Source organism: Tauraco erythrolophus, chromosome 2, assembly GCF_009769465.1.
Source record: "Tauraco erythrolophus isolate bTauEry1 chromosome 2, bTauEry1.pri, whole genome shotgun sequence".
NCBI lineage: Eukaryota > Metazoa > Chordata > Aves > Musophagiformes > Musophagidae > Tauraco > Tauraco erythrolophus.
The window spans coordinates 29,978,012-30,050,100 of NC_141466.1; the positions used below are offsets into that span (position 1 = coordinate 29,978,012).

The following is a 72,089-nucleotide window of genomic DNA, read 5'->3' on the forward strand; positions in this document are numbered from 1 at the left end:
TGGGAATTTGATCTACCTGACCTCAGAAGGAAGCGATGTGAGCAGTGGTATCTCTTTGCATTTCACTGCAGACTCTTCCTAGAAGCACAAGCAGAATGGCAGCAGAGCACCATGCAGCCACAGCAGTGATGAAGGGGCTTTGCAGCTGCACCTCCACTCCTTCATCACACAACACAGGCAGTGCAAGCTTCTCAACTTGACCGATCAGCCACTGATACGAAACATTTGCACACTGTGTGATTTTCAGCTTTTTAATTGCTCATCTTTAACACTCTGGTTTAGGGCTTTTGCAAGAAAATCAAACCAAATTCAGTGCTGGACCAACCAACGGGAGATGGAAGAGAAGCAACTATCACTGTTATGAGCCCTTCTTATCTTACAGTTCAGTCACTGTGCAACAGATCACCATTCTGATCTGTTGAACAAATCGCCATTTCCCAAGCACCAGTAGAGGCTGGGTGGAGAATGGATTGAGGAAAAGGACTTGGGAGTGCCGGTGGATGAGAAGCTCAACATGAGCCGGCAATGTGCGCTGGCAGCCCAGAAAGCCAACCATATCCTGAGCTGCATCAAAAGAAGCATGGCCAGCAGGTCGAGGGAGGTGATTCTGCCCCTCTACTCAGCTCTCGTGAGACCCCACCTGAAATACTGCGTTCAGCTCTGGAGTCCCCAACACAAGAAGGACATGGAGCTACTGGAACAAGTCCCAAGGAGGGCCACGAAGATGATCCGAAGGCTGGAACACCTCTGCTATGAAGACAGGCTGAGAGAGTTGGGGTTGTTCAGCCTGGAGAAGAGAAGGCTCCGGGGTGATCTTATAGCAGCCTTCCAGTACTTAAAGGGGGCCTACAGGAAAACTGGAGAGGGACTTTTTCCAAGGGTGTGTAGTGATAGGACAAGGGGCAATGGCTTTAAACTGAAAGAGGGCAGATTTAGATTCGATATAAGGAAGATATTTTTCACTCTGAGGGTGGTGAGGTGCTGGAACAGGTTGTCCAGAGAAGTTGTAGATGCCCCATCCCTGGAAGTGTTCAAGGCCAGGTTGGATGAGGCTTTGGGCAACCTGGTGTAGTTGAGGGTTTCCCTGCCCATGGCAGGGGGTTGGAACTAGATGTTCTTGAAGTCCCTTCCAACCTTAACCATTCTATGATTCTATGATTCAAATCCTTCCTCTGCCTGAGGGGATTCAAACCTTCATCAAACATTCATCTCCCAAAGCTGTCATTAAATAGCATATTTAGGGCATTATGCTTCATCTTGTCTAGTTCCACTTTGTATAAAATACTTAAAAATCAATTGAATCGGGGGTAATAACGCATTCTTTAGTCTCCTTCCCTTACTCAAGTAAACAGTGGATCACATGCAGTAGAAGAGCACCAAGGGGAATGACTGTGAGCACCTCCCACATAAAACATTCAAGTGTCTTTGGGGCTGCATTCTCCACTAGAAGGCAGCATCTGTAGGTTAAAATTCTCTAAAATTTTAAAGAAATTGAGCCTTGTCGCGGAAAGTAAATTTATGAACTACTATGTATAAAAAAGAATGATGATTTTACATTCTTTGAGGTCCCTTCCAACCCAAACCATTCTATGATTCTATGATTCAGTAGCTTGACCTTCACTAAGAAAAAATTCTCTCAAGTGTCATTAAGATCTAACCTACTGGTCTGATACGAAGAGATAGATCTATTTGTTCCCACTGAAGAATGACATGCTTAGATACTAGAACTTGTTGAAGTGACGCCAAAAATTAGGCCTTAGCAAGTTGGTTGGCTCAGCACTTCTTTTCCATTGATCTGTCTGTTGAGTAATGGCTACAGTAATGGCCTGAAGAACCACTGTGTTTATGAAACACTCAGTTACTGACAGCGGTCAAGTGTCACCTGACTGGAGGTTTCCAGTGGGGCCAGGAAAATTCCCGGTGATTTGCCGCTTCCAGTTTTACTGTGACTTTTGCTCCTATCTGGTCTCATTTAATTGGGAGCATTAATGTGTCTTGTGCTCCCAGTAAATCAGAAGACAAAGTCTATATTTAATTACCAAACAAGTGATCCAATGATATAAACTTCCTTATTCTGTGATTGTGATCGTATTTGCTTTATTCTTCCACTGGTGAGAACACGTTGCCTTGATTACAGATGATTTTGACAGACCATTTCTTAAGATACCACTTAGAAAGATATATCATTCTAATGACACACAGCAAAGCACATTAACAAATACCTCTTTAAAAAAAGCCAGATCTTTGTGATTTTTATTGCATGTTACAAAATACTAGCTTTCAGCATATAGGTCATATAACATGTGAATCAGATATCAAGTAGACATATGACTATTTGGTGGAGTCTTTGGGTCCTCCACATGCATATACAGGCTGTTAGCCAAACACACATCCACAAGTGACCAGAAGGCAGAGCCATGCACAAGGCACTCCCGCACATGGAAACCAGGCTGGAGGTGCAGGTCTGTGTCTATCACTCATGCCGCTGGCTGTTGCAAACCACACAAGATTCAGGCTGCCTTCTGCAGAGATCTTTCTAGCCTATTTCTTGCATATTTCCTAGAAACATAGAACAGTCCAGATTCAAAGGGACTTCGAAAGATCATCTGATCCAACCTTGTGTGGAAAAGAGAGGCTAGATGAGATTATCTAGCACCCTGTCCAGTTGCATCTTAAAAACCTCCAGTGATGGGGACTCCACCACACCCCTGGTGAGGTTGTTCCAGTCAATGGTTGCTCTCATAGTTAAAAATTTCTTTCTTGTATCAAGATGGAACTTCTCCTGGTGCAACTTGTCCCTATTGCCCCTTGTCTTCTCCATGTGGCTCTTCATGAAGAGAGAGCCTCCATCCTCTTTGCAGCTGCCCTTTAAGTACTGGAATACTGTGATGAGGTCCTCTCCTGAGCCTTTTCTCCAGAGAGAAAATATCTAAATCCTTCAGACTTTCCTCATAAGAGCAGGCTCTCCATTTGACTTACAGCTCTACATATTCCTTGTTTCTGTCAGTTTGAGCTTGTACGAAACCAGAAACTAAGCCCACAGAGCATCTATTCCTGTTTCTCATTTAAATAGCAGAATAGAACTCCTAGAATGGAAGACAAGTTCCTCATCCACAGAAGCCTGAGTGTACATGCACTCAGGCTACATTAGTCTTTATCCTCATTACATGACAAAAGTCATCAACAGTCTCCTCTCCCACTTCCAGTCCACTTCCAGTGCTTTATGGTACTCCACCCACTTGTGTCTTGCATAAAACATACAAGGTTCCTCATCTCCCTTTTCTAATATTGCTTAAAAAAACATACCTGCAAGAATTCCCTCCGCTTGCTCAAATTCAAGAGTGTGGAGCTTTAAAAGGTGAAAATGGGATTGATATTCCTTCTCCAAGAAATACAAAAATAAATATCCCCCCTCTCTCCAAACTTCACCTCATACTTCAGAACAAGGCCTTACTCATGTACTTCTATCAATATAATTTTTACTTCATCTTAAGAACATAACAGTTGATTTCAATGTATACTCAGCTAAAGAAAGACCATAATAAGAATTAATTATATTATTTACACTTTTAATAACACTTGTTAGGCCAACATATGATTGGTAGAGATCTCCTTAGGCAATGAATACAGTACTCTGCTTTCACAGATAGTTATGACAAATAAATGATTTCACTGATCAAGCACCATCCAGTGAAGTGATTTTTGCCCTGATGGCAAGAACCCTTTTTCAGGTTTCCAATCTGCATGCATTAACAGGATTCTTGTGCCAAGAGAAGTTTCCTTTTTCTTGAACATCACTTTTCCTTCAGTACTGTTTACCTCCTCGGTATCTTTATCTTTCCAATCTCTTTTAAAAGAGGCAACATATATCCTCTCTGCCTTTGTTTTGCAGGATTAAACATGCCAAGTTGTTTTATTTTCCCTTCTGTGGTAAGCCCTCTCTTATCTTGACCATCTTTGTAGCTTTTCTCTGCAACTAGTTAGATCTCAATTCATTTTTCTTGGAAAGCAGATAACCAACATGGTAGAGTCTTTCAGATGAGGTCTGCATAACCTTGTATAGTTTTATTGGCTATATCGTACAGGATATATAAGCTTGCACTTTTTTCTAGGCACATTATCTACAGGAATCATAGTTCTTCTAAAACCAGTTAAAACATGCAAGTTGTTTTCTTCTTCATCTCTTCCCAATACGTCTGTTATAGGATAACAAGATGTTTTGAGTTCTCAAATTAATTCATAAACTTTCAGTCTAATACTTTAAATATTAACTACTTTATTTCTTTTGTCCTTGGAGTCATCTAATTTTTCCCATTTGCTATTCTTACCCTCCTCTCCATTAACTATGCTGTCTAAACTTGTGTCACCAGAATCACTGTCACTCTCCTAATTCTCTTATCAACATCATTAATGAAATTATTAAGATTAACAAGGTTGCTCTCAAAATTGAATCTTAAAAAAACCCCAAACCACTAGTCGTAACTTCGTTCCAGTACTTCCCTTTTGACAGTCCTCAGTGTCTTCTGACTACTCCCCTACTCTCTTTACCCACTTTCAGTTCTTTTAATGATTCTTATCATGTCCAAGTTAATTAATAATTTCCCACAAGGCAATATATCAAATACAATCAAGATAGAATAGTTCTATCTATTCCCTTTGCCTAAAAATACCACAGAATTTATCAAAAATGATCTTTTGTTAATCTGAGATAATCTACCTTTGATTAAAAAGATGAGATATTTCATTCCATTTACCTCCATGCTCTTTATTATTCTCTCCTTCACATTTTATTTTAAAGCCTACTGAGAGCAGACCAACACATACTTAAGACGCTTGGATCAGTTTTTGCACCTTTCTAAAATACCTTTGCTACTTCATAGTTACCTGGTAACGTTTCTGCCTTTCTCTAACACATCTTCTACCAGAACTTTCATGTACCATGTCTTTCAGACCTCTCAGTTGAAGATCAGCCAGTCTACTGCCATCTGTTCCTTCTTCTTCCTCTCTGTGTGCTAAATTCATAGAATCATAGAATCACAAAATCATAGAATGGTTAGGGTTGGAAGGGACCTTAAAGATCATCTAGTTCAACCCCCCTGCCATGGGCAGAGAAATCCTCCACTAAATTCTTTAGCATCTTTCTCCTGCCAGTTACTTAGTCCGTCAGCCAAACCCAGCTGCTGATAGCTGCAACAGGGGAAACACGTTAGTTTGGTTTCAGGACTGCACCTAGATCATCTCTCACCTTTACTCTGCCCTTACTGCACAGTGGCTGCAGTACACCTCTTTCCTAGCTCTCTCAGTGGTTTAGGCTGCTAGAAAACTTTGAGAGATCTAACATGCCCCAGATTTGGAAGGAAAATACGGTTCAGAAACAACTGTGACTGTTGGAGTTCCTGTAACATTCATACAGGGGAACTTCTTTTCCTGTTTACCAAAGTGAATACAGTTCCCTTCCTATAGTTGTGTTTAGTATTTAGCAAAGCAGCTCATGCATTTATCTGGCAAGGCTTTTATTATTTATTTTTTTTATTTACTTTTTTAATATATGCATTTTATTACAAATGATAAGGCATACCACCATTGAAGGAATTCTTAGCTTTTTAGAAGGCTTTACATAGTGCAGTAAAGTCTTCCCAGAAAGCAAAAGAAGCAAAAAGAAAACACAAAGCGTGTTGGGGCTCCTATCTCAGTGTTTGGCAGAAGACACCCTTGTGCTGCTTTGCAAGAGTTTGCAAACCACTCGATGATTTCACCAATTCTGTCTTGCATTAGTGGTTTGCAAACTCTTGCAAAGCAGCACAAGGGTGTTTTTAAAGAAGTTGTTGAGACCATCCAACACCTTCCACCACTGCTTTCTAGTATCATTCTTCCATTGCTTACGAGACATTTTAACCAACTGAAAAAAATTTGCATATACTGAAAATACGACACAAATTGAAATCTTTTGAAAGCAGAAACCATTTAGCTTTTTTCTAAACTAAGTTAGAAAAAAATAATGCTGGTTTCTTCTTCTTAAAAAACTCCTACAACTGTTACGTGGAGTAGCTTTAAGGGAGCTGGCCAGAGGGTAGCCAGGATAATACATCTGCACCTTTGTCTGTACTCATGAAAACGTGCCCGAATTCTAAACTGTAAGATTTTGTATATGTTGGATAAATTTTGGCTAAGATATCCAGATGTTTGGGCTAATTCTCAGGTCTGTTAAGCTGCCCATGTAGACTTACTTTATATTTTGCATAAGACCTACTGTCTGATCTTTTGAAAACATATAGCTCTTCAATCTGCTCTATGACAGGAGCTACAAACAGCTCTGCTGCAGTTACTACAAGTTTGAGCATTTGTGCACACTCTGACCATGGTACCCTGAGGCTTCCAACAATCTTTAAGTGCTCACCTTCCCGGCAGTGTAACCTCCTTCCGATGCTAGAGAAGGGCGATTAAGACCCAGAAGCTGGGCTTCCCAGGTTCTAGGTTTTTCTCCTAAACATAAGAGCTGCTTTTCTCCCAAATATACACAGCCTGTGGAGGACGCAGCTTTTCTTTTCCTTCATCCTTCAAATGTGTTTGTTAAATAAATATCTTAAATGTGCTGGTTTGGGGGTGTACAAGTTATACCCATTTCCCAACACACAGCTAATTAAGACTGTCAGTCAGAAAACAAAATGAAGTAACATCAAAATTACCACATCCTTAAAATCTTACCTGATCATCATGACAGTGACATTTTTATAATGATGATGACTCTGCCTTCACAAAGACAGAACTCGTTATTTTCCAGATACATATTCCTACATCAATTTCTGAAAGGAAATGAACCTTACAAGCAACTATAATTGGAATGCTCTCCCGTGCGCTCTTCTCATCAACAAAAAAAACCACGGGTAACCGAAAAATCCCATCACTAAAATACAAAAGACTGCAACTGTCGCTTGCCTGATATATATCCTCAAGAGAGGCCTGTAAAGCCTAAAAACTTCAAATATTCAGTTACTCTTACTAGAGATCACCAACTGCCACCTGAAGTACCACCGTCCACCTAGCCAGCTTTCCAAAAAGCACTGATGTAGTTCACTTTCCCCAATGCATAGCATATGTGTCCAAATAAAATATTTTTTAAAAAGTTTTAACTTCAGAATTCTGCCTAACATCACGCTCAAGATTGCAACTAGATATGAAGAACAGCAGTGATAGATTTTCACGCATTTCGTTTTTTCATTCACTCCTGCTCCTTGGCTTCAGTTGACTTAATGTGTTGGCTGCCTTGAAAGTGTTTTAGAGAACCGAAGGAATTCATCCAGCACTATGAATTTATCTGAGAGGAGCCTGGTTTTGATCTGATTTGCAGTTTCTCAATACCACAGAAATCCATATTCTTCATCTTCCAAAAAACAATATACTGCACACTCAGCAGTTGAGATAGTAGCAGCTGCTTATACAATAAGTGATACGCTTTCCTTAAAGAAGTCATCAGGTCCAGGTACACACGTGATTCTTTGTGACTCTGTCACGGTATGATCAAGATGTATACTAATGGTGGCTTTCACGAAGACGAAACTCAAATGCACTTCTGGGTATAGGTGGGTGCTAGATCCAAATCATCTAGAGACTACATATCTGGAGAGCACCAGGGTCAATATGAACATCCAAACCTATACACAACCTCTGAGAAACTAGGGACTCTGAATAATCCCATTGCTGGATGAAGCAGCTATTAGCCAGATTTTGTGGTACCTGGAACCTTCCCATGTCTAACAAGACTCTTCAGATCCTTCTAGACCAAATCATATCAGAATATCAAAAAGCCACCAGAACTCAATGCATGCAGGATATGAGTCTGCTCCCTGTGCACACACAGATTGCTTGCACAATGTAATCACACTGATCCAACCTGTTCTGGAGAACGGTTTCATCTTGCAGGAGACAGAGTCAGCCGGTACATGTACTATGACTGCTTGTCTGGGATTTCTAGATTGCTAGATATCTGGAAATCCTGGACAAATTACTAAAGCTGACAGAAAAAGGCAAGAGGAGAGCAAACAAACCAAAATGACAGCCTGTCACAAAGAGCAGTAGCTCTGCCAGAAGTACTTTCAATTTAGCTTTTCGAACAACAGCTGAGCCATCATGAGAGTAGGTCACTACCCATCCTGGATCTTGTATTTCCTACTTAATTTCTTAAGCAGCTTTCTCAGGCTAGCTCTGTAAACCAGCTCTATCTCCCATTTACAAGACTTCACTATGAGGTACAGCCATTCACTAGCATTTTAGCAGAGGAAGATCTAGGAAAGCTTACGAGATGTACTAAAATGACATACTATTAATAGTATTGTACAATAACATAAGTTCTTATATATAGCCCCGAGGCTAAACATATCAAACTGAAGCACAGCTGTTTCAGTGAAACACAGCAGCTATATCCACTCATCCCAGCACTGATTTCACACCATTGGTGGCCCTGAAGCCTCAGCCTGGGAGATTTAACACCAAAACACTGATGCATTGCTCCAGCCAAAAGTCAAAGCAGCGCTCGCGGTTGAAGAGTGGGCTGAGATTCCCGTTAGTGAGGGACTGGAGAGAGAGCAGTTCGGGTGTACGTTCATTCCGGAGCCGTATCCCCTTCCTGCTATGTGTTTACATCAGTCGCTTAATTACTCTCCGCTCCCCAGCTACCCTCCTACACGCACACCTGCCCCTGAGGAAGAGCCACTCGAGAGCACAGGCCACCCAACGCTGTGCTTCTGCCGGCAGGAAAAACGCGTCCCCCATATATACACCTCCTCCCACGGGAAAACATGGATCTATGTGTTAGGGAAAAGGCACATTCAGCCCTTGCGGCGCGCTGCCCCGCACTCGCACGGAGCTAACGCGCGGCGGGCGGCTGCCTCAGCCCTTCCGGAGCCCTCAGCCCCCGCCGGCCTCCTGCGGAGCCGAGGCGCCGGGCGACCGCAGGGAGCGGCGGGGCCCCGGGCCTGGCAGCGCCTGCAACCCGGGAAAGCCCTCCTGCCTCTGCCCCCCCAGCCCCGGCTGAGACCCGCCGCCCAGGCGGCGACGTCCCTCCTGGCTCGGAGAAAGCCAGCGCTGCCCGCCGCCGCGCTGCTCCAGCGACAGCCGACCCGAGCCGCCCGGCCCCAGCCGAGGCAGCAGGAAGAGGAAGCGAGGCCGGGGCCGGGGCTGCGGCGGCTCCCCCTGGCGGAGGCGGGCGGCGGGGCGGGGCGGGGCGCGGCGCGGCGGGGGCGGGGCAGCCCCGCCAGGCCGTGGCCCCACGGCGGCCGCCTGAGCAGCCGCCGCTGCCGGCGCGTTTCCCTTCCCGCCCCCTCCCCCGCCTCGGTAGCAGGAAGCGGCTCTGATGTCAGCGGCGGCAGCCGCGGTGCGGCTCTGAGCGGCTCCCCGACTCCCGCCGCGGCCCCCTCGCCCCGCTGCTGCTGCTGCTGTTGCTGCCGCCGCGGAGGCGGCCGGCTTCGGCCCCGGGGGCGCTCCCTCCTCTCCGCCGAGAACGCGCGGCCGAGGCGGCTCCGAGACCCCGCAGAGGCCGCGGCCTAGGGCAGCCGGCGCGGCGCGCCGCGGGGGTGCGGGAGGGCGCGGGATGCGGAGCGGCGGCGCCGCCGCCGCCGGCGGGGCCCCCGCCCGCCGCCACTGAGGCCCAGAGGCGCCGCGGATGCGGCCTCGCCCCGCGCGGCGGCCCAGGCGGCGCCTCGGCCAGGCCCTCCCCGACCCGCGCCCGCGCGGAGGGCAGGAGCCGCCGCCGCGCCCCGCGTAGCCCCAGCCGTGGCCCAGGCCCTCGGCTGCCCGGCGCCCAGCCCGCCGCCCCCGGCCTGCCCTGGGCTCCCCTCCCCCAGGTGAAAGAGGAGGGATGTCCGCTGCCGCCTCCGCTGAAATGATTGAAACGCCCCCGGTCCTCAACTTCGAAGAAATCGACTACAAAGAGATCGAAGTGGAAGAGGTGAGTGAGAGCCGCGCCGCCGGGCGGCCGCCCCGCACCCCAGCTGCCCGGGCGCGGCCTGCTCGCGGGCCAGAGCGGCCGCCGTGGCCCCCGCCGCGGCGTTGCCCTCCCCGGCGCCGTTCCCCACCGCTGGCGGAAGGGGCCGCGGAGGCTTCCCGGGTGCGCGGGGCTGCCGGGACCCCCCCTTCGCCAGCAGCGTACCTGCCCGGGGGTGCCCTTCTCCGCTGGATGCTGCAGCGGTTGGCACCAGAAAAACAAAGGCGGTTCGGCTGGGAGCGGAGGTGCCAGCGTACTTGCACCGCGCCTGGCACTGAGCACTGCGCTGCGGGTTTTGTTTAAGCGGGATAGGTTTATTCAGGACTTAAAGTTTCGCCGCCCGTTTTGCCAGCCACTTTAGTATGGGTGGCAAACGCAGTTGTCAAACCTTGTCACGAGAGGGAACTGTTAATTCTGATGTTTCTTTCGGATCTCTATTTCTGTATGCCCCTGCTTTCTCCTTCTGCCGCCAAGCTGAACCGTTGTATATGTAATGTAATCATCTTAGCAGTGATAATTATGTGCCAAACTCACGGTTCTGTTAGCTGTAAGGACGTGCATACCTTTTTTTTATTGTTTTTTCTTAACATAGGCTAGTGATGTTGCACTCGTGGATCCGTAACGTTTCATTTGTGACCGGTGTATGTTACCCAGGAAGTGACATTTGGTTATCGTATAACGTTGTTGGAAGCAAGTATTTCTTCTTCTGTAGAAAGTTTCATAGTAAAATTATTGCCTTAAATTCTTTGATGCTGGAACGGAATGGATAAAGTACAGAGTTTCATGTGTCCCTTTCGTCTGTCCGGTTTTCCTGTGAAAGTAGGATGGGTGTGATCTAGGATAGCTTACATGCTTTACTAAAGGGCTCAGTAGTATGTATATACCACGATGTTATTTAACCCTCAGAATCACTCAAAATATTGCTGCTGTTGGATTTCTTTTTCCTACCTCTCTTGCTAAGGTCTCTACAGGAATGAAGTTGCTTCATGCAGATCCACATGGAATTTGATGAGGCGAGCTTGTAGAGTCTGACTGCTGAAACAGTCTTTGTGCTTTTATTCATATATTAGTGTCTTTCGATAATAATTACCTTCATTTTCTTAGAAAGTGTATCTGGAAGTGCATTTAATTTTGCGTAGTGGCTTTTATAGATAAGACAACCAGCGTCTCACACTTTTAAGGTGGTTTGCTAGATACTGGTTTGCTCATAAGTACTACGCTGGGCTTGCGTGGCCTAGAAGAGTTCACAGAGCATAAAATCTGCAATGTTTCCATAGAACACCAGGGCACTTTCTGCTGTATTCAAGTAGTGTTGTAGTAACTTCAGCTTTCACCCTAGCAGACGCTGGAAATTCTCAGAAGATAGTATCTTCCAAAAGATTGTATTTTCCCCTTTCTATGAATATAGCAATCATGAGGATTTTTGATTCTGCAAGTTCAGTCATTCCTCTTCCCTTTATGTGTTTAACTGTTCTGAAGGGAGAAAATTTTCTGGTGTTTGTGAACTGAAAGTATTTTTGCACTTGATAATATGCTGATGTTTTTGCAACTCTTGCTAATGAACAGGGATCAAATCACATGCTTTGGGAGAAATGACTTTTCTCACCCAAAGAAGAAAGTAAGTTGATAGGAATTTATCCGTCATAAAAAGGTGCCCTGTGATGGCTCATAAAAGTGAGTAGAACATCTAATGTGTTACATGTAACACTTTGTATTAATAATACACTATACAAATCTTGAATCGTCACGACACCCTTGGGAAGGCTGCTAGCAAGGATTGTATTGCCCTTTTACATGTAGGAAATGTGGAGCTGCATAGTGTGTAATTGGTGTAACTAGAATTTATCATTCTAGGGTTTAGCGTTAGGAGCTTGTCTGCGTCCTAGATACCTAGCACCCGCTGAGACAGAACTATATGCACAAAAATGTCTCTAGAGACAATGCCTAAGCAGTAATTCGTGCTTTATTTAACGTGATTGTTGCGTTATCCTCAAAGTAGTATCCCTGTTGGAGATGACAAAACTCATGTGATATAAACAAGGGAGCAAGTGGTGTTTCTGTGGGAAGATCTGATGACAGCTGGTGTGTAGTATTTTGAATTATGCTCTGTGTACCTGTCCTACCACAAATTCGTATAGGCAATGGGGATACCATAGTGCTGAACATAGTCTCTAAATGTCATTGCACAGAGGAAGAAGTAAGATCTACTTTACGATAAAGTAGGTGAATTGGAAACCATAATTAGACCTTGCTTTTCTCAATTGTGGGTGTTGACCTCTTACTCGTGATGCAATTTCAGCACAAATAGTCAACTTTGCAGTCATAACAAAATATACATCCTTACTGAGGATTTTCCGTGCTCCTGTTTCAGGCTTGGGAGTTTTCAAGGATTTTTAAATGACTGTAAGGATTCAGAATGGTCAGATTTTAATATGCCTGGTTTCAAAATGGAGCGTCAACAGATCTAAACTGGAAACTCAAACGAATGCTTGTATAATCATAGCTTTGCTGTTGTATTATCAAGGCTGTCTTGTCAGCAGATAGCAGTCCCACTCTGCCACTGGTTTATTAATAGATATTGAAGTTCTGGAATACTTGCAGGCCGTGAGTCCTTGCTAATAAATGTGAGATCTATAAGTGTACTTTCGTTTAGGTTTGACTGAACTCTACTGGATAATACCAAGAATATGCCATATTTTGTTTTAGTTAGCTATCATACGCATGACTAGCTGTACTGTAGTGTTGCTTCCCACCAGTAAAACATGTCTCCAACTTCAAGCTGCCTTTTCATTATTTGAAGTCCTTAGATTGAAGTAAAATGTAGAGATAATTATTATGAATGAGTTGGAGTCAAATCAAAATTAATGTGACACAGTGGGAGCATCTTCAGAATGAGAATGGGAAAAATAGTGTAAAACTTGGGTTCAACAGAAATGTTCCCTACTTTACCACACAAATTATTGACTGTGAGAATGCCTCATCTCAAGTTTTCAGCTATTAGATAGAGAAATCATTAGAAACCGAATAAATTAAACAATAGAATTTATCTGAAAACTTAATATAACTGAAATCAGGTTAACAATAAAACACCTGATAGCCCTGTTTTAAAATCTCATGTTTAAATCTAGCCTAAATACTGCTGCCTGTTCTTCCCAGAGAAGCTTTCACATCTAAGCAATGAACAGATTTTGGTTTTGAGTTGTTTTGGCAACCTGCTCTCTGCCACTCGTTCCTGAAAATCCCACAGCCCTTGCTCCGTCATGTAACTCGATAACAGTCCCATACATGACCAAAACGCAGACCTCTTCATCACATGACGTGTGTATGCCTCAGATTGCACAGCCAAAAGATGCATGTCTGGTCATGTATGCAGCAGCCCTGCCCAGTCGCTGTCTGATGTAGCCAGGTTGAAAACCATTGCCATATTCGTGTAGTTGCAAGTTACTTTTCAACAGTCTGAAAGCATAAAGTATTTGAAAACTGTTGTTCAACACTCTGCTGATACACTGTAGTGTACACTGAAGTTTATTTTCAACAATCTATTTGGGCAACAGTGGTAAATTCTAAGGGGATTTAGAGTAATGTTTTCTTTAAGATGAACAGGTAAGCTTTCTAAATATTTATTTTAGAAAACCTATTTAAGGTGCCAGCGACTAAGGAGCTGCAATTTACGGCATGTTCACCTACCTTAGACATTTTTTCAACAGTTGAATAATTTCATTAACTGCCCGAGAAGTGTGCTGAGAACTGCATGTGTTCCCTGCAATTACAGAGCAGAGCAGTTCAGAGACAAGAGAATGAGGAATACAGTGTGACGCTGGTTTTTGCTCCCTTTTATAGTAGTTAACTTTTAAAAAGTTAGCAAGACGCAGTAACTGATTGTCCCTTACACTACAAGGTAAAGCAGATTTGTGTAAACTACTGTTGAACATGGAATTGTTACTATCTCCACGTATAAAACTTCATTGATTTCATGTCCTGGGGGATTGTGTCCAGTTGTAGAATACTCGTTCTAAAAATCTGCAAATTTGAAAGGAGTTTGGACAAGAAGCGCAACGTGTGACTTAAGATCTGAGCAGTACTCTTGGATGTCTGATGTGAGTACGAAAGTTTGGTTCTCAAGAGCCAAGGGTGGTAATTAGGAATCCAATTGAAGTCAGTCACATCTACAATTTCTCAGTCTTTTTCAGAAAGTAAGCCTTCAAAGTGCAAAGTTTGGCATCCAGAATCAAAGGCAAAAGATCAGTACATGGTGAAAAAATAAGCCAGAATTTCTGTGATTTTACTCTTAAATAGATTTCTGATTTAATTTGAATCACTATTTTAATTGTGTTTGGTTATACCGGTGGAAGATTCTCTTCATTCATCTACATAAGAAAATAGCCGAAGCGCCAGCTGGAATGTGAATTTATAGCGGAAGTTGCATAACACCAGTTTCGTGTGGATGAATTTCAGTGTGCAGTAAGTGTTAGAAAATGTCTAATAAGCTAGTTAAACTGTTAATGTAAGACTTTACACTTACTTCTACACAAGCAGATTTATTCAATGAATCAATTTGCATCCTGTAAAATAAACTTACATTTTACTCTCATAAAGAATGCATGGGAAAGAAACCTCACAGGCTCTTCTATTCCAGTGATGAAAAAAAGATGCATGTAATAATAAAGTTCCATGTCTAGTGCAGCAGCTAAAGTCACAACTGTGTGACAGTGTAACTGCTATTAGAAATTGGAGAGTGGGGGAAGGCCTTTCCCTAGGAAAAAAATTAAAACAGAGCTTCACGTGTCCCTTATTTATCCCAAACAGTGGATTCTAGCAGTACTTTACTGACTGCACAATGATTATTTGTTTTTCAAAGACCAGTAATTTTAGACTGTGCCAGACCAGCAAGCCCAACTTGTGTTGGAGTCCTTCACTTCGAGTGCCTCATTACCCAGCATTTTGTGTCTAACACCAGAATCTCCTGTCTGGGCTGCTGTAACAGAACAAATTGATTCATAGTAGAACATCAGACAAGTGTTTTGTTACTGTTTTTAAATTACTGGTAATTAAAACAAGATCAGTTCTTGAGACAGATGTGTAAGAGGCTGTCAGTATGTAAAAAGCTGGAACGAAAGTATAACCTGATAAAGCGTTATCTTTGCTTGAGATGCATGCATTTCTTAGAATGACTGAGCTATTGAAATGCAAAGAGGGTTGGTTGTGTGTTTAGAGCAAGGGAAGAATTTCTGGAAACACACATAATTTTAGGAACATATATGATGCTACTTTGATTCTCCATAACCATGTTCTGAAGAAGTTGAAAAGAGAATGCTTTCTTAGAACTAAATTCAGATAGCCGAGTCACTAATTAATAGCTGTACAGTGTTGTGCAGTGGCTCTAACAGGTGATGCTCTAAATATGGACCAACTGTATTAGTTTGTGGCAAGCCAAAGTTATGTATGTTTATTAGAATGCAAGTTGGTTTTTAATAATTGATTTTTTTCATCAAGAATTTTTTTTCTCACAGTGTTTTGCCCAACTTTATACTGAAGTTGAATCCTGGAAACTAAATCTAAACTAAATTACTTAGTTTACTTAAAATTAGTGGGATTTCTTACGGGTTGGGTTTGGGTTTTTTTTGGGGGGGAGGGGTAAGGTTTCATTTCTTTCATTGCTGTATGAATCCCAGAAAAGGAAAGCAACATTTAGATTTGGGTTGAGCACCAATACAAATAAACTTAACCACTCAAAGAATGTAGCTGTAAGAATTGGCAGATCTGAACTCCTTCCTAAAAGTGCTGCCAGTGTATTGCCCACAGTCATTTGTGGCATGGGGCCGATTTGCTTCAACCTGCTTAATAAAGCATAGCACACGCAGAGGAACCAAAACTGGAATTTGAGACTGGTTGAATGAATGATAGAAACTGTAGGCGTATATTTTTAGGGACTGTAAACTGTTGTTCATGGCTTCTTTTGGTACTTCATTTTATTTATCTATATGCTTTCCATGTGGTGTATGGGCAGATGTGTGAAAAACTGAAAATACTAGTGTGCTTTATTGGTACTGCTGGAACTCTGGTAGATAGAAAGAATAGAAGCAACTAAATTAAAAAATTTATTTCTGTTTTTACAGAACATTGTAGAACATTTTAAATTTTTTTTTAGCCCCCTCCTCTGTCTTGCGTTGTGTCTGAAGCTTGAGAGATCCAAAAGTTCCGTTTGCATAAACCTTTAATTTGCAAATATACCGGTAACCAAAAGGGACATACATATTAAAGATAATTTAGAGACTGCTATCTGTTTGGAAGTACGGGTTTTGTTGGGTTTTTTTTAACTGCTTGTCTTGCTTCCCAAAATCGTAAACAAATGTGTCATGTAGATACTGCAAATTACGATGATGGTTCTCTAAAGAATACTACATCTGCTAACCAGGGAGCTATTATGTTTTATTGCTGTCTTATATATCCAGCAAGGTTTTTTTAGAAAGAAAAGCACTAGGTATCTAGCATGCAGAGCTAACTAACATGGAAACTTCATGGATAGAGATGAAAATTTTGCGTCTTTGTATTTTTGAGTAACCAGAAAACCTGTGCAGTTAATGCAAATTTAACTGAAAATTTAAATTCTCCTGAAGTTTTGACACTTGGTAGGGGAATAGGGTACCTCTGAAGAGAGGGATGCATTTTTCTTGTTTTACTTGGAGTAGGGAAAGTTATTGGTCACATCTTAGGACAAAATATATCCTTGAGGGCTTGACATATCTGCAGTCTCTATTTCCTGCGTGATTTCTCGTCTACATACTTACCAGTCAGTATAGTCTACATACTTACAAGTCAGTATCAGGTATCTTTGTTTATGTACAGCATTTGATACTATTTGTACACAGAGGCAGAGGTAACGTTTGTTCCAGGGATCTTGTATGGTTCATATTCTTTAAATAATACTCCAAATACATTATCTGGAAAACGTGCAAACGACACTCTATTTCACCATGTCACTTTGTCACACAGTAAAACAGAATTTTTTACTGATAATGAATTGTATAGGGAGAGGAATAAATTTGTATTTACTTCTCAGTCTTTAAAGCTCTTGAAGCATTTCTGCCAGTTTAAAATGTGTCTGTGTCATGTAGTAACTGAGTAGTTCTTGACAAACTTACTCTATTCAGAGGAAAAGCAAAAGCACTGGTGTTCTATTTCTAAACATGTCATCTGCCCTGTATTTTCCTTATTTCTCCTAGAAGATATTTAGAGGGATAAAATCTTTTACCAAAAGAATGTGTTTATTTTTAGATCATTTTCCAAACACACACAGTGCTACAGATCAACTTCTGTTTATTGATTTGTTGTGTCAATAATTCCATTAACTGTGCTTCATATAATTCAGAATATGCACTACTGCCCAAACATATGGTGTGGCACCAACAGCAAGGGACAAGAAGGAATGAGCGTGAAGAAACTAAAGTTCAGGCAGCGCCTCCCTCCTGTGCTATTAGGTTACTTAGTTCCAGCATACGGTGTTGAAGGAAACTACGTAGTGTTTAAACTGTTCCAAAAAATTCTAAAACTTACTCCTTTAAAGACTAAGCTCAGTGAAGACTTAAAGGAAGAAAATGAAATGTAAGTGGAATCCACCTCAAGCTCCATTCTGTTGATTATAAAGGATGTTTTTACGATGAGTAAGATAGCTTTTCCAGATTAAGTAGGAAAGACATACTGAGCTTTCACATATGGTAAACTTCAAATTTGTATCAGATCCATCACCGCTACTGACGGTTGCTCCTTTCGTGTGCTGTCCAAAAGGCTGAGCTGCTTTAACGGAGGATTGACTCCTCTCTGTTTTCCCTGTATCCTAGGTAAATATTCAGTGCATTCGTGTCCTCTTCTCAAGTTCAACCCTCTGCCTAAGCAGGCACCAAGTCACTGATAAATTGTTATGAAACCTTGACTGCATAGTCGTTTATCAAACTCTTTTCACCAACCATAAACTTTATATATCTGGTGGTCTCTCACAGCTTTCTGTTACATAATTAAGATTTAGATTGCCTGGTAAGCTCTTCCTGTTGATGCCTGACTGATATTTTTTTCTTTTTTTTTTTTTTTTCAGTCATCAGCAGAACTTTGTAATGTGCATCTGATTCTTGGAATTTATTCCACTTTTCAACTAGAGCCCACATTGTGATATTCGTGGCACAATGTGAAACATGACATTGGGTGTTACACTTGTTTATCTTGCTTTCTTCGTTGAATAGAAATGTTACACAAAAATACAGCAAAGTTGGAAAATAATGGTTTCTCTAGTATGTAAACTGGAACTACATGTACCAATTCTTGGTGTTAAACTTGCAAATAGTCATGGATTTATCTTCAGGGGAACAGTAAGCAATTGTATTAGCTTATGGGCTGAATTTGACCATGTGGAATCAAATGCAAGAGATACAAAAAAAAAAAGAAAGCCCAAGTAAGTTATACATGTACTTTTATTTTTATATACATGTGAAAAATAAATATATTCAATGTATAAAATATATGTAATATGTTTTACATGATCATAATATTAAAATTATATCCATAACACATGTATTATATTTGTATATATGGACATATACGAGTCTTTTCAGCAAAGAAAGATATAACTAGCCAAAGAACGTAAGCCTGATCCATCACAAACTGTTGTAAATCATTCAGACTAAGTGAAAAAAAGAAAAAGAAAAATCAAATTGCTTCATTAAATTTTATCAGGTGGATCATCTGAGACCAATCTTTTAACTGATGTATCTGCACTGTTTTCAAATAGCAATTTTTTTTCTGTGTCACTGCTTTAAATGTAACAGAGCCATAGTACAAACAAGTGAAAGATTGTGAGAAAAGGTACATTGAGAAGAGGAGCCTTCTAAAAGGAGTCTCACTTAGCTTTGTGCCATAAGCTAGGAGAAATCATTATATGCACACATCCTTTTCCTTGAGTGGAGGGAAGAGTTCTTCCCAGTTACTTGACCAGTTGGGGTTCTTCCATATCGTAGGGGAGCTGCAGACTTGAATTGCTACTGCCAGTGCCATTGGTCCTGCCAGAGTTCCTCTGTGGCATCCTTTTCTCGTCAACTCTCTGTCCTTAGTACTTCTCAGGTGTGAGCAGGCTGCTGTCTGAGTTATGTGTGCTTGCACACTGATGATTTCCGTGTCCTCAGTAGATGAGCACTTCTGTGAAATGCAGGCTTATGGCACACGCACAGGCCAATGAGATTTTTCTTAAACTATAGGTCTGGTCATGCACTGTGTGAGGTGGGTAGAGAGGTCATAATGGACAACTCTCTTAAGCCAGTAGAAGGTGGGGGGGCCCTGCCAACCTCAAGAAATTGGGCAATTTTATTCAAAATGTGCTCTGAGAGAGAAGAGGAAATACCAAGGGAGACTATTTGGGGCTTCTAGGTCTTCAGGTGACTCACTGTTTCCAGTTTGTTTACATATACTGTTTTCATAGGCTGCTTGTCTATCATTCATATGGGTTGGTGTTTCCAATCTCAGTTGTGGACTGCTAGAATTATAGACAGTGTGTGTTCTATTGAGAGAAGAGTCAAAGCCTTATACTGTTGCTGGGGGAGGAGGTTACATTCAAGAAGTCTCTTTATACAAGGGACTGAATGGGGCATGTTCTGTGGATCTGCTGTTGATATCTTGTGGTAGGCTCAGTCCATGAACCACTGTTGTGGAGAGTGAGAAGCCAGGAGATCCTAGAAGGCTAAGAGAAAAATACTACTTTGTGCATATTGAGGAAACCAGAAAAGGAAAATGCCATTGATCACCATTCCTGGGCAGCTGTCTCTCATATCTATATATAACCTTACAAAAATATTGAGCATACTTCCTTTTTTCTCATCTTTCTTAATGCAAAATCTTGATTATTTTTTTAATTTATATTTTTCCCCTCTTCAGATTGGACCCTTGATTGCAGACTTTTTCATATTCAGCATGAAAGTTCAGCAGGTCTTGAGCTATGCACCTGCAGCCTTAGGTACTCCATTCTCAGGGGAAATCAGCTTCACTATTTATTTATTGGGAAAGCATGTAGCTAGAACCAAACCCAAGCATGATTTACATACCTGATAGTCAGTTTGCTTTGACATGGAGCCTTGACAAGAACAGTCTGGTACTTGTACATTCCCGGCTACTGAGTGGCCTTCTCAGGATCAGCACTCTTATTTAACATTCTGGATTATTACTATATTGGGGGACATCTCAAAAAAAAAAAAAAAAGAGGTAAAATTGTTAAATGTTATTACCTACCTCAAAGGATGAGCATTCAGGCAGTGTGCATTGTTTCAGCATTGAGAATGCGTGGTTATTCACTGATCTCCTACAAATCACACTTTTCTTTTAAGAAGCCATCCTGTTAAGGAGTGAATTCACTAGTGAACCTGTAAGAATCAGTGTACTGTTCATAACGTGGATGCAATAGTATGTTTGAACATTTTGTGGGTCCTTTATTTATGTTTCGTCTATATATTTTAATTTTGAATGTTCCTCCCCTCTCCTGAATCTTTTCTCTTTTCTATTGTTTGAAGTCATAAATGACTATGACTTTCTAGTGAAGGGCTTTGTAATTTTAGATAATGTGTTTTTCCATCCAAAATAATATTCGTGTGTGCATTACCCATTTAAGGAAGACAGTAAAATTAAATTTTGCCATAATAAACTACTATGGCAATCACATTTGTAAATGCTTCCACTTCCCTTCCTTTCCCTTCTCTTCTCATTCACCTCTCAAAAAAGTGTTTATTTCTTTACAAATGTCTGCCTTGTTCCTCAGGATATGTATGATATTAGTTGAAATCAAGGACCAGGAACACGGACACAGAACGCTGTTAAAACCAGTGGTGAAGAAAGGCTGCTAGGGCCAAATACAGAATTCAAGACCAGCCCACCTAGCCCCTTGTCCATTTCTTTCCTCCCTATCCTTCTCATCCGCCCTGCCTTGCATTTTTTGGAGTTGGAGGAACTCTTATCCTTTAGCTGCTTCTGTGCCTTTGTGTGCCTTCCATTTCCTCCTTCTCTTTGCTCCACCTTTCTTTTGGGCATATGTGTAACAATTTGCTTGTCTGTCCTGCAGCAGCTAGTGTCACTGTTTTGGTGACACTCTAGTTTCAACTTTGCATTGCATATGCTATGCACGTTTTGTTGTTGTTTCTGTATGTTGCCATTTTTCCCCTGGAGGACGCATTTAAAAGTGAAATTTGAATTTACTGTAGTTTATAACTCACCAGTAACTCAAAGTGTTCTTACAGAAAAAGGACACTTCTCTCTATCCTGCTTTCATTTTCAAGCTTGGTTTTGAAGAACTGTTCCAAATAGTGGTGGTGTTAGAGCTTCTTGACAGCAAACATTAGAGGATTCTTGAATAATACAGTATGCAGAAGCTGCTACTACTGCTTCTGTGAAGTTATGGTGAAGAGTTATGACTCTCTTCTGATTTTGTGTATTTTTAGGCAGTGTTAATTCCAAATAAACTAAAAAGCAGAAGTCAATGAAAATAGAGAAAGCATTGTTTATGCAGATACTGTGCTTATATGGAGGACTTTAAGGAGAATTTACTGTTCCTACACTGTTGAGGCATCTGTGAGAAAATGGAAGTACGTTTTTGAGCACACTGAACACCTCATCGAGGCTTCAGCAGAGTCCTGTGCAACTGTTTGCATATGCATTTAAATTTCAGAATTTTGAATTCCTATTACTATCATACATAAACAGCAGATAGGTATGATTTCACTGATCCAATCTATAAAAATAAATTTGCCATCATTCTCTTAATTTTCTTCTGAACAGATCTTGTTCGAAATAATTAAGATTCTGTTTTTCTGAAATACTGTTAGTGCCTGTTAATAATAAATGCTTTGTATGTGTGTTTTCATATTTCTTCTGTAAATGATCTCTGGAGGAAACTTAGCTAAGCTCCAGTTATGCTTTGACGGCATAATATTAAGTTGCTGCTGCAAAACACGATTTTTTGCTTTCAGTTTTCTAAGATAAATTTATTTTCCGCTTGTTAAGTCCTGCGCAGCAAATGAAACCACTTCAAGTTTTAACTCAAGTGTTTTGTGTTATCTTGTTCTAGGTTGTTGGAAGAGGAGCCTTTGGTGTGGTCTGCAAAGCAAAATGGCGAGCTAAAGATGTAGCCATTAAACAAATAGAAAGTGAATCTGAAAGAAAAGCCTTCATTGTAGAGGTACAGTAAGTTTTCTGGAAAACATGGGGTTTGGTAGAGCTTATTTTCCTAAATTCATGGATGTATTTAGTGTGCTACAAGCTATGTGTGTATTACAAGATAAATGCAGCCTGTGGTACCCAGTACAGGCCTGAACCCTGTGTCGTGCAGAGCAGGACACCTGTCAGAGCACATTGCAGCTCCTTTACTTTCTGTAAAAACTGGAAGGCAAGGAGAGAAAGGGGCAAAACACTAGTTTCTGGATTCTATCCCAGTGTGGAGTCAGGGTGCAGCTGAAATACCCATTGGAATCCTGAAGCTGATTAACACTTCTGGGGCTACAGCTTAGGTTCTTCATACAATCAGGTCTGTACTTTTTCGTTTCTTAGTTTTTTCAGCAGTTCTAATGATTTCGGGGTTTTTTTTAATACATAAGTTTATTGATACATGTAACTCATTTAAGGGCATTCACTCTTTCAATGTCTGCTTCTTCAGAAAGATCTTGAGTAGTTCAGATATACTAATAAACTTCCCAAGATACATAACATTTTCTAGAATCAAAAGTTAGCCATGTAATTTAAATTAGATATATTATGATCTGCTGCTTAGTATTTAGTCAGTTATAATCTAGGGTGTTCAAGATATACAAAATATGTTAAAAACAAATCTCGTCATTTTGGAACTAAAAATGTAACATGCTGAAGGGTTAAAGGACGCATATTTGTAATAAGCCTCTCTGTGTAAATATTTATATGTCGTTCATTACCATGGAAAGTTTTTAGTGTTATTAATCTGAGTCTAATTTAATACTGGGTAGATCTGATCAGTCTCTGAGCATTTTTGTGTTCAAAAGTAAACTGAGAAGATAAGCCCAGAAATACTTCACTAGTTACTGGGATTCAGGAAACCCTACATAGTGCAAGCATCAGTTGTGATACTCCATTCTGGTTTTTTAGAACTATTGAAGTGTACAGAAAAAAAATAGCATTAACTGCCTAGACAGTGAACAGCATAAGCTGCCCCAGAAATCTATGTAAAGTGGAGGGGGGGGGGGGGGGGGGGGGGGGGGCGCGGGGGGAGAAAGTCTTTTTAGTTCTCTTCTACTGCCTACTGGTATAGAAAAAATACAGTGCAAAATAGTCTGATAGACAACTAATACAAGCAATGGTACGTTCTTGGAACTATGTCACATTAATATTAAACTGGCTGGCTTATTTTATAGGGTTGTGGGTTTTGGGTTTTGTTTTAATAACAGGAATTTTCTATATTTTGAATAAAACCAATATGATTCAGATTGGAATCTCAATTGTCTGACTTCATAAAAAAATTGGAGGCTCCAGGAAAAGCACTGAACCTATAGAGGTCATAGTTGCACAGTGTTTACGACTTCAGTGATTTTACTACACCATGAAAAAAATAAAAAATACTTTCTTTAAATTTGATTTCTTTAAAATTGATTTTAAATGCAGTTCCAGTCAGGCACAAACCGAATTACATAAATTAAAATGCAAACAAGGATGTCAGTCTTGTAATTCCTAAAATCACTATCTAGGGTTATGCAGATATGTAAAGCTGTAGTTGCTGTTGTGATGCATGAATTATAGCACAGTGAAAATAAAGCACTAGCCCTTTTTTCCCCATTGTTTGAAATGCAATGTGATTTGTATTGCAGCTTCGACAACTGTCACGCGTAAACCATCCCAATATTGTCAAGTTATATGGAGCCTGTCTAAACCCAGTAAGTTATAGCTTTGTCAGTATGACAAAAGGTGACTAGCTTAACATGTGTAAGCACCAATGCACAAAATGTGTATTTTATGTACAAAAATGTATATTTTATGTGTATTTTGTATGGTTTAGCCATAATAAGGAAATATACAGATAGGTAGGTTGGTTCATATTTTCAGGTTTTTGTGTTTTCTTTCCCCTGCTATGAGAAATGAGTTCTTTCAAGAAAACCCCAAATGCTGTTTCTCAACACCAATTATTCTTCAGTTTGTCAGAATGGCATCTGGTGTATTACATATGTAGCGTCATTCCTATCTACAGTCCTATTAGTTGCAGATCAGCAATATGAAGAAAATACATTAGCAACACATGATTCATAACTTGTCAATCAGTTCCTATTCTCATATATGGGAATATCAGGATTTGCTTTCTTTGTGCCACAGCTGCAAACAGTCCCACAAATTCTTAAAGCAGAAAAGCACGTACAGTAACAGAAAAGATATATCCTTAGCTAATTCTAGTATGGACTATTTAATTGGTTAAAATAATGCTGCATCCCTTTTTCCTTAGTACTAGTGAAATTCTTTATTTTAAAATCTTGTGTAAGCCACTGGAAAAAAAGGAAGAAGGCAAATGACTTGCAGTTTGAAGACCGCATTTGCTTTTCAAGACTGTGGGGGTCATTCTCTTCTTTCCCAACTTACAGTGGGAACTAAATATAAAACTGATTTCTGTTTCTTATACATAAAGACTTTGCAGTTCCTCTCAAAGAACTTTCTTTTCAATTTACAAAAGCTGCTTTCCACCCTACGTTTAAAACATCCCTATTTTTTGTCCCCTCCTCCCCTCAAAGGTGTGTCTTGTTATGGAGTATGCTGAAGGAGGTTCTCTGTACAATGGTGAGTATCATTTCAACATAGTGTCTTTCTGCAGCTGAAGTGCTAGTGTTAGGACAAACATGATCTAAAGTACAAAGTTTTTTCCTACATATGTCTCCATCCTTCGAGATGCTCAGAAGCCACCTGGATGCAGTCCTGGGCAGCTGGTTCTAGGTGGGCTACTTGACCCTGCTTGAGGGACCTCCAGAGGTCCCTTCCAACCCCAACCATTCTGTGTTTTTTTGAAATTCTTAAAATAATTTTAAGGAGAAAAGAGTGTGCTTTTAAAAACTGCTTTTCGGTCCACTGGTTTGTTTCTTAATATCAGTGTGTTATATTTTATACCGGTCACGTAAGGTTTTCCAGTGGAACATCTTAAAAGATTCTTCTCTAACTTGTAAATTCTCTGAGCATTTGTTTAACACAGACTTTACCAGGGATAGCTGAGAACAAGCAACACCTTTCATATTGAATTTTAACATAAAAATTATGAAAAACATACTAAAAATTGGAAAATATTTTGGCATTTCCATTATTTTAACAGTCTGCAGAAGGCTATTTTCAGTTATAGCGATGAGACATTAGTAATTATTTAGATTCCATAGAGCTTTCTGACTGGTATGTTGTTAACTCCGTTGTATCTGTTGTAATATGCAATAAAGTTCTTTTTAGTTTGTGCCTTTGTTTTGCAGTGCTGCATGGTGCTGAACCTCTGCCTCATTATACTGCTGCACATGCCATGAGTTGGTGTTTACAGTGTTCCCAAGGAGTGGCATATCTCCACAGTATGAAGCCAAAGGCTCTAATCCACAGAGACCTGAAACCACCAAAGTAGGTTTATGGCTCATTTCATATTTTCTTACGGTTGGAATTTATGATCCTTTTTAATCATTTCATTGCATTTGAAAGAAGTATCTTTGATTCCTACTAACTTTATTGGATGTACGATATTCTAAATGGAAGCTGTGCATTTGAAACTTCAGTTACAGAGAATGGTGGTGCATGGTACAGGAAATGAAGTGTACCCAGTTACTTTCTGTTAAATGGGAAAAACATCCTGCTCCTGCCCTGCATCATGGAAGAGGATTTTGATAGGGACATTGTTTTTAATCAGAGGCATTTAAAATGGCCCAGTTTTACAATGGGTTGTGGTGTTCAGTAAGATAACAGAGCGGTGGGGGAAGTGTTTGGTTGCTTGATTTTAACGTCATCTTTAGTCTGATATATTAGAGCTCTTTCCCCACACGGCCATCCTCCTTTTTCCCTCCTTCTGTCTGTCCCACTGCTCCTGCCAGAATCCTCCATCACTTTCCACTGAAACAAAAATGAACAGTTTTCTGCCCAGTCAGTTTGTTGGTCTGACTCATTTTACAGCTTCAGATCTGGCTGCACAAATTAGGTGGAAACAGAGATTTTGGGGATCAACAGGATCACCTCCTTTTGGTGATAGCCTGCAGTTATTACCAGATAAAATTATAACATGACGCCACACTTTAAATCTTGAATTCTTTCTTTTGTCTCCAGTTTTGATTTCGAGAGCTGTTAACATGTAACTTCAAGTGCTTTCATTTAAATAAATAGCTATGTTGAATGACATTAATGGGTGTCTTGATTGTTCTTCTTTTGGCAAAATTTTTACTGCACTTGTTTTCAGCCTCTGGCATCTGAAAGACTAATTTTGTCAATATATACTTAGTTTACTATGGCTAAAGATATTATTATTTAAAATCTAGCATTTAGAAGTTTAGTAAATTGCAATATATATTTGACTATTTTAAAATATTTCATATGTTCCGATTAGGCACAAATGACCTTATTTCTCAAATTATAAAACTAAAGCATTGAAAAGCAAAACCTTAGATATTCAGCTATATTAGAATGGTAGTTGTTGGGATAAAAAAAAATCAGTGGTTTATTACCAGACTCTTTCATCCTACAATTTTAATTGATTTTTTATTTCCTTTAACAGTTTGCTCTTGGTAGCTGGGGGGACAGTTCTAAAAATCTGCGATTTTGGTACAGCGTGTGATATTCAAACACACATGACCAACAATAAGGGAAGTGCTGCTTGGATGGCACCTGAAGTTTTTGAAGGTAACAATAATTTACAGTGTCGATATTATGTGTTCTTTCTAGGGATGCAACTGTGAATGAATTTGGTACAGGAAATAAGAGCATCATGTAATCTTACTTAATCAGTGTACTAAAGTTTGAGGTAACAGCGGAAAGAGTCTTGGCAGAAGTCTAACATTTGTTTAAAAATCCCTATGATTGTATATTGCCAGATAACATTGCAGAGTTTCAAAAAGCCTTACTGACTTGACTCTATCATGTTAGTATTAGGCAGTTAATTGTATGAAGATGTGGAACCTTTATTTGTGTCATTGCTGAGATTTACATAAGGAGTACATTTAGACAGCTGCTGTTTATTTTATAAGCAAGTAAATCACAGCCAGAGGGCTATTTCCCCAGGATTGTACTGTTTCTGAGATTAAGTAATTTCAAACTCTTCTGACATTTAAATACACTGTCATTACTTTCACTCCCTATTCTGTTCAGCTTTTATCTGTAGAATTTCCCTGTTAGTGTCTCTAAATTGAACATAATTGCCTTCATTTTCAATCCCCCACTTTCTTGTAACTCCATCTTCATCTGCTTTTTGTGTCATCTAGAGATGTGATGTACTTCCTCTTTCTTACATACTGAGGAAATTGTCATTAACAGTTAATTTAGTAAAGTAGGAAAACAAGCTATTTCTTGGAGTGTAGCTGGGGAAGACTGATGATACTTGATAAATAGATAGGTATAATTGCCACATGATTATCAGATAAATTGGACAATCAGCATTAAAGCTGGGCTTTTTTGGTTTTACGTGAAAAATCTTAATCTAAAACAGACTTTGAAATAGGTGTATTGTAGAAGGGATTTGCAGTGCATATCCTAATTCCTCTGATATATGAATTCAGCAAGGCAGAACAAAAAAGTTTTGTATTGTAAATTTATTGTTGGACAGCAGCAAAAAGCCTTCAGTTTGCAGTTGGTTTTATGTACTTTTATCTGAAAGCATTTACTGATAATGACACAAATCTCTATACAAGAATAGCTATTAAGGAAAGAAAGGAATCTAGTAGCTTTGATGCTGCAGTATACCAAATTACTCTTGAAACAGTCATTAAACTACTAAAATTATCATGTCATGTCAAAATTGTTAAAAACTTGTTTTCTTATGATACTGCATCAGAATTCAACCATGGAATAAATGCTGATATTATTTTAGTACTGTTCTGGTACTTACATTTTTAGATGAGAACAATAAAGGCACAAGAAGTGTCTGTTTTAGATGGCAGAGTGCTCATTGAATTAATTGCCCTAACAGTAAGATTTTTTCCCCCCATTTTAAACGTTAGGGCACCGAAATCCTTGTACAGATCAATCTGTCTAAATGAAAACAATATCATTTAGATCAGGATAAAGTGAAAGAGAGCAAGGGCTCTAATCCAGAATTCCCTTTAGAAGAAACAATTTTAAATTTGCTTTGGGGTAATTGGATAAATCAAGGAATGATCATGTCTATGTTTTCCTACCTTGGTCTGTTACATAATGAAACAATACTCTCTACTCTCTCACTTCTTTTGGACTTTCAGTTTTCAGAATTAGTCCAAGACTTCTCATCCTCAAAACAGAATTTCCTGGCTCAAACAGGAGAATAAGACTACTTCCCTGTCATAGGCTGTGTTTCACAGAAGTTCTGTGGCTGCATGGATGAGAGGGACTGTTGTGCTTCCCTTAGCGGTCTGCCATTGTTAACAGATACCTTTTTTTTTTTTTTTTTCCCCAGCACTTTTGAAAAAAAGCTGACTGATAAAGACAACTTTGCCATTCCTCTTAATAACTTTCGAACTCATTAGCCACATTCAGCTACTTCAATATAGGTGTAAAGAGTTTTGGAGATGCCAAGTTCTTAGTCTTATAAAATCAGTAGCTGGGAGAAGTCCAAATTAGTGCCTTCAGTTAAAGAGGACTCGCAGTTTGTGCTGCAGTGCGGAGAAGGGATTTGGAGAAGTACTGAGACGACTCAATATGAGTTAGCTGCAGGAAGTCTCGTTTATTGCGCAGTTCTTATTGCTTATATAGACAGTATTTGCCAATAATCCTGAGACCACACCTTTTCTACACCATTATTGGATGATACATATGCTTGTCATATTTAACAGCTTATTTCAAACAGGTACCCGCCTAGCGAAGCTCTGCTCTAAGCAAACACTACTCCCTTATCATACTGCATAGTTTTCTTATCCTTAACTTCAAGGGCATTCTGCCCTTGAGGCCTAACTTTAGAGCTCCAGTCTCTATTTACACAGGATTTTCTTCGTGCAGTCTCTTCAAGGATCTGCACTCCGACACTGCAGCCTCTCTCTCCTGTCTACCTTGTAAACTGACTGGTCTGCAAGTGCTGGCCTGAGAACATGCTGCTTTCCTTGCCATTTGTTAGAGGCATGGGGGCAGAAGAAGATGGCTCATAGGAGGAATGCAGCCTGTTGCAACTGGATGCTATATGATGGGTATCCACTGTTTATGAAATGATTTGTCTCAGATGCTTTCTGATTACATATTAACAAAAAAATTCTCTTGGCTGTTCAAGGCCAATTTTGATCCTTGTTTGAAGACTGATGAGCAAATCTCTATCCTTTATATTCACTTATTTATTATTATGTCATTAGCCATTCACATTTCTTTTTATTATTTGCATGAGATATGGTTACAGAGCATATATTTTCTCTTTGCAGTCTCTGAACATTTTTATTCATTATTCTGCATCAACTATGTCTTCTGCACCTTTAACAGGAGTCTTAGAAATATTGAATTTATGGTCAAAGAACTTTAATGACATGACAAAAAGTAAGAATAGCAAACAGGGAGGAAACAAGATGGTAAGGAATTGGGGAATCTGCTGATTTGTTCATATAATAATCTACTAGTTCTGCTAAAGACTTGTGATTAATAAAGAGCAAAAGATATGACAGAGATGTTATTCACTGGCATATTGTGACTAACATGGAAGAAGTGAGTAGAAGAATATTTAGAGGAAGCAAGCATAGCCAGTTAAGAGAACTTTGAAACTTAATAAATTGCATTCTACAATATAGAAGAAAACTGACACGTTTTATCATTTTGGGATGGCTCCAAGTGAAAATGATTGATTTCCACAGAGAGGCATTCTTAATGATCTTACTGTCAAATGATTTCAGACTTAAGTTAGCATGAATCAGCCAGCTTCAGAAAACTGTTGTTTCTCAGCAAAACAAATGTGAAGTGAAAGGAAGCATATAGAGCTATTTATCAGCTCAAACTGTACTTCTTTTTAATGTGTTATATAGAAAAGAGAAATTATATTGATGGCTTTCTTCCAGGTAGCAATTACAGTGAAAAATGTGACGTTTTCAGTTGGGGTATTATTCTCTGGGAGGTAATCACCCGTAGGAAACCTTTCGATGAGATCGGTGGTCCAGCTTTCCGCATAATGTGGGCAGTTCACAATGGTGAGTTGAAATACTTTATTGCATTTGAAGTTGTGCATTTGACCTATAAATCTGCTAAACACTCTTAACTGTGCAGCTTTAAATTACTAGTTTTTCTGGCTTATACTTTATTAAATATATGCATTTACCTTAATAGCTAGGCTGCCACTTTTGTTTCAGTGTGGGTTTTGTGTTACTTGGCTGCTGTAGTGCTTGCATTTCCTGCTACATGTAACTAGTGTATGAACAAACAGGGGAACAGAGCCTTGTTCTTTTTGTTATGACACCTGATTTTAAAAGTTATCTGAATCATGTGCTACAGAAAAGCCACAACCCGTCTGTCTGGATGAATGACGATTTTATTAGCAGAATTATCTTTTTTTTTTTTTTAATTGCACATCCACAGTAGATATGTGAGTTTAAGTAACTTGACCTGTCGTTAGAAATGCTAGGGACTGTCAAACTCCTGCAGGACCATTAAGCATTAAAAATGTTACTTTGTTTTTCATCTGGGTTTTTGTTTTTGTTTGTTTGTTCTGGGTTTTTTTTGTTCAATTCTTTGAATTGTTTTACCTTTATATCTAGGTACCTGCAGTCATGGAGCAGGCTGCTACTGTGCTATGCACTATACAAACACAGATTCTCAGGAGCTTAGAATATGAACAGGAGACAGTGGTCGGATTCAAATGGACAAAAGAAAGCAGTGGTAGAACATTGGTCAGAATAACAGACTGTAGTATCATCATGCTTAGTGGTGTGATTTTTTTTTTTAACTGTGTTTTTAGGTACCATAGCAAAACAGAGTTTTAAGAAGAATAAAGTAATGATAGTGAAGTAGTTTAGTGAATGTCTGCAAGGAATTTCTGCCATTTTTGAAAGACGACATCAAAGAAAACGTGAACTTGTTTGTTAATTACGTCTTCCAAACAAGCAATGAAGGCCGATACTCTGCCTGAGTGTCGTTGCTTCCATACTGAATGATAGAAGCTTAAGGTGAGCACAGGCATCCTGTTCCATGAAGAAGAGAAAGGGGCAGACAGGGATAGGATGGATGAGCATTATAGTCGTAATAATGCACAAGGATAGATGTTTGCAAATGGCATTTTTGAATGAAGAAATAGATTCTGCATTTGATTTTTTTCAAGGACAGAAGTCATTGAAATTAGGAGTGATGAGTGTCTTGCATAAAAGCATTAACTGTAAAAGTAAGCGTAATTCTAATAGTCATAAATCAGAAAGCCTTGGTAAGGTGTGGGAGTATCCTTTAGGGGAACACAAATTCCCCATCCATCCCTACTTTTGCTTTAAAAACGTCTCTCTTTTTTTCTTTTTCTCTTAGGAAAATTTTCTTTCCTTCTTAGGAAGGAAGTGTTAGTGCTCTTCGTCTCACTTGAAACCATTGAGGCACTCTTACTTCATATATTTCTTGTTACGGTTAATACGTTTTTAAATACTTGCTGCTTTCTATGCAAAATATCACTACATCTCATCTATTAAACACAACTAGGTGTCCATTAATTGGACACGTTGTTGAAATAGTAAAGAAAGTAGAAACTTGAGCCAAAAATTCGCTGAATAGTCATAAAACAGTTGAAGTAAAATACATAATTAAAAATGTGTATAGGCCATGAAAAACTCACCCGACGTTCATACTTTCAGTGCTTAGTAATTTTTTAGGAAGCTCTTAAGAGCAAAATCAGCCCTAAAAAATACTTTTTTTTCCATATGAGTACAGTGTTAGGAACCAAAGACTGTTACTATTTTCTTCCTAGCTTGGTCCAGAGCTTTATTCTTCAGAAGGTGGTAACATATTCATTAGCCATTTTAATATGTTGTATTTGGTCAGTCAGTGAATTTATTCAAACCACTACTGAAGGAAAAGTTTAATTTTCTCTCTACTTGTTTGTATGTAATTGTAATTAGTATATAGTACAAAGGAACTTTTTTTGTCAGTTTTTTTGTCCATAAGACAGAAAATTAGTACAGGCCAGTTCTTTCAGACTACAATTAACTAGGTTTTCCTATATTTATTTAGGAAAATACCGGAGAGAGATCAGTCACTGTCAGTTGTTTTATAGTCTGTTTAACAAATTAAGGGGTTTACCTAATTTCAATTATAGGTACTCGGCCACCGTTGATCAAAAACTTACCTAAACCGATTGAGAGTTTAATGACCCGTTGTTGGTCCAAGGATCCCTCACAACGACCATCCATGGAGGAAATTGTTAAAATAATGACACACTTGATGCGGGTATAAAAATTTATTTTAGTATCTTATTAATTTCTTAACCTATCAAGTTGGGAAATTGAATTATAAAAGGTATGCCTTTTATCACACTCTGAAGGTGGGCTTACATGTTTCCTCTCTCCTTCTCTCTCTTATTGATAAAAATTATCAAATTATTACCATAGAGAAGGGAAATCATTCCTGTACTTATGGGATAGGTATGCTAACTCATAACAGGTTTGGGGAATTTAATAAGAATAGTCATAGATATATTTTAATGTATGACTAAAAATAATTGCATTTATTTCTCTTCCACATAAATTACTTTAAACATAATATAGAATTTATATTTATAAATTATTTTATGGGATACTATTTAAATAATTTTGAAACTATTGTTAATTATTTTTTTTTATCAAATCATTGCTGTTTTTTCACAGTACTTTCCAGGAGCTGATGAACCTCTGCAATATCCTTGCCAGTATTCAGATGAAGGCCAAAGCAACTCCGCCACTAGTACAGGTACACTTGTATAAATAAGTGAAAAGAACAGCAGCATGAAATGATGCAGATGGATTATAAAGCACGTTCTCATACTGATTTGAAATCAAGTTGGTAAAGGTGACCTTTCCAAAATCTTAAGCATTGACAGAAATCTATTTTTTTTTGTTAAGACCTTATACCACATCGTATTTAGTGTTCTCAGCCAAGTGGTTTTGCTGAAGTGCACCTTTTGTGAAGAAGAATAATAAAAGCCGTCTCCGAATGTCCAGGTTTAAGGTCTCCTTTTTTCCCCAGTGAAGGTTGCTAGCAATTGACACTCTTTTGCTCATATGTAATGTTTAGGAGTTGGCATTTTTAGATTTTTTTACTATTCTTGAAAGCTGCACCTGTTTTCAGTTATGATCTCCACAATTTAAACTTGCAGTTGTTTTATGTTAAGATGCAGTAAATACAGTAATTTAAATTAAGTGCAAGGGAATCATAAGAAAGAGGAACAGAACAAAATGTGGGCTAGGCTTTCAGGTAGTCTTGCCCTCAGAGGAATCCTTTTAATAACAGAAAATACAGGTCCTTTGGTCTTCTCATTTTTTTTTAGAGTACAGTTTTCCCAACTGAGTGACCTCAGTTGTTTTTAATCTTAAATGTCTTCACCTTTGACTGTTTGTTTAATTTGTTTTCTATCTCCAAACAAATTGCTGTTATTTTGGATAAAGTTTCCTTGGCTACTTTGCAACTTAGTGATCTGTATATTAAAAAATCTTTTCAGCTGTAGCATTGTGGTTACTTCACTAGCTGTTCTCCACCCCTCAGTGTCCGATTCTAAGCTATGATTTATCACTTTAAACTGTGAATATATATTGTCTGTTATTTTTCAGGTACTTGTGCTGCTCTACAGTTAATGATGGACTTTTTCATTAATTATGAACGAGGTTGCTGGTTGTATCGTTAACATAACATCTACCCCAACAATTTCAGAGCAAGCTAAAGATTGACTTCAGAATGTCATCATAGTACTTAGTCATGTATTCTGTCTTTTTCACTCCTTTTACTTTTTATGTTAATGGATCTGTTGCAATCTTGCAGCTTGCCTTTCATTAAAAGTTTTCAGAAGTGTTGCTTTAAAGCAAAGTTAGGCTTCTGAGAATGCTCAAGTGAAGAGACATGAAGAGACACACTTCAGTATTTTTAATGAAAATTCTCAAATGTTTTTCCTTATTGGTTTCTAGGTTCATTCATGGACATCACTTCTACAAACACAAGTAACAAGAGTGATGCTAATGTGGAACCAAGTGACTTCCAAGGAGCTTCTACCAATGACACTATTAAACGTTTAGAGTCAAAATTGGCACAGCAAATGAAAAATACAGCCAAGCAGCCGGTAAGCCAACGCGTGCAATTTTGAACCGTAATAATGAAAGGGACAAAATGGACAAAAATGTTGTAACTGCTATGAAACACTAGTGTCTTCTTTTAAAAATAGTACAATACTAGAGCCAGTTAATTATAGGAAAAGAACATGAAAGGGGATGGAAAAATACCCAGTGATTCCCAGAAGGTAAGCTAGGAGCCTCTAAGAAGATCTCCAATGAAATAAAAAAATAGTTCCTTTTATTTAAAGGAATTCATTAGGTTAAAAAAAATATATTTGAAAATCATTGCCTTAATTTAGAACCAAAATATTACTATAATATGAAACCTTTAAACATTTATGTGAATTTTGAAAATACTATGTTTTATTTCAAGTAGGATGAAAAAATATAAAGATTCTCTTGTGACAATATTAGCCTAATTCTACTCGATTTTTATCTGTGTGAAGTTAGATTCTTTTGAAAGTTGCAGATTTTAGGCTCTTGTATGTCAATGATAGCTAAATTATTACCATTTATTGAATTACAAATTTTAAATCTTGTCACTTTTAAAATGCACATCACAGAAATATATTTTTAACCTCCATACTGTGCATATCACGGAGGGGCTTCTGCAGATTTGTTTTTCTTTTTAAAAATGTGACTGTTGAAACAGGGTGATCCTGGCCGTTTGAGTTTACCCCCGTCTCGCGGGAGCAGTGTGGAGAGCTTGTCAGATGTTCGTGCAAGACCACAGTCAGCCCTTGTTTCAGGAGAAGCCAAAAGAATGAGTGCTGACATGTCTGAAATAGAAGCAAGAATAGCTTCTCTCACAGGTAAAATTAAAGGTTATTTGGAGGATAGACTACGGAATGAGGAGGAAGGAAAATGTAAAACATGTATAGTCTTACAGAAGGTTAATACCATTAGCCGTATGAAGATGCTTTGACTTTTCATGGAGTCTTTATTGTCCTTTAGTAATTGTGGGTGGAAATGGCTTCATTCACAGCTGTACACTCACCAAGGTTGAGTATTTTAATTGGGTACTTTTAAGGTTTCAGAAGAGATTACTTTTGTTGAATTAGACTTCTACCTTTTTAGAATAATTGTTATGAGACTTTTAAATATCAGTCCTATTTCAAATGCACAACTTTCTCCTTGGCGTCTCAAATAATGTTATTCCATATCTGCTAGTGTAATTATTTCATGGAATCATAGAATGGGTTTGGGTTGGAAGGGGCCTTAAAAGATCATCTAGTTCCAACCTGTTACTTCTAAAATAACATTTCCTTCAAGGTTATTCCTGTAATATTTTGAAATTAAGAGGTGGGTTTAAAGTTCAGCATGTTCCCAAATAAGGTTTAAAATCCACTTTGAGAGATTTCGGAAAGAGAAACATAGATTTTATTTATCAAATTAACAAAGCATTGGTATCTTTAAAAAACAAACAAACAACAAAGCTACAGGTGTTTTGCCAGGTTTGCTGTTTGTTTCAGGTAGCTATAAATTGTTGTGTCTAAACATTGAATCCTTGAGTGAATTGGAATTTGTGTAAGTATAAATACATAATTTTACAGTGAAAGCCATCTTTATTCTTCCCAGAAGAGCGAATTAATAAAAACATGTATACTTGGCAAACACTTTCTTGTCTCTTTTCTTCATCAAAGATATTGTTTGTTAATCTCTGGAAACTTCAGGTTTTAAGTTTCATATATGAAACTTTTTTTGTTACGCTCTATAACCACAGATTTAAATAATCACGACAAAATTACTTTGTTTAGTCCAGGGTTACTTAGCTGTTCTAGCATTTTTCTACCAATCTGACATTTAGGGTAATTGAGTAGGTGTAATCTTAATCTGGCTTTCTTGTGCACCATGACACTTTCATTTTTGTTCTTCATTGTATTATGACTCCAGGATCTTGTTTTACTAAATACTGAAGTTACTCATGAAATAATATTTATCGTTCCCTAAACACTTTTTACTTTTATGTTATTATTTTGAAGCTTTATTCCAAGATTTGTCTTTTGTATTGTCAGTCTTTGACTGGATAATTGTGTAGCACATCTCATCCTGAATATATCTAAAGGTTTCCTAACACAGAAGGCAGCTGTGTACTTACCTGATAATAATAACATGCTGGTTATATTTTAAAATATGTCAGGACTCACTTTGGTCACTGACACTCTAAAGTCAATGTAAGTTTTTGACATTAGTGATGATAACCTGGCACTCCTTTGTGTGAGTTTTTAATTTTCCTGGTTTGTCTTCCTTAAGTACATTGCTCTGAATAGTAATTATTATTTCAGAATATTCTAAGATTTTTTTTAATGACTGTAGGGTTTCTTTTTCTTGAAACAAAAGTATCTATTGAACATACTAGTTATTTTTTTTTTTTAGCAAATCACTTCAGGCAGTAGTGGACTACTAGAAATGAGGTGAAACCCATCTGACTGTAACTTTTTCAGAAAAGAGCTGAAACAGCACTGTATTGGTTTTGCTTTGGTTTTAATCTTCTTAACTGTGTGACAGAAATAATATGCTGTGAACTGGAAAAAAAAGTTCTGTGGCTGGGTGAGAATTGGGCTGTTAAGAGTAAATCAGGTCAAGAATTATTGAATTTTCTTGTTCCATCTATCGCTAGATTTAAGTGTAAATCACATAATGCACATCACCTTTACTTAGTTTGAAATGGATATGCTGCAATGTTCAACCTTTAGGAGATGTATTCAGACTTTTCTCTAAATGGTAATTTATCTTTAAACAAGGAGTAAAACAAAAATAAAATACGTATAATTAGATTTTATTCCAAAGTATATAATATTTCTTGAATGTCATTCAAAAATGAAAAGGTTGGTAGTGATACCCAGGTTTCAAAAAAAAAAAAAAAAAAAACAATCTTCACTAATAGGACAAAAGAATGAAAGGCAGGAATGACTGTCAAATGTAGTAAGAGTAAGCATTTTTTCAAAGACAGATGAGATTTCCTTTAAAAGGAGATGATTTAAAGAAACAGAAGTACCCAGCTATTAATCTTGATTATAAAATAGTTTGTACCCAACACTAAAGAGAAAATGTTACATAAGTTCAGGCAATCAATAATTTATTCTGAATATACAGGTGATCTGAAATAATATAATTTTTTCTCTGTTTGGATAATTACATTTGGTTTTCCCTTCTTTGTTGCCATGCTGCTTTCTGTGTTTGACTTTTGTGTTGCTAACTATAACTAATTACACGGTGTTGTAATGACGGCTAGTTCTGCATTTTTGCTTTTTAACAGTGGCTTTACTATGTGTAAGCATGAGTGGAAGGCAATGCAGTTTATTCTGCATGACACATTTTTGCATGAACTACAGTTTAACCAAGTTTATGAAAAATGCAATATTAGGAATTTAATAATTTTGCTATTGCCATTTTAGTGTTTTGCATGTGTATTGTATATGTGTATTTTTTCAGCCTATTCCAAGCCTAAACGAGGCCATCGTAAAACTGCTTCATTTGGCAACATTCTGGATGTCCCTGAGATCATCATACCAGGTATCGCAGACCAGGTGAACGGGTCAATTGATTAAGATGCCGGAATAATGATCAGACTGCTAAAAATACTTCTTGCTCCAGTTGCTCTAGGACAGAAGTAGAAATTATCCCAGTTACTTTTTCATAATGTCTCTGTAAAGAGAAGCATGATGTTTTAATGCAAACTTAGTTTTATCTTTAAAGGATTCGATCTTCTAGTTCGAATTTGCTTTTATCGATAAAGGATTGTTTCCTTTAGGACCTTGATGTTCAGAGTCTTCTTATAGAGCAAAACTCTGCATGCAGTCTTTTATTACAATATCTCATTTGGTGAAAATGGACTTAAGTTGAAAAAATCCTGTCTAGGTAGTTATCTTGCTCACATCTTCATTGTATTTGAGCGCCTATTTTTAATCTAATCACATATTAGTAGAACAAAAACCTTAAATACATTATGTACAGAGCTTCAAATCCACATGATGCTTGTGATTAAAAAAAAAAATAAAAATCAGTGCTTACTTTGTGTAGTTCTTATATTTGACTACATTTTTCTAGAGGTAAAGTGTGTCTTCAGGAGGTATTGCTGTTGTGTTTAAGTTAATGCAAACTAAAATTATTAGGAGAGGTTTCTGACAAGAAGATGATCAGTGTGATTGGGTACCATAGCTGGTAGATTGAGTTGGGACTTTAAAGGATAATTCTTATCTATCCCAAGTCTGTATTTAGTTAGCAGCATATTGTTTTCCTTTCCCCCTCCTTTTTTTGCAATCAAAGCAGATTTCTTTCTTGTATTTCATACTTCTCAAAGCCTAAAAATAAGTATAATCAATCCCATCACATATCACAGCCATCCTGTGGTAGGTATTAATGGTGTACAAGTTGCTTCAAAATGATTTGTCAGAGGCAGGAAATGCAAGTAGTAGTATCCACTGCTAATCTAGAGAGCCATTAAAATCTGTGGACCCCCTTCTTTAAATTTGTGTTGTCTGAGGAAGTTTCCTTGTAAATCTTGACGTAGTTTGGTATTTTAAAGTTGCATATAAAAGATAATTTGTACAAAAGTTTCATTCAAATAACTTTATCGAAGTTTACATATAAAAATACAGAATGTCAAAAAGTAAATTCCAAAGAACAATAGCAGTACCCATGGGAAGAAAACCTATTTGGTACTGAGGCTAACAAATTGGCAAAAGTTTACTAGTGTAGCTTTCCACTGTAATTTTCAAATGGTCCTGACCTGCCATAACATAAATGAAATCCTGAGAGAGCAAGGAAAGTGAAAGTGATCTGTCAAGTTTTGTGATGTCAGCACATGATGAGAGCCTGGCAAATAAGCTCTAGAAGCTTACTGAGTGCCTCTTGTCAGTGCACACTGTCTGCAGGAACAGCACTGAGGCTTCCGAGAAACCTTGAAACTTTTAGAGAATAATTAAAAAGTCAGTGAAATAAAACGTTGTGTCGTTTTCACAAAATAGATTGTACTAGTCTATTGGTTTTACTTATTCAGGCAGAGGAAGTTAATTAAATATTCTTCTGGACTATTTTAATTGAACTTGACAGGACGGGCCTTCCAAGGTGAATTTGGAATAGACAGGAGAGAAGAAGCAACCTGTAGAAATGAAAGAAGGTATAGGATTGGAGCAAGCATATTAATGAATTTTCTCAAAATTTACTCTTAAGGTATTTAAGTTTTAAATGAGCGATAATGAAATTCACTGTTAATGCTTTATCAGAAGTGACTATTCATAAAGAGGAGAATTAGAGTATCACATAGGGCGAATTTTGCCGTGACTGGGGAGAAAAAAATAGAAATAGGGTAAAATCGAGGATCATGCACCGCGGGTCACACACTAGCAACAATTTCTTGTAGTAAGATGACTGCAAAGGACCATAGCAGATGCATGCAGATTAATCTCAGGTAGTATAAGACACTAAAGTGATGCAGTTGTAAAAAAACTGTGTGAAATCTTAAGATTCATTTCCAGGACAAGTAAGGAAGCACTAACACTATTTTACAGGCCCTTGCTGTGGTTTAATCAGGAGTTCAACATACTATCCTGGGCAGCCATATAAAAGAAACATGTGTGTTCTGAAATAGTAGCAAGAAGAGCAACTAGGATGGTATGGAGAGTATAAAGAAGAATCTGTAAGCATGGCTTTTTTAGTCCACAGAATGAAAGCTGAAAATTAGTATTTTCTATAGGTGAATCTGCAGCTGAAGACTAGGAAGACAGAACTACTTAAGCTAAAAGACAGTGTTGGTACTACAGAAGAAAGATGTAAATTGTCTGCAAATAAGTCTAGGCTGTATATTAAACATTTTCTAGTTGTCAGAACAGTTTTCCTATAAGAATCACAGGGCAGAAAAAAAAAGATTAATCATTACGTGACAGGGATGTGAGCATCTGCCCTGTAAATTAATTACGTTTATCTGTATATGTAAAGCAGTTATTCAGAAGTGCCTTGCTCAGTTATTCTTTTAAAGACAATATAACGTAGCCTATTTGTCACCTCTTTCCTTACTCTCACAGCACATGGCTTTCAGCCCTGGCCTCTTAACATGCTTTTCCCCTTCTAGTTGTACTTCCAAGATCCCCAAACTGGCACCTCTGTCTCGATCCCACCCCATTACGTTCCTTAACACTTCTGCCACGTACCTGGCTCCTCCAGACGTCCCTGGGCACAGTCCATCCGTCCACAGGGTGAGCAGTCCGTGTCGCTCCTCGGAGCAGCCTGAGTGCTGACCCAGTCTGTGGTGCTGCCTGGAGTTCTGCTGAGCACATGGTAAAGCAGCTGCTTCCCAGAGAGGGGAGGGCACCAGGCAGGCATGTTACCGTGAGTCAGCTGCTTTGGGGCAGGGCTATTTTAGAAGGCTATTTTGGAAGTATGAGCACTACATCTGCTATCATTGGGGTTTTTTGTAATGTGTTGCCTCAGCTGCTTTTCATCCGTGAACTGATTGTGCTACCGAGGTCATAAAATACAGATTTTTATCAGTTGAAGGTAGAATGTTGGCAGAACTGGAAGTTTTTAATGTATGTTTGCTTTTCTTTCTAAGTAAGTTTAAATAAGGATGACTAGAACTTTCTTTCATTTAAGATACTATTTTGTGTCACTAGCTTACAAAACTTAGAAACTGAAAAATGGATCAACAAATTCCTTTTTTTCTGTAGAAACTTGGCAAATGAGTTTTCAGTGGTGGTATCCTGTGACCAAATAGCCAAGTGAAGTTTGGGGTTTTTTTTTCCATTTATAGTATATATAACACATAGTATAGATAAGCACCAACATTTTATTTTTATATGTATATGAAAAATAAAAGCCCTAATAAGTACAGAAGGCTTAAGTAGCTATATGTTTAAAGAAACAAAAAGAATCTAAGTATAGTTTGTAGTACGGTCAAGAAAAATAATCAGAACATCTTTTTGCTACAAACCAATCAAGCAGCATCTAGCAAATATACCTTCAAGAGCAGCCTTTTCTTCTCTGGCAACATTAGACATCTCATGCATATAGCATGCATGCATTTGACTTTGTAATTTTGTCATCTGAAACTGTGCCACAGCATTAAGATTTTTGTAACATTGACGCTGCATAAATGATTACTCAGGAGAGACACATTTTGTTGAGCGTCTTTAGAAAGTAGACAGGAATTACAGATGCTTAGGTCTGTAATTTTTCCGTCTACTTTTAAAACCAATATAAGTCAGAAATCCCACCCGTCTCCTCAGATCACCTCATTCTTCTGGAATTCAGATAAATGTTTTAACTTCTTTAAAATGTCTCCTAGCACTGTTACATTCACTGATCATGCTGCACCAAGAGGGGTTTGGGTCTTTTAGGTGTGTAAGGAAGGGAGAGTACTATGTGCAAATGATAAAGTGTAAAAGGAGACACAAGCATCTGCTAAAGGGCAGGGAGAAGAGTTCATAGCTGGTCTGGATATTTGACTGGGGGGAGAGGTGGTGATCAAAAGCCTTAATAAGCTGTAGAATTTGGTTTTGCTGGAGTATGTGGAGTAGCACATAATGAAAGATTCCTGTTCCTTTTGAATTTCATTTTAAAAATAAACAACAGTGTATGAAATGGGGTTTTTTTGAGGCCAGGAAGTATGTTTGAAATGTTTGATTTTTAATCTTAAAATCCTGTAAACCACTGAAATCTTGACAATGCATCAAGCTACCGTATATTAACTTCTGTGCATTTACAAATCTCTTTGTTTTTATAATGAAAAAAAATAGTTTTAAATGGACGTAAAAGTAAGAACAAGGTCAAAACTGTGAGAGGAAAGCATAGAGAAGTAGCAGTGATCGTTTCAAATAAAGATTATATATAAATTTTTTAATTGAAATTTGTCTTGAATCTGGAGCAATAAGTATTTGTTGATTCGTAGTCTGTTTCTGCTTTGTCTAAGCTATTTGCCAGATGTCTGCAGTAGTTATACTAATTAAAATGGCATTGCCTAGTAGAGCTTGCTCTTCCCTCATGCTACTAACTTGAAGATATTTAATTTAAAGATGTTCATTTATTACAACACAGTAGTTTTGGCCCCTCTTTCTCCTCCCAAGGCATTTTCTTTTCTTTCCTGCACCCCACCCTGATTATTTTAACATTTTGGCAGCCATGTTCTAATATTTCAACAACACATGTGCTGGGTTCTTTAAATTCACAAATGTTGCTAATCTGAAATGAGAATTTCAGATATTTTTGCAAGCCTGTTTCAGCTGAGCTAATTTTGTAACAGTGTTGTTGAATGAAACGTGCACATAGTTTTGTATCGGTTGTGGGTGGATCACCCATATCTTGAATATTCAGATGAGCTGTGGCAGCCAGATGAAGTATCCAGAGCACAGAATTCTATTAAATGTAAAATCTTGTTTGTCAAATGATTAGGTAATGAAAAAGTTCACTGCAAATGAGCAAGTTGAGAAATTTTGATGTAGGTTTGTCATTCATACGTACGCTAATATTGAAGTATTAAACATAATATATCCATTTTTGCTTAGGTAAGTATGTACTTTCCCTGAGTTTCGAAAGCCAAAGATCAAAACCACAGAAAAGGTGCAATTCAAATTCATTTGTACTCAGAGCAAAGAATATACTCCCATTCTAGAATCCTTCTTGATTTTCTTATTTGCTTGTTTCTCATAGTACTTTCTATAAATTTTAGACTATAAAATGTCATGACAAATTGGTAAAGTGACACTGAGAATTCTTTATTGCTGTTTTGTGGTAATGTGTTCCTACATGCAATAGTACCTATATTAAAAAATTTAAAGTGCAATACCATTAAACGCATTGATTAATATTAAATAGTCTTACATTTTTGTAGTAACTGTTGCAAATCAAAACACCTGTCAAGACAGGCTGTGGAGCCATACGGAAATGATGCCGAATGGGAAGTATCTAAAAGGTTAAAAATGCGATGCTGGTTACAGGGCTTTGAGTGAGCCGGGTTGGCTGCTGGTGCAGAGTGGCTGGGCGAGGGGCTGCCACGGCTGCGGGACATGTTTCGGATGCTCCCCTCCAGTAGAAAAGTTACGTATGCAGAGCTAAGAGCAAGAATTTTGAGCATTGTCAGCTGTTACTCAGGACGTTTTGGTGTTTCCTTTTGGACAGCTGACCTGCTCTGAAGAGACAATATAAACAATCACTGTAGTAAAAATCAAAGAAGCCAGGGAGATTCCGTTGCATAATCTCCTTTATTTTTAAGGAGACTTGTTTCCTGGAAATGCCTTTGATTGCGTGTCAGTGTTAAAATTTAAACTGTTTTATGTAGCTGTCACTGGTGGATAATTGCTAACAGGTGGAAGGAGAAGAGGAAAAGATTACAGCATTGTGCTCAGTAGGTTGATGGTGAGATGTGATTTAGCTGAACAGTCCTCTTTTCACACTTCCCAGAGCATGAGACTAGGACATAGTTTTGTTCATCTGAAGGAGACAGACCAGAAGGAAGCGCTTTTGCTTCTTTATTTTCTTCAGGAGAGCGGCTCGCGGGCAGACGTCCTCGCTGCATTCCTTGAGCGCACCAAAGAGCAACAGGTTAAAGCAGGCAGCCGGTTATCTTTGCGGTCTGGCTTTTAGAAATCCCCATAACGTAACGCACTTGAAATAGATGTCGTCACCAGCTCCTGCCCGGAGTACTAAGCCTGACCAAATACATGTGACAGAAGATGGTGGAGTAGAGTGCAGCAGCTATTCATGTGGTAGGAGTGGTTATTGTATTAGGGTATACTTTTTGTTGACAGGCCAGCATGTTTTGGGTTAAAATTCTGCAGCTGTCTCTCTCTCCCCCCCCCCACACACACACACACTTTCTCTCTGTGGATTTGTACAAATTCCAAGCTCCTCTGCAACAGTCGCACCCTTCGTATTTTGTTCTGAATAGATTTCACTGGTTTGTTTTTGTTTTGTTTTGTTCCCAGCAGGAAACGGACAGCAGAGGCGCAGATCCATTCAAGATCTTAGTGTTGCTGGTACAGAGTCCAGTCAGGTAACGTCTTTCTTGTCTCTTCTTTATCTTTCAGTAAGCTCAACACTGAGTCTGTTCAGGGAAACTGGTCTGGAAATCTTCACCTTTCATGTTTTTGTAGAAATGATGTGGAGGCTGGGCAGACTGTAGTACCATTTGTATTGCATTTAAATGAGATTCCATGAGGGTAATCTATGAATGAGCTCTAGATGAGAAGTGTTTTCTGTATAGTTCATGCAGCATTTATCGTTTTTATGTACACATAGTTTTTATGTACCACTTCATTTGACTGAGGGCAGATGTTACGCAGGAAAGCCTTTTCACCTCTCTATATGTAGAAAGCAATAGTAATTACTACTTATGATTCTCTGAGGCCATTATACATACATAAAATTCGTGTTTTGCATAGAAATAGAAAGCATATGCATCCGTGTTATAAATGTATTTATTATCAATCTCTGAAACCCAAATAGTAACTTACAATAGTATCTCCCCATTTCTGGTGAAAGGTTTACAGGAGAGTGCTGTCACAAAGTTTTGCTTAGGAAAAAAAAACTATCTCAATAAGATATTTTATAATAACATAGCTTCTTGTCTAGTATCATAAGTTCCATGGTAACAGACACAGTGGTATGCTACATAAAATTGAAATTAAATTAAGAACAATTTGAACTAAGAACATGTTCAATGAGAAAAGTACAGCTATGGTTTCATTCAGATGTTTATTTTGTGTTTTTAATTGCTTCATTGTCTGTTTCAGTAATTCACAGAGACTATTTGGTCGTTACTGTGAATTGGCAATTTTGAGATCCCTACTATTATTTGGATGTGGGAGACAAGGTTAGCATATTCATCAGGTTAATCAGGTTTCCATATTTAACAACCTACTGCAATAATCTAAAATAGGTGGTAATTTTTGGGGTGTGTAGTTATCAGGGGGATCAACATTTGATCCTGCTTTAATTCCATGGAGAGTGATAGCCACAGAAACCTCGTCAATCTCCCAGGTATTATTAGTAGAATTTGCTATGTATATCTATCAGAAGATAACAAATGGGTTTTAAATACATTTTAGTATCTTCAGAGAAGACAGGTTTGTCAAGAAAGAAATGAATCTGCAAAATTTAGTAAAGAAATAGATTAGCCTATTCGGTTAATTGTAGAACTAAAATTATGCAAGGCGGGGGGGGGGGGGAATTGAGTGACAGTCCATCAGTTATACCAAATTGCACTGATTAGTGTATGAATATATTAATTATAGCTTTTTGTATTAAAATTTTTCATTCTGTTCATTTTAATGAACAATTGATATTTAAAAATCCAGAGTTTCAGCATCTACTTCATATCTTAATAACTATTATGATAATCTTTCTTTGAAAGCTGTTCTACTGCTTGTATGGATGTTCTAGTTAAATCGTCCTTGTGACCAGGATACAGAAAAGTCTTTATTTTGTTTACCTCACCAATTTCTGGTGAGAGTCTATAGGAGATCCAGAATCACATTTTACTTTCTTGCTTCTGATAGTGTACGTATTGAAAATCTAAGTGGAAGAATTACAATTATCTGCTTCTATCTTGCAGATTTTTAGAAACATTAGGATAAAATCTGGAAAACATAATATTTTAACAGACACGAAAAACGCACGTGGAAGAAATTTTTGTGCTGTGCACATAACGAATAATGAATTTTCATCCCCCTTTTGGCGTGAGAAGAGATAGAAAAGTCTGCTGAAATTAACGCTAACTTTGACATACATATGTTTGTTTATTTTAAAAATAATAAATGAGAAAACAGTGAAGAAAGCAAGCATAATGTGATTATGGCAAAAGACTTAAGATTACTCTTTATGGGTTTCTATAGCTCTGGGCCTCACTGCCTTAAATTTTTTTTAAAAATCTGAAGCGCTGTCCATATAAGCAATCTACTAGCCAAAGCCGAAAACACATCTGTGACTAGCATTGCTCTGGTTGGTTTATCGTATCTCCCCATATGCACCATACCATATATAGATTGTCCCTTCTAATGTAAAAATCCCCTTCCTCCTCCCTCTCTTCATTGCAAACATCCTTCTTCCCCGCATTCCATTCTCCTTTACACCCACCCTGCGGCGCAGCCTTGTTCACCAAGCTGCCATGGCACTGCGTGCCTCTGCTCCTGCACCCAGCCCTTGTAAGCCCCTGTCCTGCTCAGAATTGAAGGATTGCCACGGTGCCAGTTTTCCTCTTTTTAATATTTGACTGACACGCTAAAGGTGATCAGAAATCTTCGTATTAACATGTTTTTTCCTGAAAATTGGTGCTGTGTCAATAGAAGATGGTTCTGTTTGTAACTATTTTTTTTTAGTCAGAAGGTTTTTTCAATTCAGAATGGGATTTTCTTAAGGTGAAGAAAAAAAAATAGACTTGATAATAATAAATACACAAAAGTTTGGCATGCTTACCTGCTAACTGCTGGTCTGTTTTAATCTGACCTTCTCGTATGTTTTATCATTATATGTATATTTTATTTCTGTGTACTGCTAGAATAATTTTTTTGTGAGATTTGTATAGCTGATGATTACTCATTTTATGTTGTTGAGACACTTAAGGCATTTTCCAGCATTACTCTCACTGATGTTATGAGCAACAGGCAGTAATAGTGCTTTGCAGATGATTGTGCTACTCAACTGACCCTTTTACATCAACAGTTCAGACAAGAAAATATGCTAAGCCAAAGGTTTCCATCATTGGGGCAGCTATTGGAGTGGTTCAGTGTGAGAACACGTGTTGAAGCCCAATTTTTCAGACTTCTCTAGTGCTTGGTGATGTTAGACTGAACCTTACTCCAAGTGACAATGAGCAGCATTGATGCAACCCTCTCTATGTAGTCAAATGCTACATTTCCATTTATTTCCATTCATTTTTCCACACATTTTTTTTTTCCACTCAGTTGTTTCTTATGCCTTTCAATTTCCCTGTGCATGCATTTTAAAACACTGTATTGTGCTGTGCTGTCAGGCCAGCACTACTCCTCTTGCCTAAATACCTTTGTAATACAGAAACAGATGTTCAGACTCTGAACTGCAGCCTAAAAACTTCAGGGGCTTGAAGGACACAGCAAGCTTACTGTTTACACTGGATAGAGTCTTTACAGATCTGGTATTCTATACAGATACTGAGAAACGTATTTGACATAACCACTCAAGAGCTGCAGATTGTGATCAGATGCCTAGTAATGTATCCATGTCCTTGCCTCTGTATCTTTTATTGGGTTGATTGTTTTGGTACCTCATCCTTCACAGTACTATCATAATAGCAAAACTACTTTTTTAAATGTTTGAGGTTTTCTTTTTAGTTGTTGCTGGGCCTTCATAACTCTTATGGTTTACTTTGAAGTGGAAAAAAAAATAATACATTAAAGAAAGCCATGTACTGTATTGAACACTGAGAAGCAGGGTCAGAATGTACGTGCCCACATGCGTGCAAGTGAAGTGTGATAATTTGGGGTATCTGACGTTATACGGGTGAATCATTCTGTCTGTGAGATTGTGAAATTGGTCACGGATGCACATGTTTGGGTTTTTTCTCCCCTTTCACAGAAAGATAAAATTGGAGATGAGGAGACAGGGCTAGTAACAGTGATTTCTTTCAATTAGGGTGCCCTGTTAAATTAAACTTGAGGGGAGGGATTATACCTCAGAGCACACCAGCTTTTCAAGACTGCAGGTCTTTGAGAAACAGAAGCTAAGAAGCTAACAATGCGTGTGGCTTGGCCACCTGGCAAGGTGATTTGAGGGTAACCTGGTAACAGGTCTGTTGAGCATACTGAGATACCTGGAGGAAGCAAGGCTGAAAGGATACCTGTGGAAAGGTAGCAGAAACTGATTGCTAAAGTCACTGGCTTACGTGTCGGAGGGGCTGGCGTCCAGGAGGCCTCAAGCATCTCGCTCAACACACACTGAAACACTGTAATCTAATGGATGTTCTGTTTTGGGAACTTCCTTTGGACTTTGCAGTGCTTTTTTAGATATGCTGTCAGATACGAATCCTTCATTTCTATCTCTAGTAATTTTGTCTATTAATGTTATCAAGGAAATAGTTTCTTTTCTGTTGATGATCAAAACAATCTGGTACAGCAGGCAATCTAGTACAGCACTGGAGAAGTTACTGTAGCTACATTACTTCTCAGATGCCCTCTGCTATGAGCTGTAGATACTCGACAAATCTCTTTTTACTTAAAGGACTTACTGTTAAAAGTGCTTGCTCGGTCTTCTGGCCTTTCCCATCAGCAGAGTGTTTATCATTCATATCTGAGGACGCTGACAGTAAGCAGTAACTTAAAAAAATTAGTAAGAAAATAAGTGGCAATTAACCTTGCTTAATGACTCCAACATAAAAGCTTTTTCAAAACGTCTGGTGCTGTCATGCCGATAATACCATCCATTGGATTATTCTACAAGAGTTTTTTGCCCTGTTTCTGGTTACTAACATAGAACACTAAACAGTTAATAAAATTACAGGGAGAAACATAATGCAGTTGAAATAATGAATATTTCAGTGTGTAGAATCATGTTACTCTTTGATTGTTACTTGACTAAAATCCTGGCTTTTAAAAATTAAGATAGGATATTTGGAAATTAGAATCATAAAGACTCTGTATTGAAAATATTTATTTTCTGTATTTTAAGAGCCTCTTTTCTTTTTACTTCTTTTTTTTTCCTGCAAATTTGCTGAGGTTTATAGTCTTAAATCCTTACTGTGTTGATTTTATGTCGGTGAGGGGGTATATGAAATACAAGAATATATATTGTAATAATAATTCTAAAAAATAAACCATAGAATAATGACTCTGTATTATGTTTTTGCACTTTGGTAAACAAAGTATTGGAGGAGTCTAAGCTGTATATAAAGGAACTGCCTACAGAATTTTTGTTTGATTCTTAATTTACTTTGTGAGAGAGAACGTACTCGTTTTCTAATTGCTTGCTTTGATTGATTCTTTTTGATTAAACATTTTTTTCATGTTTTCTGAAGATGAATCGCGTACCTCTGAGTTAGTGTAAGAGCCATAAGGAAAACTGTAGATTAATACACCCACAGTCTAGTGCAGTTAGAAAGCTGGATTCCTTTAGTTGAATGTAGTTCCATTTGTTGATTAAACATTGGAAGCCAACTTTGGTTCTTCCTTACATTATGGAGCTGGCTAGATTTCAATGAATGGTGGTATGAAAACTACTAGACAGTGTCATGCTTTTATATAAAGGATCTTGACCACATTGTTCAGCACTACTTTTGATAATGCTGAATGGCCAAATTATAACCATTTCTCTTTATATGGTAAAGATGGAGTAGAAATGGGGATGAAGTTATCTCCGCAATGCATGTAAAGTTTATCAAGCTATCTGGAGAGCTTTCAGGTAAAAGCTTGTATAGGAGGATATTTGGGAGGATTATAGGTTCAGGTTTCTTCACATTTATTTTTCTTCTAATAATATTTTTTAAATGAACCCTTTGAACAAATCTTCTGTTAACTTTTCTGGTCATTTATTTTGTTTTCTTTTATCATTTCAGGAGAGTAGAAACAGCAGTAGATCATCTAGTCCTAGTGTGAGAATGATCACTACCTCGGGACCAACCTCTGAAAAGCCAACTCGTAATCCATGGACACCTGATGATGCAGGTAATCCTTTGTTCATCAGTTAACTTTTGCCTGTAAAAAATAGAAATATTTCTTTGATTATGGTGTGGCGTGTGTGCCTAGACGTTAACAAAATAAGCAGTAAAAAGTCACAGGCCATTTTAGTTCTGCTTAAATTAAATCATTACATTACTGCTTTGTTTTGCACACTGGCTTTAAGAACTTTTTAATATAGATAGATTAAGTTACATAAACTTGTAAGTGTTTTGCTTGAAATAAAGTACTGAACATCTGCAGCGATGATAGTATTAATGCAGATCTTTTAACAACCAGTTTTTGACTGTAGTGTGGTTTTGAGGCATTAGGGGAATAGACATCTTTAAAGCATTTAGTCTTGTGCATTTATATTATGAACGCCAGTTAAAGCTGTCATTACTTTGACTTCTCTAATGAAACGTCATGTAAGGTGAGTATCAGCTGGAATATGATAATTCCATTTTTCTAATCTGTGTTGTAATTTTGCTTGTGCAGAACGTACATGTGCACATGATCTTACTGTTTTTAAATGGACTAACATAAGCATGTGTGCAGAAGTGTTGTAAATACTTCTACTGTAGCATCACCGTTCTTCATTGTGAAATAGGATTCAGAGTGATCATAATTTAATAGTTGAATTCAATTTGTAAAGTCACACTCCATTATGAAAAGAACCAGTACTGGACTGCATGAAAACAATGGATCCCCACAAATTCCTTTTAGTATATAAATAAGAATTAAATTTTTGTTACCCAAAATGTACATGTTGAATCTTAAACTTAGTCTCAAAATACCTCATAGTGCCTCAAATTCTGAAATCTTTTTTTTTGTGACCCAATTCATCTTAGCTGATGAGACTCTCATTCCGTTACTGTACCAACGGTGAAATGGAAACTCACTGTGGACTGACTTGCACAAGCATATCTATACATACATAATATATATATGTCTGTGGGTATACATGTGTGCACTTGTATTTTACCAAATATAAGTGATTCTGGATGTAAGACGATACTTTTCTTTTTTCCCCCGGTTTCAGTGGGAAGAGGGCAACACACGGTTCTATTTTGCTTCTGTGCTTTCTTCTTTCTGTCGGTGTCACTTTGCCTGATCACGCTCTATGCCTTGCACTTACGATTTACCAAAGCCCTTGCCCACTGCCACAGCCCACCCTGTGCCCTCTTTTGTGTAGCAGAGGCCTGAGTTGCTTTAGGCAGTGAGCACTACGGGAATTGCTGTCTGCACATGGGAGCAAGCTCTTACCCAATCAGTAGTTCATTGGGAATGGAAAGTTGCTGATCATATGCGAGTGCAAGGCAGTTTGTCCCAAATATTTGCCTTAAATGCAGCACAGCAGTAGAGCTGGAGTCAGGTCTGTTTTCTAGCCCACAGAAATCCCTCACCTTATACTCGAGTAAATACGAATGTACCACTGTATATTTTTCTTGTTAGGGTTTATGCAGTCCCATGAACAAAAATTGTTTGAATTTCTAAAAGAGAAATAATTTTGTTTCTGTAAAGAGGGCACGTTTTTAAGTTAATGAGAAAATGAGGATGTCTGCTGCACTCTGAGTCAATCACAGGAAAAACTACAGTTCTGTGACACAGTGCTGAAACTCTCAGCAATGTAATCTGAAGTTGTTTTGCTTGTATGATGTATTGAAACATTGCAATAATTCCTTTGCTGTAGCAGTACTCCACATATGGCAATAGTCTAATGTAGGGAAAGACTTTTTATGTTGTTCTCATTTAAGATACTGTGGTGATGAAGTCTCTGGGTTTAGGGTTGTTTTCTTTTTCTTTTTTTTTTCTGTCTTACCACCCTTCCAGTTCCTTACAAGCATACACTTAACCACTTTTTCTCCATTCCCACCCTCTTATTTCTGTTTCCTTTTGAAGCTGCTCTTGGAGATAGCATAGTCTTTGAGGGCAACACCTTAGTTTCTCTACCACGACTACTCTGGGGCAGGTGCTTTTGGGTATGGGTAAGCAGCCCCTTTTTTTTTCCCACCTACCCTCCTCATATAATCCTCTAGTAGCAATAATACAGCTATAAAATCAGTAGTTCTCCATGTGTCTTTACTCCTGTGTCTCTTAAAGCTTAACAGTAACCTGTGATCTGCAGATTGTGGGCTACAAAAGATAGAATCTATAAGAATTCAGAAACAGTTAAATCTGGAATGAAAGCACGAAGAGAATCGGGGTAACTGCAGTGTAAGAAGAGAGCAGCCAGGCCCAGGTTACTGGGGTCCTTGCTACCCACAAAGTATCTCTACAGAGCAGAGAAGATGCCTTAGAGCCTGTTGTGAGGAAGATACTTTACAGACCTCACTGGAGCAGGTTTTCAAAACTGAGCAGGAGGTTGTGCTTATTTTATTTTGGCAGAGCTGGTTTGCACAGCTTCTAATTTAAAATCATTAGATGCATGGGCTGGCTGGCTGTCCTTCATAAACAAGAATGAAATGGCAATTTTTAATAAACAGAAATTGTGATTGCAAACTGTACCAAAATAGTATTTTTTAAAATCTGTATTGTGTTACATGGCTTCTAGAGGTGTAGGATGATAACCGTAATCTTATTTCTTCTTGGTGTGATAGACCATACGTTTGAAGTTCTTAGCTTTATTCAGAAAAACAAAATGATTCATCTGCCTTGGGATTGGAACGCTGCTATTTCCATTTGCTTTCCACATTCAGATTGTATATTGTGAAACGATTTAGAAGTCTTGTTTTTGTCCTATAAGAATAGAATTAACTCTGAAAATACATTAAAATTTTATTGGTATTGTTACAGAGACCAATGGGTCAGATAACTCCATCCCAATGGCATATCTTACATTAGATCATCAGTTACAGGTAATAAATATGTGCTTTATTAGATTACTTATCTTGCGTTTCATTCTGGTGTGTGAATTTTGGGCTGCAGAATGTCGTGCTGCATACCTGTGTTTATGTTCTGTCTAACTTTTGACCAAGGCTAAAAAAATATATTATGTAATCTGAGATTGGTTGACTCAGATTTGATCAAGCTATTAAAAACAAGCCCTGGGAAACATGATCCCTAAAACCAAATGTAAGCTGAGTTTGACTGTCAAAATAAGACACTATTTGCTTGAGTGTTACTGAATTAAATTGTTGCATTCACTTTATTTGTTTTGTGTGAGATAAAACACTACTTTGATTTTTGTGATAGAGTATCAGATTAATAACTGCAAGTTTGAGGTTTGAGTCAACTTTGACATCAGTGCAGTAGTTTCCAGGGCATGGTTTAATGCTTATTTTTAAAAGGTTACTGGTTTTTAAAAGATGTTATAAATACACTGTGGAGACATTCTAACACACTGTATACTGAGATATCAGTTCATTAGTTTTTAACATGTCTGATTTATTTTCAGCCTCTAGCACCATGCCCAAACTCCAAAGAATCTATGGCTGTTTGAACAGCACTGCAAAATGGCACAAGAATATATGAAAGTTCAGACAGAAATTGCATTGCTGTTGCAGAGGAAGTAAGTGAAATGTGTCGAACCTTTTCTGTTCTTCCGTATGTTTCCTTTACACAAAGTCTGTTATCGTGACTATTATTTCTGGCTTTATGAAGTAACATTTCATAGGGCATAATTGTTTTCCAGTCTTAATTTCAGAAATACTGAGCTGCTCAGTGCAGGTGAGATATTTAGAACAGGTAATTTAAAGTTTTAATCAATATCAAGACTATTCTTCTAGACGAGTCCTACTTTAAAGTGTGTGGCACAGCTGTGTATGTAACATACTAGTAATGTTTGTTTCTGTGATCTCAGATGAAAGACCTGTTGAGGAACCTTGGAATTTTATTTCCAATGCTGCCCAGTAAAAGTTTTTCAATTGTAATTTGTAAGTTATCACTTGGATAATGGATTATAGAATTTTGAGTAATACGTGAATGTTACTCATTTTGCAGTTGTTTTTATCTTATGTCTGACTTTTGTCAATTGTCACGCTTACAACAGTTTTATCAACACACAGCTGCTGTTTTTCTACCAGAGGTTTAGGAGCTGATACTTCAAAGCCGTTATATACCTTTATCCTTGTGCACTAGAAATAACGCTTTCCTCTTACGTTGTGTGCACGTATAAGTGAAGCAACTGCATGTATTGGGTTAGGGCCGAAGTTATTACTGATTCAGAACTTCAGTTTGCAATACCTTCTGTTGTGTTCTACTTCTCATTGTTTCAGTTCTGAGAAGTCATATGTACTCCCATGCTGGACCAAGTAACCAGCTTGTTGTTACCCACCAGTGTCTGAGCCACTACAGGCAAGCGGTTGTTAATAGGGAGCTTGCCCTGGTGTTTGTGGAATAGCTCATGAGAAAAATGTGTATATAAACCTCTTGTACATTAGAAATAGCATACCTAATGGGGAAGAAAGCTTCCATGAGATTGACCTCCTATTATCTGTTCATTTTTGGCTTAGCATCCTGAGAACAATTTTATTTTTCCAAGTACAAGGAGAATTTTTTGCATGAGGAGATACTGAAGCTAGCATAAAGATCTTAATTTTTGTTTTATTTCTGTTGTCCCTAAGGGTCAACAAGTTATATTAAAATCTCTTTCTGTTTCAAAACTGTTAATTCTGTTCCTTTAGATTCCTACTTTTATGTTTTTTTTCCTAAGAAGTCTGCATACACATTTCTCCAAAACTTAATTTTTTCTTCGTCAGAACATTAATTGCCCATAGATGTTAAAACAAAAATAGTATTGTGGTTGCTGAATTTCATGCTGGTTAAGGTAGTTATTAGTTCAACCTTAATAGAATGATTAAATATCCTTTAACTGTAATTACAAACCACATGGCAACAGTTAATTAGTATGAACTTGCTCCTCTACTATTTGTTGCTACAATATTGCTGGCAGCTTGCCTTCTTGTCACCTCATAAACAAGTAGTAAAACAAACTGCTACATCAGTTTTGCAGAATAATTTATATCGAGTTTATCAGTGTGTTTATTCCTTTAAAATTGTTGCTAAAAACATATTGAACACATATGGCATAAATTAAGTTAAATGCCAGTTACAAAAATAATTTGCTTGATTCTGCTTTTCCACTGCTTTAAGAAGTTCAAGACCAAATAGAAAACAGCACTTCACTAAAAAGTTACCGAAATTATTGCAATTTTGTCTTTAAGTTGTCTTTTGAGTTTTTAATTGTACATATGGTTAAGCAAAATTAGAGTTGAATATATTTATGAAATTCCGTGTGGATCCTTAGATGTTTTACTGGGACCTGTAGAACTATGTCTGAAAGATATTGTATAAACAACAATTTTAGAGATTCAGGCTGTGGCTTGCAGCTATTTTGAAGTTCAAATGTGGATTTAATTCGGAAGATAATTTTTCCACAGACTACAGTAAAGAATAAGATATTTTTTGTCAGCTTTTTTTTTTCACAAAACTTCGCCAGCCATGAGTTCAGACTGATAATCAAATACTGACTTGAAACATATGAAGTCATCTACACACAAATAGAAGTAGATTATAAATGATAATTACTTTTTTTTTTTAATTTTAGACAAGAACTAATAGCAGAACTGGACCAGGACGAAAAAGACCAGCAGAACACATCCCGTCTGGTACAAGAACATAAAAAGCTGTTAGATGAAAACAAAAGTCTCTCAACTTACTATCAGCAGTGCAAAAAACAATTAGAGGTCATCAGAAATCAGCAACAGAAACGGCCAGGCACATCATGATTTCCTGGGACCTTTCAAATGAAAAATATGCACAGAAAAGACTGATTTTTTTTTTTTTATTGTTATTATTATTATCTCTTATTATGACAACTCATGAGTGTTAGCTTCTTGGTGTGATCTGTATTTGTCTGCTACACTTAACAACATTTAATTTTCTTTTTCCTATGGTGGACATCCAGTTCAACAGGTTAATCGAATACGGTGAGAAAACAGTGACTTGAATTAACCGACAGCCCTCAGTTTAAAGCAAGAACAGTGGCTGTATGCATGCTCCCTGTGTGAAGGCTAGCCTAACAAGCGTTAAAGTGGCTGCTAAATTGTAAGATCTTTTTTTAGGTTTTGGTATTACCTCGATAAGAGCAAAACAAAAACTTTTCCTGTTTAAGAATGGTTTTGTTCCAGTGTCTCATCTCAAACTATTAATACGATGATTATTTTCAGGACTTAAACATGCACCAAGCTGCAGAGGTGGTGTTGGCTGACCAGAGTAATTCATGATGCATTAGTGATGCCTTTTACCTGTAGACATAGTGTATTTTTCCACATGCAAAATGGTAGGCAAACTGATGCCAGCATCCTCGGGTCAGTGCTTGGTAGCCCTGCGTTTTGAAATATTTCTTGTAATCTTGCATTCATAAAATATTTGAAGTAAAAAGCTGTATTTTCTTTACTTTCTTGGGGGGGAAACGACTTGCAGTTTCATTCAGTTACTCGGCAAAAGTTATGAAGGTGCTTCACCGGGCAAAGTCTGTCTCTTGTATAGAAGAGAGAAAGAATCAAAAATGTGTGAAAGTGTGTTTTAAACCTTTAAAGCTTTTGACCCTGTAGCATCTTTGGAAGGAAATTCAGAAAGCAAGTGAATACAAAATTTTAAATACTTGCTCCCTTCCTACCACTTCTCTGAATTTTATTTTTCTTGCAACTTATTTGCTGAAAAGCATTTACCATAAATGTAAATAAGTTTGTTTTAGATAGGGAGAGGAGGGTTTGGGGAAATGAATTTATTTTAAATAGCAAATTATGAAATGGAGAGTTGAGTATGCAAATAGCGGAAGCTATTAAGAAAATGAGGGAAATGGCTTAGATCTCCATCAGGAATCTCAGTTATTCCACTCATTTGAACATAGTTCAAAGGAAGTCCATCACCGAATGCCTGCTGCCTTTGTGACTGAAGAATTGCGTTTAATGAACTCAAGCAGAATATGTAATGATGATATGTAAATGATATTTACCATTATTACATGGGAGAAATAACTACTTGTTTACATTGCAGATTGATTATTTGGATTATGAATTAACTTTTAACTGGTACAAAAATGAGGCACTTCTAAATATAGGGAGAAATTATTCCTTACATAAGCTCTTGGTGTACTCAGTTGTGGGCAGGGTTTTAATAGCCTCTTTTGCAAAAGGAAAATAGAAAATTGAAGTTTAGCTGCTGAGCCCTCAAAATAGAAGGAATCTGAAATTTGACTTATGCTTATTTCAAATGAATAATTATTCATTAGAGCCCATGAGCAGAACTTGGAAAAACATTTGAGTGTAAAAACCTCACAGTATTTTCTCTTCCCCTTCCTGCTGACCTGATAACAAACATTGTTACTATTGTGCTTATCTGTGAACAACAAAGATGACGAACAGTTTACTGAACAGTGAAAATAAATCTGTTGTTGGCAAACTTTTGGAAGTTAGAAACCCTTCCTTCATTTCATTTAAATAAAGGAAGGGTTATCATTCCCAAAACCTTAGCAGATAATTTGATTAGTTAGCTGAAACTGATATTGGGATCAACTTAAGGGCACACATATTTATAGCAAAATGTAATTGGCAGAGCAAATAACTGTAGTATTAGGAATAGCACAAGTTATCCAAAGCATTGCTGTTCACGTACATCTGTCCGTCTACCAAAATGAACACACTCTGTGATCAGCAGCTTGCTTTACGTATGCCGAAGCATGAAGTAGAGCAGCAAAAATACTAATGCTCAACTTCGGATGCATGGTTGATAGCTACATACACAAAATCGTTTCCCAGGACAGTTTTTAGAGTTTGCCTTTTCATAAAGCAGATATGTTTAATGTTAAATCAGTATTGTATATGAAAAGTCACTTTAGGGCGAAGTTTGAATAATGAAAGTGAATGCAATGCTAACGATGGTACATAACACAGAAGTCTGTCCTCTAACAGTTGCTTATGACTTTTCAGGGTTTTCATTAAAAAGGGTCTCAGACTGTAAAATGAGTACGTGCTTCCATGCACTGTTGAACTCAGCTCCATTCAATAATTAGCTTGTATCACACTTGTAATTTGCAAAGAGAATTTAGAGTTTGACCTTTCAAATTGTCCCTTTCTTAACTCCACCAAAAATTTAAAAACTGTTTGCCCAGATTTCTCAGTGAAGTGTTCTGTGTGGCAAAATCTGTGTATCATTAAAATAACCTGTAAGGGTAGAATATAGTGGATTGGGCTGAGAAGAGTTTAACAGCTTAACTTTCGGTGATCTTTATTATTTTCGTAAGGCTCTTGTTTTAAAGTTGTTTACAAATGTACTTCTATTTTTCTGTTAAATCACCTGGAGCGTTCAGGAATTTTTTCATGTACTCTTTTGTCCAGTTAAAGCTGTTCCTCTAATAATGGGAGGTGCAACATCTAGTTCTGTCTGGGCACTGCCTTCTCAGAAAAGGCAACAAGCTCTGCTTTTTGTTACAGTATGTGTTCTGTAAGATATTGTGTAATTGAAAGTATGCTTCTGTACACTGTGCAGTTCTGCCAAAAATGCTTTTTTAAGGCTTTTTGGGTTTTTTTTCTGATGAGAAGTTGAAGATTGTAATTCAAAACTTGTACATAAAATGGTGAATGATTTCCTATGATTCAGGAATGAGCAGTGTGGCTTTCTGCTACAGGGTTTTATTGCGTTGCCAGGAATCCAATTAATAAAAGCTGAGAGACTTCCACAAATGTAGCAATGCCCCAGCGCTTGCAGGGCATCCTTGATCTCCAGTGGAATCCCACATGGGGTGGGGGATAACCATCATGCAGTTGTTCCCACTGTCGAAAGAAAATTCTTCCGCTATTAGCTCTTCCCTTCTGTGTGCAGAAGTAGGATGTAGGATGAATAGTCCTGCTCGTAACTGAGTATCGAGATATTTTAAGAATTCCACATCTTTCATACGGATGTTCCACAAAAAGATAAGCACTCATCTTTCCTTGTTCAGCTCCGACAAATTCCATTCCCTGGAACGTCTCTATTTTGTTCATAATGGATTTTACTCCTTGAGAGTTTCCGTTCCCGTACCACAGACAGAGACAACCTCTTAACTGTTTCCTTGCCTATGAAGAACACAGAATCTTGCCTCAGATCTGTTCTGAGCTGCTTTCAACAACTCAGCCATTTCAGGTGCCCCGCTCAAACGTGTGGGAAAGTCTGAAAGGATAAGGGCAAAAAAAAGGTGCAGCACTCTCAACCCCTCAAAACACAGATTTCTCTGTGGTGAGCTGGTTGGAGAGGAGGATCTTGTGAAAGTAAGCCCGTGTATGGTCTATGCACATAACGCTGTTACGTACTTAGGTGTATAGATGTAGAGAGCTGCATAGATCAAATCAGAATTGATAGACATCTAAAAATTTCCAAAATCCGAACTTTCTGTAGTTAGCTTTTATTTACTTTTAAATAATGTCACCAGATGAGTGGTGCTCAAGCCTGTGAGGGTCAAGTTCTGGAGAGGCAGATAAATACAGGAGTGTGTGGGAGAGTGCATCAGTTACTTTCTGTGCCCTTGTAACCCTTTCTGGCTTCTTGCAGGGGCAATGCAGATCTGCCCTCGCGCTTGGACAGATTTGTTACAAATGTTCTGATTTGGACCTACATCTGACTCTGGTCGTGGAGGGGTACTTAATGAAAGAGCAAAACTGAATTTAGACCAAATACTTTAAATTTATAATTCTTATTAAAATACTGTCTTAAAATACTTGAAGAGCACTGCTAATCCTAGGGCTTTAACCTAAACAAGCATTAACGAAAAAAAAGGGTTTTATTCATAGCTGTGTGCTTTACACCGAGTAGCTAACGATTCGAGATACTCCAAAGGATGAAATAGGCTTGTGTTTGCATAATTACACATGATTTGTCGCTAAAGGCAGCCCAGCTATTCTTACACTTGGGAACTGTTGCCTTTTACAGATGGAAAGAGAGGAGCAGATCATTGTGTTATAAGTAAGTTAAAAGCGTATCCAGCCTTGTGAAGCAAAAGGGAGGGGGAGAGGCAGAGGCAGACCTGGAAGCAGGTGGAGTGGAGCCCCTGCCTCCTTGGAGCAAGACCACAGCTCTTTGCTGGTGCTGGGGGAGATGAGGGGTGACACAGTGCACCCTGACTGCGGCTCCCCAGCTGCAGCTGTGCGTTTTGGCTTCCCTCGGACCTCTTCCTGTCCTCAAGGAGCGGGTGCTCCCTGCGTAAACACAGATCCGCTAACACTGGCATGCAGACTGGTGAAATGCAATGGGCTTCCCTTTCCCCAGCCACATGTTTTCCTCCCACTGGTGTTCAACGGGAGAGAGGCTGTGGAGCAGCTGTACATGGGCTGCTCCCCTGTGGTATGTAGGCAGAGGACCAAGGAATGGCTTGCATTCTTGTAACCTATGGGCTTAGCATGTGGGATGGGTTATAGCAGAAAAGTCTTCTAGTTGTAGGAGACTTGAAGATCATGTGATGAGATGGATATGCCTTCTTGCGGCCCAGAAGGCCAACCGCATCCTGGGCTGCATTAAGAGGAGCGTGGCCAGCAGGTCAAGGGAGGTGATTCTCCCCCTCTACTCTGCCCTCGTGAGACCTCACTTGGAGTATTGCGTCCAGTTCTGGAGTCCCCAACATAAGAAGGACATGGACCAGTTGGAGAGGGTCCGGAGGAGGGCCACGAAGATGATAAGAGGGCTGGAGCACCTTTCCTATGAGGACAGGCTGAAGGAGTTGGGGCTCTTCAGCCTGGAGAAGAGGAGGCTCCGGGGTGACCTTATAGCGGTCTTCCAGTACCTCAAGGGGGCCTACAAGAAAGATGGGGAGAGGCTGTTCAGGAGGGCCAGTTGTGATAGGACAAGGGGTAATGGTTTTAAAATAGAGGGAGGTAGATTCAGGTTGGATATTAGGAAAAAATTTTTTACCATGAGAGTTGTAGAACACTGGAACAGGTTGCCCAGAGAGGTGGTGGATGCTCCATCCCTGGAGATGTTCAAGGCCCGGTTGGATGAGGCCCTGAGCAACCTGATCTAGTTGGAGATATCCCTGTTCCTTGCAGGGGGGTTGGACTAGATGACCTTTGAAGGTCCCTTCCAGCCCTAACGATTCTATGATTCTATGATTCTAAGAGCTCTGTCTGGGTCTGTTCCTGTCCTTTTCATGAGGAGCATTAAGATGGACTTCACGTGTTGGGCCACTTTTGAGTGATGTGCGAAGCCACTGTGACTTTCCTGATAGATCCTGGAATGTGAAAAGAGGGGTGGCCAAAAAGCTGCTTAAGAAAAGGAGAGCTGTTTGCACTGAGCCTTTTATGCAACATTGCGTGTGTCAATACAATACACATTTAAGACTACTCAGATTCCCTTCCAAAAACAGGAAAAGTTAAAAAGATTAGCCTAAGAGAGGGAGTATATCTGAGGATGTCCGTATTTGCCAAGCTGCCACTGGAGAAGTGTTCCTGTGAACGTCTTTGTTCTCCAAGGCCCCAGAAGAGTCTGCCTGTGACCATCACTGGAAGACTCCTCAAACAGCTGTCTCCAAAAAGTTAAACCAGGTACATGCAAATCAGACTCTTATTAAGATTTCTTACGTCATTGTTAGTGACGTGGCTAGAGCATAGCTGGGAATTGTTTGTGAGGTAGGAGGTGAAACTAATTTAGCTCGTCCTTTGAAGGCTGCCTGGGGTCTGTGGGGCTCCTGGGCACAAGCTGCTTCTGTCAGTAAAGGGCTCGGGTGAGACCTAAGAGGCAGAGATGGTGCAAGGAGCCATTTTGGTCAGTGCAGCGGTGATTTACATCAGAGCGCGGTGCCGTGGCTGAACATCACCAGTCCTGCCGATGAAAGCTGTGCTGCTCTTCTTTATTAGAGGTCTTTTGTCACCACTCCAGGTGCCCTTGAGTGCTGGCAGACACCGCAGCTGTAGCAACGTGTGAGGTTAGGGTGATCTTTTTATACTTGTCAAAACCACTAGGTACCAAAAGATGGCTAAGAAGAGATTTGTTTTGGAAAAAAAAACCAAACAAACAGGGGTGAGGCTCATTGAGCACGCTGTATCCCACGTCTCTGGATCAGGGAAACACACCCGTAGCCTTGGCACAAGCCCTCTTCATGCACTGCCAAAAGGAACTGTATGGTGAAACAAGTGGTGCTATGGTGGCTTTCATGGCTGCTTTCCTGAGTGCTCTGAATTCTCAGACCTGAAAAGAAAAAGAAAACCTTACCAACACAGCTGGGGATCTGAATGCAGCTGGCTTACTGTTTATTTTGCATGTTACAGCATGCCCCCGCAAAAAAGTGCTATAGCTCAAACTGAGTTTTAGATCTCAGCTGCTTAAATTCTATGGGTTTAGGACCATGTAACCTTCACCTCTTGAGCAAACCTCAGCCTTGGCTGCCTTTGAGCACGTAAAGCTGAAAGGGCTGTTCCTTTCCAAGAGTGGAAGGAGCCAGTGTACTTGTGTGAGATCTACCAGCAGCAGCAACTTCTTTTTTCCAAGGCAGTGACTCGAGCAAGGTAGAAGGGCAAATGAATCTGACCCTCCATAAAGCATATCTACTTCTAGAGCAGGACCTCAGTCTAAGAACTTGATCTTTTTAATATAATCCTATTCCGATAAATCATGAAAGGTGTGAAAAGGGATGAACATTAACAATCTAACTTGGTTTTAATTGTCTTGAGAGCTCAGATTTGGGGTTTGTTTTTTTCCCTTCCCTGGTGCCCGGCCTCAGAGCTAGAAGCAGTGGTATCTGGTAGAACCAATTGCAGACAGCTTTTCTGTATGCTCTTCAGCTGTGACAAATTTAGTCTCGGCCAATGAGGCACACATACAGAGTTTAGACGGTTGCTAAAGAAAGTCATAAAATCTTAACTACAGAGAAGATGGCTCTACAGAAGTTTAGCCTTTACTCAATTTCTTCGAGAGCCTTTTGTGCAACAGTGGAGTCATTCTGAGAATGTCTTCAGTAGACAGAGTATCAGTCGACTGGCAGGTGTCGATGTTAGATGCTTTTAAGCAGCGCTGTGTCTTTGTTTGCCTGAGTGGTTACTTCCAGTCCAGGTATTGAAGTTGTTGGGGGGAAGCAGAGATTTGGGTTCACAGAAAGTGAACCTGGACAGTCCCTTTCTGAAATCAAACAAAATGCTGAAATCTCAAAAATTTGCAAGAAAAATGAAGGAGAGTGCCAGTGAGGAAAATGAATTTGCAATCAATTTGGCATGTTAATCCAGATGTCTAAAGCTGGCTGAACAGGGAAGCAAATAGTGTGCTACCCTCACACCTGCAGGAGGGAGATGGTGTTCCAAAAATTTTGCTTTTTCCAGCTCTTGTCAGTTGGTTTGAGAGGTTGTTTGCGCTTCCAGCAAACTGTGCCTGGCTGAGAATCTTTCGCTGTGACAACTGCAGACAGTATTGCACTCTTTGCTCTTTAACAAACATGAAGCTCTCAGGACAGTGCAGTCTTTGATCCAGTAACAGTGCTTCAGGGGTAGGAAGAAAGTACGTTCTTCCATGTTTCCTAGGAAAGCCTCGCTAATATCACAGCAGCAGCTGCAATGGCCAAGTTTCTTATGAATTGTTTATAGTGGTAAGCAACTGGCTGCTTAAGGTTTATTCATTTGAATTGACTTCTGGCACTAAAAGACAGCGTTTATCATAATTATTTATGCCCCCTCCTCTCAGTTAAAACGTATTAGAATCAAACAAAAGGTAATGTACAAGTTAATATTTAAGAAATCTGAGATTTAGATCACTTGTTAAAACAAGAGAGTGGTCTGTGCTGGCAGTGTAGTATAAAATTATCTGTAGTAGCCCTCTGTCAGCCAGTGCTGCCAAGTCCCAAGCCCTTTTTACTTGCAGGATGAATGAGTTGAATGTTTTAAAAAGTGCTTAAAAGAAGTTTAAAAATGCTGACCAATGATGTTCTGGTTCATTGTCCCTCCTGTTGTGTAGTGAACAAGTATGAGGTAGCTCTAAAACATGCCTTAAATACAGAAGCATTCAGGCGAGGCATTTATTCATCTGTATTTCAAGCCACCACAGCAGCACTCTACATTGTGAAGATTTTTGCAATATCATCACAGCAGATTTCTCAAATCTCAATGCTGTCAACTCCATCATCTGCCCTGCAGTCCAACCAGAGCATGTCAAGGGAAGAAAAGTGGCCACCTCCACAAGCCAGTCAAAAACTCGATGTAAATCAGTGTTACTGCAGTAAGCTGCGTAAAAATATTGCTGTACAGTATGGCAGTGAATCACAGGCTATGCTGTTCACTTACTAACTTGGCATAAATACAAATCCCTTAAGAATCAGCTGATGAACACTAAGCACTCTGAGCTCTCCTGAACCTTTACAATCCACTGTCTGGTATGTACTTGGACTAATGTTCCCCATGGTATCTGCTCAGACCTGATCATTGCTGTGTGAGTGATGATAATGCACTAATGCCAGCTCCCCTTTCTTTCAGGCACAGCAGAGTTCAAAAATTTTCAACAAGATTATAAGTAAGCCATGACTCTGAGGATCTTTTTTGTTTTGTCCTGAAGAGACGAGAAAAAAAATAAACTGCAAAGTTTTCTTATTTTCAAGATCCCAATGTGTTTGTCAGGACTGGAAAGCCTACTCCAGTGTATCTAGGACAGCAGCGAATGGATGAAGTTCCTGTTGCTGAGAGCTTGAAGATACGCAGCCTTCTCTGTAACAAGGGTCAGGGTTGTAGAGGGATGAGGCTGTCTCTCAGTATATGGCAATTCTTCCCATACTCACCGTTTCCGCAGAGCTCAGCCTCGGAGCAGGTAACTGGAGGGGTGGTAGAAGTATTCACAAAGACACTTTCTTCCACTTGCTTTACAGGCAAGGGAGAGATGTGTTCCTCCATAGTAATTCAAGCCATGAGCTTGAATTTAGGATCCTGAAGTGGATGATGCAAAACATACATCTCTGCCTTGTGAGTCAGTGTCCCCATAGATTACAGGGGTGGATATGGGAGAGACTACTCTTAGATGCCTCGAGTTTAGCATTTGTGAATACCATAGAACTCCCTGTTTGTCAGCATCTGCCAATGAGGAAAACCAGAGATGATACCTACACCTGTTTTGACCCATCTGTTGTGTTTGTGCTGCTGAACATGTCCTGGACCTTAATATCATTTAATAGCCAAATATGTAATTGACCTGCAGTTTTCACAGTGAGAGTGTATAGCATGACTTGCCCTGTTATTTGGACCAAGGCTTATGTTTGACATATAACAGCCAAGTTTACTTATTTATCCCTAGAATTAGTAGATCAAGAGCAGCACACATGCGTACCCTTGGTGTGGCTGCAGGAAGACCTGTGATACAAGGAGAAGTCTTGTAGTCACCACAACTCTTTACCTCAAATTGCAGTAGGGGTGTTAAGTTATGACAGTGGTTTTGCAAGGGGAATGCCTATAATCTCGACTAACGTCGCCAACTCACTCTGTGTTTGCCACCCAGCAGACAAATTAATGGCGTGAGTCATTGTCAACTCCTACTAAATAAACCAGTGACCTAGAGATGAAAGGCTCTGTATCCAAATTGTTTTCATTAATTGCACTGTGGGGCAAGGATAGATTTAATTTCAAGGACAGGAATATTAACCTCAATTCCTTTCCTTAATTGAGTGTGGAGAAACAACATGCGTAAGCAAGGGAAGCAGAGAACAAGGACACGGGTCATTAGCAATGTCATCTGGTCTCATAGGCAGCAGCGTCTTGTAAAAAATGTCATTGCAGCATCCAGGAGGCAAAAGCTTGTTTGGCAATGTACAGAGCATAGGTAATAAGAAAGTTTACGGCAGTGATCGGATATTCACTGGTATTTAGATGCACAAGTCTCAGGACAGGCTTATAATGATAAACCAGTAACTGGAGCCCATCTTCCAGCAGTTCATAGGGAAAAAAACACCAGTGAAATGCTGCAGAATGGTCTCCATGCGTGATGCTGGCCCCATGGGAAGTCTTTGAGGGAAAAAGATGTGGTCATTAGACCTACTTTTTTATTGACATATAAGATTTGCCGACTATTTCTCACCTGCAGGCTTCAAATCATGTTCCAAAAAGCACGCTTACAGGAAATAAACGCCCAAGACAGTGTAGTTGACCCTCCAGAAGGTCCATACTTAATTTGGGAATAAGGTTCAAGTTTCCTGCCTGTCCATCCAGTAGTTTATGCAGTGGGCTGCAGTGATTCTGTCCCTGATTAAGTATCCATTAAGCAGCACAATTCAGGGTAGGTTTCCTGGATCTAACTTGACTGGAGAGTCCTTTTAGTCAGCAAGGACTGGGTACTTTATTTTTATTTTTAACTGCTGTTCGCAGCCAAGTTAATTAGAGTGATACAAATGGAAGTAAACCAATTACTAACCAGGTCAGCTGTTGTTGCGAAAGTGGGATAGTAATGAATGAATGGGTGCATCTTTTGGATACATAACAGGGTGATGAAATTACATTTAATAATGAGATAATATGTCTCCTACTTATAAAAGGCTTTAATAAAAGACCACGAGTTTGGGGCTTGCTACAAACTAGCTGACTCTGCTTAATGGTTGCTTGGGATCGTAACTCTAGTGAAACAATTCAAGAGACAACTTTCTGGTAATGCTCTAAAGAACTTATAATTCAAGGAGACAGTAAAATATTCTAAACTAAACACATTGTTCTTGTAACAATTCTGTAAAAGTATTAAAAATTATGGTATCATTTTTTTGTTGAAATAAGAGGTTGACAGAGATCTAATTATGTTATATTATTTCAAGATCTTACTTACAAGTGACCTGTGCTTAATTACATAAAATGCTGTGCAGTTAGGAATAATGTGCCTAAAGCTGGATCTCACATGCAGTGCTCATCAGAAGAATTCTCACCCTGTCTAATTCTTTCTTTTCTACTATTTAGAACACAGGAAACACAAGATCATCTTCCTTTTACAAATCCAGCAGTGATTGCAAAGCAGTAAATAAAAATGCATTGCTTTCTTGTGACACCAGTGAAAGCCAAAACTAAAATTAAATAATGCATGTTCACTTATATCTGGAGAAAACCTTTAAGCTCTACAAAATAATAAATTTTGCTAGTGTCTTGACTTAGCTCCCTGGAGGCCCATCATTTTGAGACTTTGGCCTACTTGGCCTGAGAAACTGGGCCAAACTCTCTTTAAAAACCATAAAAAAACAATGCAGAGTTTCCTGCAATGATCCAGAAACACAGCTGAGTTCAGGAGGGTACAGCCAAAACCCAGCATGCTACAGAACAGCATTTCATTCTGTGTTTGCTCTCGGTGTAGCATTGCTGTGTTAGTGAAGATCTGATTTGTCATCTCCTGGTGGGACAGTCGCCTTTCGAAGTTTTGTGGGAATTTCTGTACCATGCTTAGCTTGGGCTGCTCTTACCTCCCTGGAGACTCTCATCCCGCCCCAGCCTGGGACCCAGCAAGGCCTCCTGTGGAACATGCTCGAGATCTGCTCTGCTAATACCCTAAATTATGATTGAAATGGTTAGTTGATTCTTTTTTTGATCACATGGCTTCTTCATGCCCAGCTCAGGTTTCTTTTTCCCATATTCTTCATCAGCGAAGTTCAGGGCAATGCTTACAGGGGTCTTACGCAGTCATCCTCTACTTGTAATCTCTGTTGTAAGAAGGGACATGTACACAGATGGGTTTTAAACTAGCTAATTATTGATCTTATTTGTCAATATATAGAAATAAATACATGACGGACACAAACTAGCCTCTAAATTCAAGCAAAATGAAAAAGAAAAATGTTATTCCTCTCTTTATTGTGCATACCAGTAGACCAAAGCGATATATTTTCACTTTGTAAGTGGTAATAATACATCTAGTTTTTCTGCAAAATTCTCAGTGTCAGCTTTGCAGTAGCCAGACACAGCAGTTATGCTGGATCTGCAAGAGCTCACATAAATTTGAAAAAGTTAATTAACCAATACTGAGACTGCCAGCAGGGGCTAAATCACGTCATGCTATAACCTGGGTTTCGTGGAGGTTGAGAGAGAGGACCTTCTGCTGAAGGAGGGCTGAGCAGCAGCAGAAAGCTTTTTTTTTTGAGCTATATTGCTCACAGAGCCCTTCAAACCATGGTGCTCTGCTCCGTAACTGCGACGAGGACCCTGGATAAAGACCTGGCAAGAGAGAAATGTTGCCAATAGCCCTCATAATCTCTTTTGTGCAAGGCGATTTTTTTCCCTTGTATCGACATGTCAGAGCACTGAGGACTTTTGTACTTACTGAGACTTTTTGTTTTGTAATTTCCCACAGAGCAGTGAATTTTGTACTTACTGAAGCTGTGATTATGCAAAAATATGGCACTTTTTTTTTGTGTTTTTTTTTTTTTTTTCCCTTTGAGGAATATCGCCGCTTTTGAAGAAGCGGCTCTGCTCTGCAGGGAGAACTCAACAGTAGTTTCCTGGTAACTTAAAAATTTGATTGCCAATGAGTGGAGTCCTCAGTTTTGTGCACGTTTCATTTCGACGCAGTGGCCTGGGAACGTTCCTGAGCTAATTAAATGCATCAAGTAGTCAGCTGGTGGTGCTGAAAGCTGCTTTACAGCTTGGAAATGGGAATTGCAGCGGTTTTTCTCCTTCTGGTCCGGGTTGTTCGGAAGGAATGTCATGTGGAGCGTGTTCAACGCACAAAGCCTTTCTAATGGGTGCAAAATGGTTTTGTGCCTGAAATTAGACATTGTTAATAATTTAAGAGCAAAGAAAATGTGCACTTGAGTAGAGGCTGAAGTTTGCAGCTACTTCAAAGAGCCTACTTAAACCCAGGCTGACCTTGATGACAGGCTGGACATAAAAAAGAAGTTGGATTATAGCAGTTAACAAGTAATCTTAGAAGTATCTGAATTAGCTTTTATTTATTTTAATAAAAACCTTGGATATTACTTTTGCTTTAGGATTTTTCACATTTTGAAAAAAAAAAACAAAACCAAAAAACCACCAACCAAGAAAAGAACACAGTACCTAATGTCACCCAGATCAATTACTAGGTAGCCTTTGCAATTACTCAAGTGAACCAAAGGATGCTCACAGTATTTGCAGCTGCTGCCAAAGAGCAGAAGACAAGTGCGAGGCTCTCCCGCTCCGGGTGGTGACTGCCATGAGTAAGCCTTGGTGTAAGCCTTGACATAAGCCTCGTACCATTGTGGCTCTTATGTTTAACCCTGACAAGATTCAAAAATTGCTTGCTGGAGTCCAACTTCTGCTTCAGCAGTGGGCAGGACTCTTTTGAAGGCAGAAGCACGGCATTTGCACCACTCTCATCCTCCTACCTGGCCATAAAAGATGCAGGCAAATCAAGATGAGGCATCTCTGCTTCTAACTACATGTTCCCTCTGACTATTTTCTGGCAGCAGTGCAACCTTTCTAAGCTTACCAGTGATTTACCTGAGCGTGACAGAAAGGAAAATGAGGTGCATTGTTGCATTTCCTTCTGCCAAATGAGCGTGTAGTCTCACAGTCACCTACGAAAAAGTGGAGGGATGGAAAAGTGAATTTTCCTCTTCTCATGGCAATTAAAGAAAGTATATGGAAACTATTTTGGTGGATCTTATGTAAAGTCTGTATCTTATTTAAAATTAAAATTGTCCATTGAGTAGATTTCCACTTACTGTAGCAGAGCTCTGGTGATTTACATCAGTAAAGAATCAGCTCATCATTTCCTTTAAAGCTACTTATATCATTCTGTGGTTATGAGCGCTCTACAGAGCATTTGAGCTTTCATTTTTAAAGAGAGAAGAACACTCGACAAGCTTTCTGTGGCATATACAAGTTAGAAGTGATATTTCACAGAGAAAACATGGTTAATTTTCCTCTTCCAGAAATTTAATGAGGTTCAGCACTATTTAGATACAGTAATCTGTTTAATAAACAGAAATGTTTCATCCTGTTGATATGGTATGTATTTGTACTTTAGTGTCAGTATTTGTACTTTATATTATGTTTTAGCAAAAAATCATTATCACAAGCCATTTTATTTAAACTCAGCAGGTTAAACATGACTTTCTTGAAGCTCTGATGTACTTATCAATTATTTAACAAGCATGAAGTTTACAACTTAGCTAAAGGTTATCATCCATAATAGATACATCTGCTTGTGTTTTCCCAAAAGCCATGCATTTTGACCTTTTTGCTATAAAAAGAGTAAACTGTTTCTGTGCTGTACGAACTACGATGAGATTGTGGTTTTCCTCTTGATTTTGCACTGCTTGCTTTACATGATCTTGAATTAAAAAATGTTAAGTTGCAGGCAGGTTTACACCAGAGATAAATGCAAACACTACTGTACTCTCTCTGTACACTGTCATTATGATGTAAAACTTTATATTAAAACTAATTTTGGGAATTGTCAAACTGCAACACAGAATACTCTCCTGAGGACAATGATCCTTTCAGGAAACAATTCAACTTTTCTTGTGAACGAGGCCATCTCTAGTGAGATAACACTTTCTCAGAGAGCCAGATGACTTAGGTATCTGAGCTGTATGCTCAAAACGGTGTTTGGCACCTTGAAATCTAGATTTCCACTGAAGTCAACGGGACTTAGTTTCCTATAAGGTCAACTTGCTTTTGAAGATGAGTGCTAGTTGGCCAAATCATTTTGATCTGGCTTCATGGTCCTGTAAAAAAACATCAGTTCTTTTGGCATATATCAGCAAGGCCAAGGCCACCTTATTTTTACTCCTTCTGTAGTCACCGGCACCCCTGAAATTGAAGCTCCTGTACTTGGGGTGACACAAACCACAGAGAATTGGCACCTAACCTTCTGGATACAAAAGAGGGCATTGCTGAAGAGTGGTCCAGTGATCCCACAGCCAGGCACTGGGGAACGGGCCCCAGTCACCATCAGTGGCTGAAGAGATCAGTCTTCCAAGTGCATGTACTTACTCTTTTTAAATGGGACAAAAGCTCTTAAATCATTGGGTATGTGTAAAAATTTTAGTCTGGTCTACCAGAATTAAAATTTCAAAGACACACAGAGGAGTTTTGTATTTGTAGTGGAACTCCAGAGTATTTGGGGGTATTTTTGCTCCCCACTCCCCCGTTATTCATGACATGAGGAGAAACCTCCCATTAGCAAGGAAATTTTCTGGACTGATGCTCAGTGCTGTGGTACCTTGGAGTAGGTTTCAGATGCGGTCAGCTGATATGTTGCTTCTCGGTTTACTCCTAAAGGGAGACGTAGCTGAGGCTTTGTGGGAGAACTCTCTTTGTTCCTCCCGTGAACCTGCACTGAAGCAGGTAGGAAACATTAAGCAATCCATTATTTCAAAGAAAGATTGTTTAAACCAGAATGCCTGGAAGCACCTTAACTCTAGACAACTGGAAATCATTTTCTAAAACCTCTTATTCAGTAAGAATCATTAATTCTTTGAATGTAGGCCATTTCAAGTCATTTTCTACAACAAATGGGACCAGCTCAATCTGTTCTTCACATTTTAGTAATTTAAAAGGACATAACTGAATTTTATTTTAATGGTAATTGCAAACTCATGCAGAAAATGTAAATGCACCACTTCCCGATTAGCTTGCAGCTAAACCATGGCTTCTATTAATATATTCCAATTGTAATTCTTTGCACAGTAGAGATTTGAAAGCTGTGATTAAAATTAATTAGGTTAAGTAAAGTTTATCCCCCCTGAGCACTGCTATTTGAAGAAAGAAATAGTAAAACACTAGCTACATCTGGCACCCCAGGAGGCTAAAGCATCATGAGGAGTAGCAGCACTGCTTTTTCAAAAGAGTTGCGTGCTGCTTTTCTGACATGCCTTAAGCACCATGTATTCTTTTCTACAAGCTAATTGGGAGCTGTTAAGTTACTCTTTGCCTCTTGTAAACACTGTGGAGCTACAACATCTGTATGAGCATCTGACAAACTAATCTTTGTAATACAGTGGACGACATCAATCTGCAAGTGACATCATTGCTACCTAGCTAGGCGGTAGAGTGCTGCCTCATCGCTATGGGAATGAGTCTCCCAGTTCAAGAGGCAACAGAAATATTGTCCTGAGGAAGCTCCTGGAGTTTTTGCTTGCTAGTTTGTTTGGTTGCTGTTGGTTGGGTTTTGACCAAATCCTTTTTAAAGGATTTTTTTTTT

General features: G+C 38.8%; 1 protein-coding gene across 1 annotated transcript; it reads left to right on the plus strand.

Annotated features, from left to right (window-relative positions):
• The first annotated feature begins 9,808 nt into the window (after positions 1-9,808).
• Positions 9,809-58,671, plus strand: MAP3K7 (mitogen-activated protein kinase kinase kinase 7). The gene is given in 19 exon segments (XM_086631282.1): positions 9,809-9,943; positions 22,071-22,181; positions 23,833-23,898; positions 24,742-24,787; positions 25,459-25,597; positions 26,736-26,860; positions 30,178-30,306; positions 32,406-32,536; positions 32,953-33,034; positions 34,243-34,394; positions 35,039-35,105; positions 35,136-35,198; positions 37,822-37,902; positions 44,310-44,379; positions 49,918-50,012; positions 52,800-52,861; positions 53,401-53,438; positions 53,440-53,514; positions 55,552-58,671. Coding segments are annotated over 19 exon segments (1,803 nt in total). The 5' UTR covers positions 9,809-9,853; the 3' UTR covers positions 55,733-58,671.
• Positions 58,672-72,089: the final 13,418 nt, after the last annotated feature.